Here is a 72,089-nt window from a genome sequence, read left to right as displayed (position 1 = left end):
CTTTATTTTGTTATCTTTATTGCTTTAATTCATTTAGTTAATTATACAACCCAAACATTTATCCAACCCTCTAAACAATTAGATCATTCTAGGTAGATTTGCTAATTATAACAAATAGTCTTTGTGGTTCGATCTCGTGCTTAGCACAATATTACTTGTTGCGATAGGATACACTTGTCCTATTAAATGCTATATACTTTACGAGCATCAGTTTCTTGTCATCAGGGTATTCTCAGCGGCATCAAGAATAGCACTCTCTGAGTGTCCTCTTGGTATCCTTATCTCCTTTGGTAGATTTATGTCTTGTGCTGTCTGTGTTTCAACAATCTCTGCAGGTGAAGACTGGTCAGTGAAAACAATATTTGGTTCACTTTTACCTTTGGTCAGCCCTTGAGGGAATGACTCAGCGGCTGTATCTTGATCAGCGGGTGCTGAGTGTGGATCATCCTCGGTCAGCGGCAGATATCTTCCTGCAGGGTTAGTTTCGTCGAACTCAATATGTACCGACTCTTCTAAAACTTGAGTTTGTTTATTGAAAACTCTGTATGCTTTGCTGTTTGTTGAGTAGCCTAAAAAGATAGCTTCATCAGCTATTGAGTCAAACTTAGCTAGGCTATCTTTGGTGTTTAAAATAAAACATTTATAGCCAAAGGCACGAAAGTATCCAATGTTGGGCTTTCGTCCTTTCCAAAGCTCGTAGGGGGGTTTCTTTAGTATAGGTCTAACAAGAGCCCTATTAAGAATATAGCACGTTGTGTTAACAGCTTCTCCCCAAAAGTACTTTGGAAGCCTATGCTCACTCAGCATTGTCCTGGCTATTTCAACCAAGGTTCTGTTCTTCCTTTCAACAACCCCATTTTGTTGAGGCGTCCTAGGAGCAGAAAAATTATGGTCAATGCCGCTGGCTTGACAGAATTCAACAAACTGTTGGTTTTTGAATTCTCCACCATTATCACTTCGGATGTGAGCCAATTTTAGGTCTTTATCATTTTCAAGTTTTCTAACCAAATTTGAAAATGTCTCAAAGGTCTCATCCTTGCTACTCAGCAAGATGACCCAAGTGTACCGAGAAAAGTCATCTACAATGACCAAGGAAAATCTTCTTCTACCCAGACTCAGCGGCTGGACTGGACCGAAGAGATCCAAGTGTAGTAACTTTAATGGACGCTTAGTTGAGACAACATTTTTACTATGAAAAGATTGTTTGGTTTGTTTTCCAGCTTGGCAAGCGTGGCATAGTTGATCTTTTTCAAATTTAAGTTCTGGCAGTCCCCCAACCAATTGCTTTCTTTCTAATTTGGCCAGGAAGTCCATGCTTACATGAACAAGTCTCCTGTGCTATAGCCAGGAATTTTCTTCCTTTGAAACTAAGCATACAGTTTTTGAAAACTTTTTCTCCAAGCTCAGCATGAAGACATTATCAATGCGAGGGGCAGTTAAAATTAACTCATTAGTTTTACCCTCGAATATTTTACATCCAGTGTCATCAAATATAACTTTTCTACCATTATCACATAGCTGAGCTACGCTGAGTAAGTTATATTTGAGTCCGCTGACTAGGGAGACTGACTCAATAGTAGGATTACCTCCAATGGTTCCTGATCCTACTATCTTACCCTTTTTGTTGTCTCCAAAACTTACACTTCCTCCTCGTTTACGCTCGAATGTGATGAACTGAGTTTCATCACCAATCATATGCCTTGAGCATGCGCTGTCAATATACCACATCTTTGACTTCTCGTCACATCTCGGGCTTACCTGCAATGTAACTAGTTACTTTTAGGTACCCAATTCTTTTTGGGTCCTTGCTTGTTAGGTTCAATAGGTAAAGCATCATATTTTATTTTATGGCGGCATACTTGGACGATATGGCCATTCTTTCCACAGAAGTCACATCTGACTTTCCGTTTAGGATTTTTCACTGATTGGTCAGCACCCCAGTGCTGAGCGTGCCAACACACCTTTATGGTGTGTCCTTTCTTCCCACAGAAGTCACACTGGACATTCCGCTGGGGATTCCATCTCTGCTGACCAGTACTTCGGTACTGAGCATTCAGAGGAATATTTCTTTTGTTTTGAACCTTTAGTTGGTTCTGGATATTTGTGACGTCCTTTCTCAGTTTCTTTGAATCTGATTGGACTTCAGAGACAGACTTATGTATGATCTCCATGTTATCATGCAAAGTTGAGTTGTCCTGAAGAAGGAATCTGAGGTCACTTAGCTTGACCTCTTCAACCTCATCACAGCGCCTGCTGAGTGCTCTAATTTTCTTATTACACTTTTTGACAAGTGTATAGAGGTCACTCAGGGCATTACCCATTTCATTTCTGAGCTGGGGAAGTGGTATTACCTCATTTGATTGCTCCTCGTCGTCAGATGCAATGGAGGGGTCAGCATGCTCATAAATGCAAGGCTCAGCAAGTTCGTCTGCCATAAAATAGATCTTTGCTGACTCAGTGGCATCAGCTTCTGATGATAAAGACTCATCACTGTCGCTCCATGTTGCCACCATTGCCTTTTTGCCATTCTTCTTTTCTTTCCTCAACGTGGGGCAGCTTGACTTAATATGGCCAGTTTGATGACATTCAAAGCATGTAATGGGCTTTGAGTTGTCCTTCTTGTATTTGCTGTCGTTGGACTCAGCCTTATACTTATCAAACTTTCTGTAAGGCTTCTTAGAATATTTGTCATTCTTTTTGAACAGCATTTTCATCTTCCTGGTGAACATAGCCATCTCCTCATCATCTGTTGAGCTCCCGTCAGTGGAGTCAGCTTTCATGACAAGAGACTTTTGCTTCTTGTCTTCAGACTTTTCCTTCACCTCGAAATTCTTCATCGAGATCTCATGGGTCAGCAGTGAGCCGATGAGTTCATCATATTTATAGGTGGTTAAGTCTTGAGCTTCCTCAATAGCTGTCTTCTTTGCTTGCCAGTTTTTAGGAAGACTCCTAAGAATCTTCTTGACTTGTTCTTCTTCGGTGAAGATCTTCCCAAGTCTCTTGAGCTCGTTGATGATGTTTGTAAACCTTGCATTCATGTTAGATGTACCTTCATCATCATTCATTTCGAACAGCTCGTATAATCTCATCTGTTGGTTCACCTTGGACTCCTTCACTTTGTTGGTTCCTTCGTAGATGACTTCCAGCTTCTTCTAGATCTCTTGCGCCGACTCACAACCTGATATCTTATTATATTCTGCAGCATCAAGCGCACAGTGAAGCATATTTATAGCCGAAGCGTGATTTTGTAGCTTCTTGAGATCATCATCTGTCCATTTGGCCTCAGCTTTAACAACTGTTTGGCCAGCCACAACTTCAACAGGAACAAACGGGCCTTGGACTATTGAGAGCCATGCACTCATGTTTGTTGCCTGAATAAAGTTTTTCATCCTATTTTTCCAGAAGGTATAGTTAGACCCGAAGAATAGGGGAGGCCGAGTAATGGACAGCCCCTCAGGTAAGATCTGAGTTGTCTGGTTTCCTGGGAGAAACCGAGTGCTGTTTTCAACCATAGTGGGGATCAGCTCAAGGTAGTTAAACCTTTAACAGTGAGCTTTTAAGCTCTGATACCACTTATTGGTCCCTTATAACGTAACAAGTTAGTTCCAAGGGGGGGGGATAGGAACTATTTAAAATTTTAGTACGTTAAGGCTGACTTCTTTTTCTTTGAAAAATGATTACACAGCGCGCTGAGTCAATAAGACACTAGCTTAGTCAACTGGTGACTAAGTCAGCTTCTTTCGTTGAGTCAGGAGATAGCACTTTGAGTCTATTCCTGAACTCAGATACTCAATATACACAACTCAGCGTGACCTCTTTACTTGGTCAGTTTTGTTTAAGCAAGCAATATATAAATAAAGGAGTTTAAGGTTAGAAAGATATTACTCAGCAGATTTATCCAGGTTCGGCCTCCAAGCCTACGTCTTGTCCCCGGAACACGTTCCGAGATTTTGAATTCTCTACTGAGCTCTTTAACGGTAGAGCATCAAACCTTTTACAATCTTAGAAACTGAGTATAACAAGAGTACCTTCCTCTATACCTCTACTCAATCCTAATCTCTCGCTGAGTACTATAACCGAGTACTCAGCCTCTCCTTTCTAATTCTAGAAATGATAAGTGTTTGTCCTAAACAACGATTGCTAAGACACCTTAGATGATTGAATAATCACTCTAGACTTTTACACAAAAGATATGAAATTTAGTGTAAGATTGCTTTGCTTTTTCTTGCAGAACTTTGCGTAGAATTTTGGTCAGCGTAATGGCTTGATCAAGTTCTGTGTGGAATGAAGCAACTGAAGGGCTCTATGTATAGAGACGTCTGAGGCATCAGTCATTTCGAATTTCGAAATAACCGTTGGAGGGAAACGGCTTCCTGTCGTTGTCACCCTGTTTTGCTCAAAGCTCTCGGCCAATCAGATTTGAGTATCTTCTGTCATCGATCAGCTTTTGGTCAGCTCGGCAGAATGTCTCTCCATTTATGGTAAGGTCAACTAGACAGCATACCGTGTCTTCTGAACTTTACCCAAAGTGGAAACACTTTGTCTGGAAGTTGTTCTTGCTCAGCTGCTGTCTTGTACTCTTTGTCGAATCAACTCAGCAGCTTCGTTCCGAAGTTGTTCCACGTAGGTCTTCTAGATCCTTCTTCCGCTGAGCTGCGTTTTGTACATAACGACAGCGTTTTGACATACGCGGGCCGAGTTGCCTTAAACTGTTTGACTTGGGCTTTGACTTCCGTATTGGGCTTTGGGCCTTTTAATCTTTGTGTCTTATAAACAATTTAACTCAACATTGAACAAACACATTAGTAGAATAAATCAAAGCATTTAAACTTAGTGTGTTTAGAATATTTTTAATTACACTTAAACAATTTTGTCAAATCAAAATTATGTGGAAAGGTGTTTCAACAGATACTACATTACTTTTGTTGATGACTTCTCTAGATATACCAAAGTGTACTTATTGAAATCAAAAGATGAGGCTGAGCATATGTTTATTAAGTTTAAATCAGAGGTAGAAAATCAATTAGATAAGAAAATAAAAAGGCTTAGGTCCGATAGGGGAGGAGAGTATGGAACTTTTTTCCTTAAGTCCTTTTGTGAGAATAATGGCATTGTACAGTGCACCGTATACACCTCAACAAAACGGTATAGCTGAAAGGAAAAATAGAACTCTCAAAGAGATGATGAATGCCATGTTAATTAGTTCTGGGTTATCTAATAACATGTGGGGGGAAGCTATCTTATCTGCATGTTATATTCTGAATAGGGTTCCTCATAAAAAGTTAGATAAAACTCCTTATGAACTGTGGAAGGGGTTTGCACCCAATTTGAATTTTTTGAGAGTTTGGGGTTGTCTTGCTAAAGTTGCATTTCCATCCTTTAGAAAGCCAAACATAGGACCCAAGACCTTTAATTGTGTTTTCATTGGTTATGCCTCAAATAGTGCCGCTTATAGGTTCATGAATCTGAACGACTATAGCATATGTGAATCTAGAGATGTAGTGTTTTTTGAAAACATCTTTCCCCTAAAGAAAGACAAACAGTGTGATGCAACTAGTGCTTCTACTTCATTACCTATTCCTACTCCAATTGTGTCTGCTTCATCTCTACCTCAGGATGAGAATGAAAATGATGTTGCTTTTGAACCTAGGAGAAACAAAAGAAGAAGAATAGAAAATAGCTTTGGACCAGATTTCATTTCAGCCTTTCTATTAGAAAATCCAGATAACATTACTGATGAGATTATGTCTGCCTATCTAATAGAAGAAGACCCAAAAACATATAAAGAAGCTGTCACTTCTATAGATGCTGATTTTTGGAAATAAGCTATTAAGAGTGAAATAGATTCCATTATGGCCAACCATACATGGGAATTAGTTGATCTGCCAAAAGGCTCTAGACCTATAAGGTGTAAATGGATATTTAAACGAAAATTGAGGCCTGACGGATCCATTGAAAAATTTAAGGCTAGATTAGTTGTAGTGGGTTATAGTCAAAATAAAGGAATTGACTATTTTGATACTTATTCTCCTATTACTAAAATCTCTACTATTAGAGTTCTGATTGCAATTGCAGCAATTCATAACCCGGTGATACATCAAATGGATGTAAAGACGACATTTCTAAATGGGGACTTAGAAGAGGAGATCTATGTACACCAACCAGAAGGACACGTCATACCTGGACACGAGGACAAAGTGTGCAAATTGAGAAAGTCACTCTATGGATTGAAACAAGCACCCAAGCAATGGTATGAAAAATTTAACAGTGTTTTACTTTCCAATGGGTATGTGGTTAATGGATCGGATACATGTGTCTATTCTAAGTCTTGTGATTCAAATTATGTGATTATATGCCTATATGTAGATGACATGCTTATCTTAGGGACAAGCTTAGATATGGTTAATGACACAAAATCCTTTCTATCTTCTCACTTTGACATGAAAGACATGGGAGAAGCAGATGTAATTCCTGGCATCAAAATTACTAAGACAGAAAATGGGTTCTCATTAGGACAGTCACATTATGTTGAAAAACTGTTAAAAAAGTTTAACAGTTTTGATGTAGTTCCAGCTAGAACTCCTTATGATCCTAGTGTAAATTTAACAAGTAATAAGGGAGGAAATAGTGTCTCCCAAGAGAAATATGCTAAGACCATAGGCAGTGTAATGTTTCTAATGAACCATACTAGACCTGACATAGCTTATGCTTTTAGTAGATTGAGTAGATATACTCATTGTCCAAATAATGAACATTGGAATGCACTTTATCGCTTATTAAAATACTTAAGAGGTACCATGAATTATTGTTTGCACTTTACTAAATTTCATGCTGTTTTAGAAGGATATACTGATGCAAATTGGGTAACTAACAATGATAAGGTGAGTTCCACTAGTGGCTATGTTTTTGTTCTAGGTGGTGGTGCAGTGTCTTGGAAATCATCCAAGCAAACCTGTATTGCTTGATCAACTATGGAATCTGAATTTATAGCTCTTGAACTGGCTAGTCAAGAAGCAGAATGGTTGAGGGCTCTAGTAGCAGATGTTCCGTTGTGGGGGAATTCTTCTGCACCCATTTCAATGCATTGTGATTCACAGGTAGCTATCGGTACTGCAAAGAATAGTGTCTACAATGGAAAGAGAAGACCTATTCGCATTAGACATGGAATTTTGAAACAACTCTTGAAGAATGGGGTAATTGCCTTAGACTATGTGAGGTCGGAAAAGAATCTAGCAGATCCTTTTACCAAAGGGTTACCTAGAAGAGTTGTACTTGAGTCATCAAGGGGAATGGGACTAAAGCCTGTTGAGTAAAGGAAATATGGTGGACACCATTCGTGGTCAAACGAAGCCATATTGTCATTGCTATGCACTATACTTCTCTCATTCCTATGGTAAATAATAGTGCGTTTGTAATCCATAGCCCGATTAAGTGGTGGTTCATGATCATGGACTTGATGGATGTGTTTTGAAGGTTAAGTTACGAGAAACTCTTATGATCTCATTTTGAGATCACCTACTTGAGTGTGGAGGTGGGCCGCCTTCTATGAAATACTTAGGCAGTCTTTCTAGAGCACTCTTGAGACCCAAGGTGTACACATGGCCTTCAAAAGCGTTGTAATGTTTTTATCGCGGAACAGCAAAAGTTTTTAAGGTTATTTACGTGTTGTGGGGGTCTCGGATGAAGTTTTAGAAGTTCAAGAGCAATTCACTTCTAAAACATCACTCTGTTGCCTCATCTCACTACGTATCAATTCAATCGGAAGACATTGATACTTAAGTTCTTCATAACCTTATCCTACTCCTTTTATTTGCCCAGAAAATTATTTTCATTGTACTATTTTAAAAATGTTTTTTATAAAGCCATTTGTGGGGGATTGTTAGAATAAATGGCTTTAGTGATTGAATAAAATGGCTTTCAAGTGGGGGGTATATTTGTCTTTAGGGACTTTGCTTTCAAGAGCACTTTCACTTACAAAGGTTTGAGTGGGTATATATAGAATTGGGCTTTAGAAGCATTTAAATTGTGTTAAGTGGTTTTTAGCAAACATACCACACGCGCGCGCTCGCTCGCTCGTTCGTTCGCGCGACACCAGCCCGTCCCGACTGGACTGGGCCTGAATTTTATTTTTATTTTTATATGTTTTAACTTCTTTGAATTTTTCTTCAACATTTTAATTAGTAAAAACGGAACCTTATTTATCTCTTGGTCTCACTCCACGTTCTAACGTGTATATGAACGTTCTGACGTTCTTATTTCTGTAGCCTATAAATACAACAAGTTTCCAGCTTTGAACATACAGTTTTTCCTTTTAACCTCTTCAATCATATTTTCTGGGCAATTAAACTACACTCTTGATGTTCCATCATCTTTGACTTTGAGTGCACAAGTTCGAAGGTTTCTGTGTTAATCTTGGGGAGCGAGCGGAATTACAGATTGCACCTCGGTCTATCGAAATCGCTTTCAAGGCAGTGGCCTCCGCCATGGCACAGTTCGATTTCTGTTCTCAATTTTCAATCGGTTTTTTCTGTAACCCCAATCTCTTTCCTACAAGCTGAAGTTGATAGTAAAGAGACTCTATCAGAACACTTGAAGGTAGCATCGATGAAAATAAGCCCATGATCAAAATTGAGTGAGACAGATTTTTGAAACCATCCATGGGAAACCCCCAGGTTTTTAATGTTGAGTTTCAACTTCAACTTCAAACTCACTTAGATTGAGAAGGCGGAAGCAACCTAATAATAGTAAGTCGATGCAAAATGTTCGAGTCATATCAAACTGTAGCTCGAGGGACAAATGGGTAAGAAGTGAAGGAAGGTTTGATTCTTTATTGGTCGAGACTAAACCGTCCTTGGATTTTCCTTGAAAACTTGGTGGTAGAAAGTTGAAGAGATTCAATAAAATAATACGAACAAAAACAAAGGATTGATAACAACAACAATATGATGTTGATCAAATAGCTGGTGTAAAGTGTTCTACCTAGCGGAATTGCATCAACCTCAGTATTTCGATAAATCAAATTTCTTTAAATATTTGAACATCCATGTAAGTGTTTGTATCTTTGTTTTATGAATAATGGCATTATTTCTTGATTATTATCTTTATTATGAATGTTGGTACGTTTACATTAAATGTATTTGGGGTACCAACATTCATATTTTTATATTGCAGATATTGTGGTGTTCCTTTATTTATTTTACGAGGTGCAAATTTGAAAAGAGACAACATGTTTGGGTGGCAAGCTCAAGGTTTGAACAATGGTATCAAAGCATTCAGAATGTGAGCAAGTGGAGACAGGAACAAATATCAAGCAGTAAGAGTTTGTGAATAATTTAGTGGCAAGACGACATAAGGGATTTTTTTAATCAATGTACCAAATCCTTTAATCCTGATCACTGAGAACAACGATTCCTTTAGTGGGGGAGGAGAGACTGGGGGTAATTGGACCTGTATGGACCCCCTTATAGTATCTCGTGTTAGATATATTAAAGGGTGAGATAAATTATGATGGATTATATAAGAAGAATGAGATGAAAGACTTGAGATTGAGGAAGATATCCTACATGAAGATCCTCAATAATAGAAAAAGAATTTTTCAAATTTCAAAAACTTCAAAAAATTGCTTTTACTATCGTTAAGGAATGAGCTTACCATTGCAACACGAGAAAAATTCTTCAGTCGAATGTTAGGAACTAATGCAATTACGATAAACGAAACACAAACAAACACATAAGAATTGTTTATTTAGTTCGCCACTCAATTTGAATGACTACGTCTGGGGCACTACCAAGCCAAGATATTTTACTATAATTTTAGAGATGCGGATTACAAAGAAAGAGGCTATATTTATACTCCTCAAGAAATCCTAATCGCTGAAGTAGATCTATAAGTCTCCAAAGCCCAACATCGGAGACATTCAAGTTGCGGGTTGTGAGATCAACAAAGTGATGGTTGAAGTTGAAACCATTTCTAGAGATAAGTGAATAGCGGGGAAACTCAAGAAGAGTTCAAGAGTGAACAATGATCAGTTTGGGAAATAAGAGTGCATACGACTTGTACAGAACCTCAATAGCGCTCTAGTAAAAAGTGAAACTTTTTTCGCAAGAGGCAAAGTCGATCAACAGGGACGTTCATCCTCAAAGTGTAAAAAGGGGAGTTTGTTCATAAGAAAACTTAATCATAAACATTGGCAATGCTGTGAGGAGACTTCGAAGTGGAGTGGAAAATGGAACATATCAACATACATTAACTGTGGATTCTCTAGTGTTGGATCTCCGCCACCCTCTCGGCTAGCCGTCGGTACTTGCTTAAATGATCCACCCTAGTCCACTAGGGCTAGTGTTGGTCCCGTGTAACGTGACAATATTAGTTCCAAGGGGGGGGGGGGTTAGGAACTATTATAAAAATTTTATATTAAGGCTGACTTATCTTTAATTTAAGACTCTTACTCAGTCTCTAGGTTAGCACCGCTGAGTAGGGTTTGAGACAGCTTTAGTCAACAGCTAACTAGAGCTGTTTCAATCGTGAGTTGGGAAGCAACACTGGGGTCTATTTCCAACTCAACACTCAGATTACTCAGCTCAGCGTATACACAAGTTATTGTTTTAATGAGTAATATTTAGCAAGCAATATATGTATAACAAGATAAAGGGTTAGAAGTTACTTACCAGACTTATCCTGGTTCGGCCTCTCCGCCTACGTCCAGTCCCTGGAAATCCTTCTGAGCTTTTTGAATCCTCTACTGAGCTCTTTAAAGGTAGAGCACAAATCATTTACAATAGCAACTGATTATGCAAGAGTACCTTCCTCTATTCCTCTACTCAATCCTATCTCTACCACTGAGTACTATAATCGAGCACTCAACCCTTCTCTACCACTGAGTACTATAACCGAGTACTCAGCCTCTCTTTTCTAACATTTTACAGATGATAAGAAATTGTTCTTGATACAACAAAGAACACTTTAGATGAATAAATCAATCTAGACTTTTACACAAACATAGGAGTTGGTGTAAGAGCTTGCTTTTTCTTTTCAGACAGAGCTTCTGTTTTGTATTTTTATCAAAGGTTGACTTGATGAAGATCTGTTTGTCTGTCTTAATGATTCAAGTATTGAAGTGACATTTTTATAGTGATGTATGAGGCATCAATTATTTGCATCCCGATATAGCTGTTGTGGGGAAACGATCATCTTTCGTCATCACTTGGTCAGCACTCAGTGTTACAGGCTAATCATGTCTTCTGTCTTCGTCAGATGTCAGGTTTGTCTTTTTGTTGTTGTCAGATGGTCCATGCTCTTTCTCGAAAAGTCTTCCAGACAGATTTCTGTGGCTTCTGAATATTTCAGAAAATGGACAGACTTTGTCTTCCAAGTTGATCGATCATTGATGCTGACCTGACAATCACTCAGCTTGACTCAGCGGCTTCGCCTTCAAGCTTTTAGAAGAAGACTTTTTCTTTTTCAAGGCTGAGTTGCATTTTACTCAGCTTCGGCTGTGTGGCTTTCATCAGCTGACTTGGTCTTGACTTTCTCTTATAGATTTCTTAGTTCCTATTCTTATGAATCAACTTACTCAACATTGAACAAACACATTAGTACAATTAAATCAAAGCACTTAAATTTAATTGTGTTGGAATATTTTTTATTATGGAGATTTACTTAAATAATTTTGTCAAATCAAAATCATGTGGAAAAGTGTTTCAACAGCTAGGAAAGTCGAGCATTCGACCTTTATAAAGAGAGGCAGATGTCTCCATAGTGGTGGAACCATATGGACATTATGGGCTCCGAGATGGCCCATAATGCATGTCCATTCTAGGGCGAGGTTGTCTATATATGGGGACCTTTCGGGATAAAATATTGACAAACATATTGGTAGGATGTTTAAAGGGGATAAACCTTTTCAATATGGATTGGTTGGCTGAGGACTTGGGCAACTATCCATGCTATATGGGGATTCAACCTAGGGTAAACCTGTCCTTGTGACATGTGGGCGATGTAGGCATTGATGCTAGGATACCTGAAGTTACTAACACTAGTTCACCACTCTATGTGGATATACTGATAAAACTAATGCCAGATGATTTAAATACCATTCGCTCAAAGAGTATAACAAATTGGGAGATCCCACCATTCATTTAAAGAACTTCTGACGGCCATTGGAGATTACGACGACTACCAATGTTGTCATATGTTGACTCTTCCCCACAAATTTAAGTGATGCAACTGCCTATTGGTACTTGAAGCTCCTTCATGTGGTCATTCATCGTGATACTAGGAACATATGAGAATTTGAATAGTATTTTCTTCATGTGGAACTTATTTTGACAACTCTTTCTTAAGAATTTTTCCTTTAGTGCTTTCCACAATACACGTGCAGAAGTTTCTTTACTGAATGCATACTTTTGCTCTTAAAAAAAGGCAAGATCGAGTTATACCACATGCCAAACATTTTATTGCTTTAAACTCATTCTCATCAACTTCTTCTCGTTTCTCTCATGAAATGACAATATCTAGACCTTGTTGAAACAAAATGTCTAGAACTTCGCCTTGCCAAATGTCGAAATGATACGTACCATCAAAGATCTCCACTGTAATTCTGCCATTTGACACACATATTCTTGATAGAAAAGATGTCTTTATCAATGTGGAACCCTGTGGCAGTGTTTCAACTTTTGTCATATCAGCTCAAATTGAAAAATTACCAATAATAATTTGCTTAAAACACTACACTAGAAAAGTTCCCCTGGCCACTGGTGGAGTCACAAACGGTCTCACTTAAGTACCAATTTTCTTAGGCTTTATTGTCCTTTTGACAAAAAATTTATATGCGCTTAAGACAATGTATTATTTATGATTTTTCTAAAAGGGTGTTTCAAACACTAACTTTCAATTTGTTGAATAGTCAACGAAACTGAAAGAAAACTTTTCTGATGTGCTCACTGTTCAGTCTAATTGCATCACACAAATCATACTCAATTTTTAACCAACGCTCTAATACAATTATTGTGGAAACAATCAGCAATTTAAAAGCTAAAACATAAATCATACAGAGAGAACACTAAAATTTAATGAGGTTCATCCAATATGCGTTCCTGAATACTATTAAAATAATATTTCACTAATGAGGAAATATTACAATAGAAAAAGAAGGAAGAAAAGAACAATCACACTTTAAAATTAGAAGCAACTAGTCGAAAGCCCGTGGAAAATTATGTTATTATTATTTTTTAAATAATAAATAATTAGATAAATTTTATAGTTTAATTAGGTCAACATGTTAAATAATATATATAATACTTTATATTTATTTTAGTTTTAATTAACTAAAATTTTAAATGTACAAATTAAGTATTTTTTATAATTTTATATTTGGTATAAACAGATAATATATTCAATCATGTATTATTGCATAACATTTTTGTTTATACAATATAATTATTAACATTATCAAATTTTAATATTTTAATTGCATATGCAAAATTTTCTTGGTAATTTATAATTGAATTAAAAAAACTTTTAAATTCATCATTAGTTGATGAACAAAATAATAATCTATATAAAATAGATATAATAAACATTCGAATTAACTAGATGAATGGAAAAAGAAGATTTTGAGGGCCGATGAGACCAGTCTCCTTAAGACAAATTTTGTTGTAATCAACAATCGTCTTTCAAGATACAATAAAAGTGTGAGGTAAACTTTAACCCCAATTATCGAATTATCACTAGAAAACCAAGAAATATGACGAACAAATCAAAACAAAAGTTTTGGGAGTTGAATAAAATTTGGCACAAAGAAAAAAATCAGATGAACTGTCTATCTGGTTCAAATGAACCAATGTTCACCTCTTAGAGTATCTCCAACAAAAAATGCTTGTTGAGATAGAGTGTGCTTGAAGGAGTACATTGCATTGAAGAGACAATAGTTGCTTTTTTTTTTATAAAAAAGCTGTCATTCTTTGGTTTCCCTTTGACACCATTGCTATCTCATTTTTCTAATAACAAAAATATAATTAAACATTAAAATATTCTAGAATTCAATATAATCATATTTATAATTAAAATAAATATTAAATAAAATAATGATTTATAGGATTAATAGTGGCAACTTTTGGAATTACTTAGCATTGGAGCATTTAATTTTTTTTTGCCAAGAGTGATGTAAATTAGAGAGAAAATAAAATATAATAGTTTGAGATGATATGTTAAGTTTGGAAACTTTTGAAGTTGTTTATATCGGAGGAGATGCTCTTATATGAGTAATGTTAGAATGTTTTTTTTTTCCTCCTACTGTTGAGCGATTTCCGCAAGTGCACGGTATACGCTTGTAGTAATAAAAGATATTGATCCCACAGGGAACGTTTTTTTAACAAAAACTTATTTTGAATTGGTTAAATATACTTTTAAAATTTATAAAATGGAAAATCGTTAAATCGGATTTGGTTTTGAAATTGCTAGAATGAGAATTAGATTAGAGTATGAAGATGTTTAGAAAATACTTCTGATTTAGGAATGAATTTACAAAACAGGATTGTTTAGTTCTTTAGAAAAGTAAACAAATGTATTCGTTTGCATTAAGCAAAGAAAACAACTTTAAACTTTGTATAAATTATAACGATGAAATAAATGACGGAACCTCTAATTTTTAGGCTTTGAACTGTAGTCAATCCTCCTACGGTCGGGTTAGATCGCTACCTTAACCAAATTAAAACTCTACCGAGATAATAACTTGTCTAAGTGTTAAAAAAAGTTTTCTTGTAAAGATTTTGAATTAAATTACGTTTTAATGAAAACACCGGCAATCCACTTCGGATCATTTACCAAAGTGCTACATAAAAATCTATCGAATAGAACAGACTTTATTAGATGAAATATAAATTGATACAAGTTTACAGAGAACAAGGAGCATGAAAACATTCGACGACATGCAAGTGAACGGGTTGTCAATCCTTTCCTTGGGTTTCGTTAGAGTTTGTCAGGCTCAAAGGCGGATTCTCTACTCAATCTTCTCGTTGAATCTTCGGAAGAGAGACTGATCTATCTACTACCAAAATGTAAACTAATATGAACAAATCTAAACGCTACTGTGTTTGTTATTATTGAATAAACAATGTGTGTACATCATATTGCTTTTTACAGAAGTGAAATCTAAATTCTGAATCACTTGACTCGGAATTTCTGCATAAATTCTATACTAATCTCTTTCTTCTATCTATTTTCAACTCTCCATCAACTCTTTATTTATAGATGTTGAAGAGTCGTGGTTGAAGTGTCGTGTCCGTTGTGAAGGATCGTATCCGTTGTGAAAGGACGTCTTTATCCACCCTAACGAACGCGTTTCTTTGAATTAAACATGTGTTCATTGTACTTGGAGAAATTTCTGCACTTACCGAGAATGGCAATTCTCGACCGAGAATGGAGGAGCATTTATTTGGTCTTCGGACGAAGGGAAGGAGCTGCTGGTTGACGCGTGTCGCGATCGAGAATTATGGATTCTCGGTCGCGGCTTTCATAAAATTCTCTTCCGAGAATTCTGTTTCCTCAACCGAGAATGTGACATTTCTTCTGTTTCTGACCTCGTCTTTGTCCTCGTTTTGGTGTAACTGATCTTCGTCGTTTTTAGCTCCTTTTGTAAGGTTTTTATTCTGTTTTTAAGCTATTTTCGTTCCTATTTGGATTTTACCAAATATTTAGGTACCTTGCATGAAAGAAACATATTCGAACGTAAAAGCATTCTAAACAGGTATAAATAGCATAAATTCGTAGCAATATTGATGTAATTATTGATGATATTTTAGGTATATTTTGGGTTTAACACCTACCAAAAAAAAGAATGTTTTTTTTCCATGATTAATTAAAGAATTAATTCAATTAATGAGCTTATTGAATTAATTCATGTTAATAATAGCTAAAACTTAAAACAACTGTAACAATTAAAACATTTTACAGGATTAATACTGAATATTAATTCCAGTCAACTCAACTAATGAGATTTAATTCTTTAGTGAAGATTAAATAAATGCAATAAATAGCCACATTGAACTTATTTAAAGGAGAGGGTAGTGGAAAAAATAATTAAAAATCTGTGGCTTACCACGTCATCAATTGCTGATCTGTCAACATATTTAAAGGTTAAAGTTCTACTTATATATATATATATATATATTATTGTTAGATTTCATCAACTTTAGTTTTTGAATATGTTAGATAAAAAACATCCAAAATTTCAAAACTCTAGAATTTCTAACGTTTTAGCTAGAGTTGTCTGTTCTATGCAAGATATATGAAATGGTTTATAAAACCTCCCAATTTTATTCTGATTTTTTTAAAATAAATTTTGGTATATATATTTATATATATATTGCTTGCTTTTAATTCATTATTAATTTTATAAAAAAAATCATTATTAAATGCTTTTTACATTTTTTATATATATATAATGACTGCAATCTAAATAACTGTAAATATTTTTTTAATCAACAGAAAGAATATCAGACAGCCCCACACACCATAAACAGATTTGAAGGTGACTGCTCTTGTTAATGAACGAGTTGCCACGTTCATCGAACATTTAATAAATGAGATAGAACAAAAGAACCAAAAATCACATCTTAGAGCATCTCTACCAGAAAGTGCTTGTTGAGATATAGTGTGCTTGAAAGAGTATATATTGCATTGAAGAGACAATAGTTGCTTTTTTTTTTTTTTACGAAAACATAGTCATTTTTCGGCTTCCCTTGAACACCATTGCTGTCTCATTTTTCTAATAAAAAACATAATTAAACATTAAAATATTCTAGTATCCAATATAACCATATTTATAATTAAAATAAATATTACATAAAATAATGATTTATAGGATTAATAGTGGCAATTTTTGGAATTATTTAGCATTGGAGCATTTAAAAAAAAGTTGCCAAGAGTGATATGAATTAAAGAGAAAATAAAATATTATAGTTTGAGACAGTGGCAGATCTAGGATTTCCGAATAGGGGGGCTAATTTTAGCCCAAGATTAAAAAAAAAAATTCTTGCATATATAAAAGAGTAAAATCAAAGTATACAAAATTTTAATTGTATTGATAAATAAATACTAAAAAGTACTTGTTACATATACTATATTACCGGAAAATGTACCTATTTTTTTGACAACGGACATGCTCTCGATATGTGGCAAATCTATTCTTCGAAACCCCGAATTTTGAAAATATTGTAAAATGGCTTCATCTTCAACGCTGTTAAAAGAAATATTCTCAATGTAGCACAACAAGCAATTTGTGAGAAGTTTATCTCCCATCCGGTTGCGTAAATCCGTCTTAACAATATTAAGTGCTGAAATATATGGCACAGATCAAAATCACTAAATTAAAGAATCTAAATTAATTCTACAAATTAAAAACACTAAATCAATAATCCAAAATCAAAACCCCTAAATTAAAGTAAAGTAACCTAAATTGTAAGCCTAAAATCAAAACCCCTAAAATTAATGAAGAACCTAAATTAATTCCATAAACTAAAAACCCTAAACTAAAATTCCTAAATCAAAACCCTTAAGTTAATGTAAAGTAGTCTTAAGTAACACGCTTACATCATTAAATTAATTCAACAAATTATAAATTAAAAGCCCTAAATTAAAAATCCTAAATTAAAATAAATCTAATTTTATGGAAGAAATTACATACCTATGATAAATGGCAGATGATGGAGAGGCTGGCCGGAGTAATTAGAAGAAGGAAGTGGAGGAAAATCAATAAAAATGGGTTAAATGTGATATTTACTGTTGAAAATCGCAAAGTGGCTTTATAGCCACTTTGCGATCAGGGATTGGGGATTTCCCAATCCCTGATTAATTTTTTTTTAAGTTGGCCCCTCCCAAAACGACGTCGTTTTGGGTTGGGGCCAATTTAAAAAAAAAAATTAAACAGCCCAGCCCGTTTGGGCTAGGCTGTATCTTCTCAAACATCTCCTTCTCAGAGAAGGAGATGTTTGTTCTTCTCCCTAGGAGAGGGCGGCGGCCGGCTGGACTGGGGGTGCTAATTTTTAGCACCCCTAAATTACTCCATGGTAGCGCTGACGCCGTGGGGGCTGGAGCCTCCCCGGGCGCCGGGCTGCCTCCGCCTCTGGTTTGAGATGATATGTTAAGTTTTGGAAACTTTTGAAGTTGTTTATATTGGAGATGCTCTTATATGAATAATGCTAGAATGTTTTTTACTATAATTAATTAAAGGATTAATTCAATTAATGAGCTTACTGAATTAAGTCAGGTTAATGACAGTTAAAACTTAAAACAAGTGTAACAATTAAAACATTTTATAAAATTAATACTGAATATTAATTTCAGTCAATTCAACTAATGAGATTTAATTCTTGACTGAATGTATGCTTTTGCTCTTAAAAAAGGCAAGATTGAATTATACCACATGCCAAACATTTTATTGCTTTAAACTCATTCTCATTGACTTCTTCTCGTTTCTCTCATGCAATGACAATAGCTAGACCTTGTTGAAACAAAATGTCTAGAACTTCGCCTTGCCAAATGCCGAAATGATACGTACCATCAAAGATCTCCACTGTAATTCTGCCATTTGATACACATATTCTTGATAGAAAATATGTCTTTATCAGTGTGGAGCTCCGTGACAGTGTTTCAACTTTCGTCGTATCAGCTCAAATTGAAAAATTACCAATAATAATTTTCTTAAAACACTACACTAGAAACGTTCTATCGCCATTGGTGGAGTCACAAACGATCTCACTTAAGTACCAATTTTCTTAGGCTTTATTGTCCTTTTGACAGAATTTTCATATGCACTTAAGACAATATATTATTTATGATTTTTCTAAAAGAGGGTTTCAAACACTAACTTTCAATTTGTTGAATAGTCAACGAAGCTCAAAGAAAACTTTTCTGATGTGCTCACAGTTCAGTCTAACTGCATCATACAAATCGTACTCAATTTTTAACCAACACTCTAATACAATTTGATGAGAATCAGATCCATGCCAAGAACGAGATTATATTTACGAATTTTAGTCCTTTATTTGATAATCCTATGAAGTGTGCGAAGTTCAAAATGAAATAATTTAATCCCTTTCGAGTTACACGAATATCAAATTGAAAACGGATCAATTAGAGTTAATTCATTTTGAATTTGGATTTTAAGGAGATCTAATTAAGTTGGATAATAAGTTTTGGGTGGTGGGAAATTAATTGCAATTTAAAGAATTGTACAATTTTTCTTTGGTATGGGACTACATGAAGAATTATGAGGATGACTTTTACTTTGATTTTCTAGATAATAATTTTGAATAATTTTGACTTTTACTTTTTGCCCTTGTATTTATTATGTTTATTTTAGTTATGTAAGGGCAAAGTATGTCCAACATGATTTAGTTTTAGTCTTTAAATATTTCCAATTTTCTAAGTTTGTAACAAGTTTGATTTCAATAAAAATATTACTCTTAAGAGTTTGTGAGTGGTTTCTCTTGTGTTCTTTGAGGCACTACTTTGAACAGTTCGGGATTAAATCCTTAATTGTTGGAGACTGAGATTGAGTCTTTACAACCTAGTTTTGTAAGGGTTTTTTCTGTCCGACCCTGATTCGTTACCTTTCCTAGGGATCAAATCTAGTTGTCGGGTTTTCGAGACACTGTTCCTCGTGGGTTCGCATCACAATTGTTGTGGAAACAACCAACAATTTGAAGCTAAAACATAAATCAAACAAAGAGAACACCAAAATTTAATGAGTTCATCCAATATACGTTCCTGAATACTATTAAAATAATATTACACTAATAAGGAAATATTACAATAGAAAAAAAAGAAGAAAACAACAATAATACTTTAAAATTAGAAGCAACTAGTTAAAAGGCCGTGGAAAATTATTTTATTAATTTTTAAAAATAATAAATAATTAAATAAATTTTATAGTTTAATTAGGTCAACACGTTAAATAGTATATATATTTTTTTTGGTAGAAACAGGAAAAGAAAACAAACAAACAAAGAAAAAAAAACTAACCCGGGATCAACCTAGGCAGGCTGACCCCAATCCTATCTTCTAACAGAAGAGACGAGAGAAAGATAGGAGGAACGGAAAGGGTAGAAACACCTAACATCCCCTCATGCCCAGCTGCCGCCAAACGATCCGCTACCCGGTTCTGTTCCCTGTAGATGTGGTTGAAACTTAAGAACTCAAAGGAAGGGTGAAGCCTTAAAATGGCTTTGATAAGATTTTGGTTGTTAAGACAAATAGCCTGGTTGTCTGAAATCCTGTTGATCGCCTCCAAGTTATCAGATGCCACAGATAACCTCCTAACACCCAGGCTAATAGCAAGCTTGATACCTGAGAGAATACCCCAAAGTTCTGCCGAAAAGGAAGAACCCATCCCCAGGTTATGGGTGAAACCAGCCAGCCAGGCGCCACCCGCATCACGAAGAACTCCTTCGGCAGCAATTTTGCCATCGCTAAGGCAGGAGCCATTCGTATTCAGCTTTACAACCCCTTCTATAGGTTTGCTCCAACCAACGAGATGGACCTCTCTTTTCTGGGTAGATTTGACCAGGGGATCCCCTTTGAAGCTCTCAGTAATAATAAAGATTTTTTTCGAGAAGAAATCAAGTAAATCAGGAATAAGGACAGTTTTATCAGCAAAGATCTCCTCGTTCCTCCACTTCCAAATCTGGTGACAGATAATAGCGAAAAAAATATCACCATGCTCCATGTTAGCCAATAACCTCCCACTAACTCCATCGGAGAACCAGTCAATCTCAGAATGAGCCATGAAGGAAGGGAGAGAGTGGTGAGGGAGAATCTTCTTCCACACCTCTTTACTCTTGGGTCAATCCCTCAGAGCATGGCACAAAGTTTCAATATGGCCTCTGCATCTACTGCAGGCCCCTGAATCCGCCAAGTGCCGTCTGTGTCTATCCGAGTTAGTGAGCAACCTGTTCTTGATTCCCAGCCAAAGGAAACTCCTAATACGGTAATGGATTTTAAGAGTCCAAATGGACTTTCAGATATCCGAGAGAGGATCTTCCCTGTTAGGGGTAAAGGCATCATAGGCTGACTTACAAGAATAAGCGTCGTTGCTGGTCAGGGCCCAACAATGCCTATCCTTGTCTTCCTCTTGATTACTAATCTTAACTCCTCTAATTTTAAGGAGGGTCTCCAGGTTAAAGAAGGTATCAAACTTTGACCAGATCCAGTCACCCTCTGAGTTCACCACATCGGCTACTTTCCAACTACGGATGTTGCTAGGCGGGGCTGAGCTACGCACTTCTATAAGCGGTTTGTCCCCAATCCAAGTGTCAAACCAGAAACTGATGGACTTACCATTACCCACCTCCAGGCCAACCCCCGTGCAGAACTCAGCAAACACAGCGCTAAGTCCTTTCCAGAGGAAGGAACAACTGACAACTCTCTCCTTCGGGCCACCAAAATTTTTGTCTTTCCGATACTTGCCACAGAGAAGACGAACCCAAAAAGAGGAAGGATTTTGCCACATTCTCCAGAGCAGCTTCATTAACAGGACTTTATTATTGTCCTTAGCTTGTCTGATGCCAAGACCCCCCCTGCTTTTCGGCTGGCAGACCTCCTTCCAAGGGACTAGGTGAATCTTTTTCCCTTCTCCAGACTCTCCCCAAAGGAAGCACCGGTTAATCTTATCAAGCTCGTTGAGAACCGGCTCAGGGAGTCTACAGGCTTGCATGATATGGTTCGGAGCCGCGCAGTTGACGGACTGGATTAAGGTAAGACGGCCAGCAAGGGAAAGAGAATTAGCTTTCCAACTTGCACACAAACCGTTAGTTTTATCCAAAGTATCTTTAAAAGAGGCTTTGGAGACCCTGTCACTATAAAGAGGAACCCCAAGATACTTCCCCAAAGACTGAGTAAGGGGGATGCTAGAGAGATCACTAAGCCTTCTGCATCTGCCATTGTCCATGTTCTTAGAGCACAGCATACGAGATTTTTGGATATTAATCTTCTGGCCAGACGCATTACAGAAGCAATTAAGGATTTCCATCACCACACTAATTTGCTCCTCATTACCTTCAACGAACAACATCACATCATCAGCGAAGAACAAGTGGGTAATAGGAGGGCACTATTTATTGATGGAAACAGGGTGGAGGATCCCCTTGCTCACCGCCTCTTGGATCAGGTGCGACAATCTTTCCATAGCAATAACAAAAAGGAAGGGGCTCATAGGATCTCCTTGGCGAATTCCCCTGGAGGGGGAGAACTCATCAGACATGTCTCCATTGATCATAACCTAGAAAACCGGAGAGGATATGCAATTCTCAATTAAATTCCTCCAGTTCTCCGGGATACCAGCTTTATCCAAACTATCCAGAAGAAAGCTCTAGTTCAAGCGATCATAAGCTTTCTCCAGATCCAGTTTGAGAGCCACGATCCCTTTCCTTCCTTTCTTCATCTTCATGGAATGGACCATTTCCTGGGCAATAACAACATTATCCATCATTTGCCTGCCAGGAACAAAACTCCCTTGATTCTGGCTAATAATATCCGGAAGGATCCGCCGGATTCTATTAGCCACAATCTTAGTGATAGCTTTATAAAGCACATTGCAAAGACTGATAGGCCTCATCTGAAGAAAGGAGGAAGGCTTATCAACTTTAGGGATCAGAACAAGGAGGGTTTTATTAACCAGCCTAATGTCATTGGAACCACCAAAAATACCTAACACAAAACTGTAAATGCCCTCTTTCACAGTATCCCAGTGTTTATGGTAGAAGCTAGCAGGGATACCATCGATCCCTGGAGCCTTAGTAGAACCGATGCTGGAGAAAGCCAAATCAATTTCTTTCAGGTCAATAGGCTGGAAAGCTTCCTTCATAGCTTCCTCCCCCAACCTAGGAAAGGAGATCCCAGAGTGGGCACTCATCAAGTCCACCGCTTCCTTTTTAAAGAGGTCTTTGTAGAAATCAAGGGCAAGGCGCCGAATATCTTCTTCCTCAAAAGTCCAAACACCATTGGAGTCTTTGATGGCATCGATCCTATTCCTCTGTCTCCTAATAATCGTTGAAAGGTGGAAAAACCTGGTATTCCGGTCTCCGTCCATGATCCAAACCTTCCTAGATTTCTGAAACCAAAGAAGCTCTTCCTGTCTAAGAACAGCTTCCAACTCGTTTTGGAGGGATCTAAGATGACAATTCAAACTGTGGTCAAAGCGGACCTCCAAACAACGTTGGATGCCTTGCATCCTTCTCAAAAGTTTGTTTTTCCTTCTGATAATATGGCCAAAGATGTTTTTATTCCAGCCTTCCACATTCCTCCTGAACCCCTCAGCAGCACGGAGAACATCGGAGTGAGGATGCCAATTGTTTTTAACAAAATCCTTAAACTCAGGATGAGAATTCCAAGCAACAAGATACCTAAAAGGTCCATTCCCTTTAAGCCGATTACATTTAACCAGCTTAACGAGGATAGGACAATGGTCATAATGACGGAAAGGGAGATTAAGCACATTGACCTCGGGAAAACGATAGATTGCAGCAACATTAGCGTAAACCTTGTCCAAACGAACAAACACGCTATTCCTTTTCCAGGTAAACTTGTGACCAGCGGCTCCCAGGTCCGACAGTCCGCATAAATCCATACTCTGCTTGTGATTAAGGCACCGGTTCACATAATGATTACCCCCTCCTCTCTGATCACTCATAAGGGCAATGTCATTAAAGTCCCCAGCCACTATCCAAGCATCCACCATGCTAGTACTGATAGAGTACAGGATCTCCCACGGCCTTTTCCGGTTAGTCAAAACAGGATCGACATACACAAAGGTGACAAAGAAAGGTTTATTACCAGGGCAACACACCTTACAATGAATGAATTGACTATCCATACTAATAATGTCAATATTAACTTGATCTGGCTTCCAAAAAAGCTAGATCCCCCCAGCCCGACTAGTAGCCTCCGATCTGACACAACTCCAATTCTTAAACTTTCTAACCACTTCATCAGCTTTGGAACCACTAACTTTGGTCTCCAGAAGAGCAGAACAAGAAGGATTAAATTGCTTAATAAGATCATTAACATGGATGCGGGTAGCCTTGCTTGCCGCACCTCTAACATTCCAAACAAAGAAGTCCATCAGAAAGGAAGACTACTGACACAAGCCCATACCTTAGATCAGGTATTTATTCGGGGCTCCGGAGAGCCTAGAAGAGGTACCTGAAGGTCCCCTTTTATAATACTTCATATTTATATAATACTTCATATTTATTTTAGTTTTAATTAATAAAAATTTTAAATTTTTAAATGTACAAATTAAGTATTTTTTTAAAATTTTATATTTGATATAGACGAATAATATATTCAATCATGTATTATTGCATAACAATTTTGTTTATACAATATAATTATTAACATTATCAAATTTTAATATTTTAATTACATATGCAAATTTTTCTTGATAATTTACAATTGAATTTAAAAAAACTTTTAAATTCACCATTAGTTGAAGAACAAAATAATAATCTATATAAAATAGATATAATAAACATTCGAATTAACTCGATGAATGGAAAAAGAAGATTTTGAGGGCTGATGAGATCAGTATCTTTAAGACAAATTTTTGTTGCAATCGACAATCATCTTCCAAGATACAACAAAAGTATGAGGTAAACTTTAACCCCGTATATCAAATTATCACTAGAAAATCAAGAAATGGGACGAACAAATCGAAACAAAAGTTTTGGAAGTTGAACAAAATTTGGCACAAAGAAAAAAATTCAGATGAACTGTCTATCTGGTTCAAATGAAGCAAAGATCACCTCTTAGAGCATCTCTAACAGAAAGTACTTCTTGAGATAGAATGTGTTTTGATAACTTGTCGGATTTAATTCGATGATCCTCGTCGTAGTTACCTGCAAAACAAAACCGGAGACAGGATCTCCGGGAAAACTCTCCGACGATCAAGTCAGTTTTATGTGGAAGGCTAGTAGATTGATAATAGTATTGAGGGGAAAAATGTCAACCTACCTCCCCATTTGCTTTCATGTCTCTTTTATAAGTATCTCTAGGTAACCGCCGAGGGCGGTTACTCTTTCTATGCCACGTCCCTTACGTGGTTTCGTTTGTTTGAGTGGGGGGTTTAATGCCCTGTTAGGATTTCGGGGCGGTTATCCACTTTACCCGCTTCCTTTATTAGGAGCCCATTTGATCTTGAACCATGGGCCTAAGTATAGGTTGGGCCCGTGTTTATGATTCGGCCCGGTTTGGCTTCGCGGATCATCACATGCCTCCCCCTTAGTTTGGCAAGAGCCCTTTAGGGTCTTTTCATATGTTATAGGCAACTCTTCATCTTTGTCTGGATATTCAAAATTCGAAAGTGGTTCCTTCGTTCTCCGTCATTTCCTCTCCGGCGTCAACATCTTTGCGTTCGTTCTTCTCTGTATTCTTTCTCACATGTAAGTTTTCCCCTTCTGTAACTTGCAGCTCGTTCAACTATTTCTTATTTCTGTTCGTTCCCCTCCCTGATATGTCGAACCCTGAACTTGATTTCGCACCTTTCGACGAACATTACGATCGCGAGGTGTCTCACGAGGTCGAGGAGATGGTTGATAAAGTTTCAACTAGCTCTCCTAGGTCGGACTCTCATCCCGCCGATTTTCTCCATTTGGCGAATACAACTGATGAGGGCCTAGGTTTCGACCCCAAGAAGTTGATTCCACCACTTGTCCCAACTCTCCGTTTATTACCGAAAAAGGATAGGTCCGGAAGCTTAGTTTTCCGCGAGACGATTGACGACTTGCGGGAGCAGTATCCTTGGCTTCAAGGCCTGGAGACAAGCATTCCCGGGGAAAATAGAGGGCCTGGCGACTACCCAAAGGGGTACTTTACCATTTTTGTCGCCCAGATTATCTGCGGTTTCACGTATCCGCTGGCGGATGAGATTGCTTCCATCCTTGGTGGTTATGGAATCGCACCTGGACAACTGCATCCCAATGGATGGGCCGACTTAACCCTAGATAAGTTTCTGGCGGATTGTCTGGAGGTTCCCCTCTCGCTCAAGATTTTCTCTAAGCTTCATCATTTCAAGAGTTCGGGGGAGTATTTTACTTTCATCCGGCAGAGCGGTTACTACGGCTTTGATGAGAAGTCGAACAAAATCTGTGAGTGGGATAAGTCCTATTTCTTCATTAAGTTCCATGAAGGGAATCCAAACTTTCTTCGCTGTTGGGGCCGACCCAATGTAAAGAGTTTGAACTTTGGTTACCCCAGCCAGGAAGAATCCGCTATTATAAAGTTCTTGAAGAGTACCCCTCCTTTTGTATGGACATATGATCAAGCATTCCATATGCTAAGAAGCCGAGTAGCGATTGCCTACCGCGAGGGAGATCGCGTTGTCTATATCCCTTATCGCGTTTTTGTACAAGGTACTATTAACTTATTTCCAAGTTGATGATTTCTTTTAACCCTTTGCAGGGGTGATCCTTTATCTCAACTCGCTGCAGATCGGGAAGCGAAAGCCCTGGCGAGAAGGAAGAAGCGGATGGCGGGAACAACTTCTGTTGCAGGGGCGAATTCTCCTGTGGGGGCGACTTCTGTTGAGGCGGCTTCCCCCATAATTGCTTCCGTTTCACAGGGCCCCGCTTCTGTTTCTGAGGAGCTTCCCTTAAATAGGAAGCGGAAGAGTAATGTGGATGTGGAGTCTTCTCGCCCTAGGAAGAAGAATACCTCCGTATCCTTGCCTGTCGGTGGTACATCTACATCCACTCCATCCAAAGCCAAGGGCGGTACCCCATTTCATGAGGTATCATAATTTATTCGCTCTTCTTGCGTTATTTATTTTCTCTTATCAGTTTTCGCTGTTCTTGTGACCCCTTGTGTATCCATAGCTGATTCCTGATATCAGCGGATGGTGGACCAGAACCTTTGGTAAAGCCGTGAGCTTTTCCTGTAGGGACATTGTTTCTTCCATATGCAATGTCCTTGGGCGACTTCCCTCCGCTTCTCGTGTGCGCGAACAGGTGCCGCTTCCGACTGCCATGGAGGGGATTGAGAAGCGTGCTATAGAGGTATATTGCTTTCTACTCGTGTTCCATCCCTCAAATGCATGTCTCCATTCGCTCTTTTTTATTCACATATCATCCTATATGCAGATTATCAATTTCGCGGAGGGTGCTCTCTGCAGGGATGCTGAACGAGCTAGAGAGCTGGAAAGCCTTGGTACTGAATTGGCGACTCAGAAGTCGCTTTTTGATGATGTCCAAGGCAAAGTAAAGGCCCTTGAAGGTGCTTGTCAGAAGGCCATCAGCGAGAAGGAGGAAGCTCTCAAATCCCTCCAGGCTAAGTCCGATGAGCTTCAGAAGGTTATTGATGATCTGAATTCGTCCAAGGAAGCTTTGGAGATGCAAAAGAGGAGGGCCGAGGAGATCACCGCTGAAGATGGTGCTCGCATCTATTGGTATGGAGAGCGGATTCATGCGGCTTATGAGCATGGACATCCAGATCATATACTTAATCGCCCCAAGGTTCCCATTCCTGAAAAGGATTTAGCTGAAAAATGGGACAAGTTGGAGGCCGAGGATGCCGATATGGATGAGGTACTTCTCCTAGATTGGCAGAGTTTTCATGACTCTCCAATTAGCTGTGAGATCCCAAATCAGAACGTAGAAGGAGGGGTACCACAAGATGTTTCTCACGTTGAACAAGAGGTACCTCGCTCTGATGCGGTTACTGATTTGACTGTTGGGGATTCGCTTGAAGCAAATCACCCTACAGGAGAAGATGAAGGAGCCGCTGAAAGCGAAGGGGGCAATAGAGGCGAAGGAGAAGAAACTGTAGTATAATTTTATTTATATCCGAACTGTTGTATGTAACAAACTGCCGGTATATATATCAACCGAGCGACTTTGCCGCCGCTTTACATATATGCGCAATTATTGTTTTATTCTTCTTCGCTTTAATGCCGGTTATTTTCGTATGCGACCCTTGCTTCTTGCCGACTTCATACTTGTAATTTTTCGTAGTTAGTTTTGTTTTCATTAGGGTGGCCAGACCCTTTTTGCAATTTTTTTGAGTACTCATTTATTCGCTTAATTTTATGCCTTATAATTTTTCAAATAATCATAAGGTTAACCATAAGGTTTTGCGAATGATGCGTAATCATGCATCCGCCTTTCTTTTGTAGGGAACACATTTATGTGTTTAAGGTTAACCATAAGGTTTTGCGAATGATGCGTAATCATGCATCTGCCTTTCTTTTGTAGGCAACACATTTATGTGTTTGTATTAGCAGTTTGAAAAGGACCTGCATTCAGCCGTAGCATACTGAATAATTGTAACCAATGAACCTCTTTATTGATAAAGAAAAAAGACTTCTTGTTACATGGGTACCTAAACTGTGTGGGATCAAAGCCTCATTAAAACCTTTTATCAAAAAACCCAGTGGGAAAAAACTCATAAAAGGAAAAAGAGTACTCGTCATTTCCCTGAACTACTCGGCCTGTTTATATAGGCGTAGATTCTCTAGATTCCAGGTGCGCGGGAGCTTTTTGCCGCCCATTTCTTCTATTTCAAAAGTTGATGGTCCCAACTTCTTGGGTACCCTGTAAGGCCCGATCCAGTTGACGCCTAATTTTCCTTTACCTTCTCTGGACTGTATTTTATCTGCTTTTTTCAAGACCAAGTCGCTCTCATTGATTATCACCTTTCGCACCCTTCTGTCATGATACTTCTTGATTCTATTGCGATATACTGCCATTCGCATGTAAGCCTTTTCCCTTCGTTCTTCAACAGAATCCAATGCATCTCTAATGTTGATAGGATTTTGGGTGTCGCAGTAATAAATTACCCGATTTGTAGGCGACTTGATTTCAACAGGTAGGACTGCTTCGGCTCCATAAACCAGCGAGAAAGGTGTTTCGCCTGTTGCTGCTTTTACAGAGGTTCTGTATGCCCATAACATATGAGGTATCTCATCCGCCCAACCTGTTTTCTTATCACCTAGTCGCTTCTTGATTCCCTGAATCATGGCCCTGTTGGTAACCTCTGTCATACCATTCGACTGGGGATGATTTACGGAAGAAAAATGATTCTTGATCCCCATGCTTTCGCAATATGCTTTGAACTTGACACAGTTGAACTGGGTGCCATTGTCGGTTATAAGCGTTTGTGGGATTCCAAACCGCATGATAATGTTCTCTCGTAAGAACTCGATCATTCGCTCGGGTGTTTGAGCGGTTACTGCCTCCGATTCTACCCATTTGCTGAAGTGGTCAACTGCGACTATCAAGTACTTCCTTTTCTTTGTTGTTTCTGGGAACGGACCCACTATATCGATTCCCCATGTCGCGAATGGCCACGCCGTCATTATAGTGACTTGTTCGGCTCCGGAAACATGCTTTTCATTTGCATGGATTTGACAGCTGTGACATTCCGCTACCATCTTCTGGGAATCCTCCACCACCTTTGGCCAATAATAACCCATCAACTTGACTTTTCTTGCCAACGCCGCGGATGCTTCATGTGCGCCACAAATTCCTTCATGGAGTTCTCGCAGCACGTAGTCTCCTTCATTGCGGCTAATACATTTCAACCATGGACATGCATATGATTTTCGGTATAAAGTTCCATCCCGAATTGAGTATCTTGCTGACTGCCCGAGTAGCTTTCTAGCTAAACTTTTATTAACCGGCAAATCTCCATGTTCTAGATAGTGGCGGATGGGCATCCGCCAATCTTCATCGTCTTCTAGCTCTTCGATGACCATAATCTGATCGGCTTCGAATGCTGGTGACGACCTTATTTCCAAATTACATGCCTTCTGACTCCATGGGTCTCTACTCGCTGCTGCCTTTGCCAACTCATCAGCCTTTGTGTTCTGGCCTCTTGGAACATGCACCATCTCCCAGACGACTCCTTTATGTGTTAACTCCTGCGTCAATCTGCCGACAACCTGATGGTACTTGACCAGATCCTCCTGTTTCACCAGATAATTTTTTATGATCTGATTTATCATAAGTTTAGAGTCGCTGTAGATTACCACTCTTTCCGGCATAAGTTCATTAAGCAACTTCAATCCGCATATCATTGCTTCATACTCCGCGACATTGTTGGTAGTTTTGAATGTTAACCGTGCCGCATAGTACAGGCGAATAACATCCGGACCCTTGATGACGACTCCTAGTCCAGCTCCATCTGTGAATAATGCCCCATCTGTGAACATACTCCACTCTTCTTTTTGTGCCTTTGGACATTCGTTTTCATCCCATGTGAACTCATTCACGAAATCGGCAAGTACTTGACTTTTTAGAGCTGGTCTTCATTCGTAGCGAATATCGAACTCTCCCAAGCGAATTGACCACTCCATTAATCGGCCGGATGCGTCAGGTTTCTGTAGTACCTTTCGCATGGGAATTCCAGTTCTCACAATGATAGTATGCGCCTGAAAGTATGGCTTTAACCTAGCCGCCGTGGTTATCACCGCGAGGCCATTTTGTCTAACCTCGAATATCGAAGTTCTGCGTCCTTCAAGACCTTACTCACGTAGTACACCGGATATTGTTTCCCTTCCTCTTCCTGTACCATTACGGTGCATATCGCCGTGCTGGTGATGGATACATAAAGAAATAAATCTTCTCCATCCTCTGGCCTGCTCATTAAGGGCGGATAACATAGTAGTCGTTTTATCCCCTCGAATGCTTCTTGACAATCTGGTGTCCATTCAAAGGACTTGGATTTTTTGATGGCATTGTAGAAAGGTAGACATCTTCTAGCCGAGCATGATATGAACCGCCCTAATGCCACCAACCGCCCATTGAGTCGCTGTACTTCTCTTATATTCCTCGGTGTCTTCATCTCCATCACTGCTTTAACCTTCTCAGGATTCGCCTCAACTCCCTTGCCACTAACAATGAAACCCAGGAACTTCCCTGCTCTTGCTCCAAACGTGCATTTCTCTGGGTTCAATTTGAGGCCATATTTGATCAGCACTTCCAGGATTTCTTTAATATCCTGCGGGTGGTCTTGCATCTTCTTGCTTTTAATGATCATGTCATCTACATAGATCGAGAAGTTCTCGCCTGATTTGTCTGAAAATATTTTGTTCATCATCCGTTGATAGGTTGCTCCAGCATTTTTCAGTCCAAAGGGCATCACCTTGAAGCAATAAGTTGCCTGATGAGTTATGAATGACGTCTTGATCTCATCCGCCTTCTCCATTGGTATCTGGTGGTAACTGGATTTCACATCGGTGAACGATAAAGCTTCAAATCCCACAGTCCCATCTACCAATATATCAATGTTAGGTAGCGGATACATATCCTTCGGACAAGCTTTATTAAGATCTTTAAAGTCTACGCACATTCTGTACGTTCCATTTGGCTTTTTGACTAGCACCACATTGGCTAGCCACTCCGGATAGGTGACTTCTCGAATTGCATCTGATTTTAGCAAATCCGCCACTGCTTTTTCAATCGCCTTCTGCCTCTCTGGAGCATGTCCTCTCTTTTTCTGTCGCACTGGGGTTGCACTTTTGTCCACATTCAAACGATGTGTCACTATTTCTGGGCTTATCCCCTTCAGCACTTCATTTGGAGCGGCGAATGCCGACTCACACTGGATCAACACATCGGTAATGGCTTTCTTCGTTTCCTCTGGAAGTCCTGCCGCTATCCGTACATTCTTGTCATTTGAGATGGCGAATAGTTCTGTTTCTCCTAACGCTTCAGCCGACAACTTCTCATCAACTTTATCCTCCTCATCTGGCTTTGGTTCAAGTGACAATGTATAAGCTTGTTGAGATACAAGTTGATCTCCCTCAACAACGACTCGCCCTTGGTGTGTTGGCAAATGCAATGTCAAATGCTTCATTGAAATGAGCGACTCCATTTCCGATAGGAACGGACGCCCCAGGATTATATTATAAGCCAATGGGAGATCAACAATTGCGAACTCCAGATCACCTCGCCATTTTAGATTTTTATCGCCCATTTCTGTCTCCAACACCACCTGTCCACTTGTTTGAGATGATTGACCTCCAAAACCAGTTACATCCATGAACGTATGTTCTACTCGCTCGTCGTTAATTCCCAATTTGTTGAATGCAGTTCGAGTAATAACATTGCAAGAACTGCCTGTATCGATAAGGACCCGCTTAACGTCCCATCCTTCAATGGCCACCGTAATCACCAACGCATCTGCATGAGGCTCCGTGATTCGCACAAATGAGTAATTGAGGGCATCCTCCCTACTCGTGTTGCTTTTTCGCTGTTCACGGCGAGCCCTTTTTGTTGGAGGCTCATAGATCCCGCCTGCTATCACGTTAATCACTCCTTTTTTCTGCTTCTTTTCTGGTCTTACTTCTACCTCACGCGGAAGTGTTACCTTTTCATCCATCGTTTCTTTTCTAACGAATTGACTCAGTTTGCCTCTCTCAATCAGCTTTTCAATCTCCCTCTTCAGTTCGTAGCAATCATTCGTGTCATGGCCGTTCAATCTGTGGAACCTGCAATATTTGTTAGGATATCGCCCCAAACTAGTTCGACCTTTCGTCTCAGGAAACTGCACATCTTTCTTCAGGGGGTTCTTTTCAATCCAAAGTAACACCTCATGGCGAGTCGTATTCAATGGCGTTTGATATCCTCCTCCCTGGAAGGAGCGATCGCCCTTCCGAATAAAATTACCTTTGGACTGGGTTTGATTTTGATGGCACCGATTGTCCGAAGCGGATCTAGTGGCATCTCTTTCTCACCGGGTTTGAGCTCTATGTTCCCTGTTGACATCATCCACTTCCATGAACTCCTTTGCTATCTTCATGAGTTCGGCCACTGTGCGTGGCTTGTTGCGGATGATTTCCTCCCGCATGCTCCAATCTGTGGTTCCATCCGCCATTATGTTGCGGATGCTCACGATATCCGGGTTCTGTAGCCGCACCAGAATATCATTGAAGGCTACAACAAATTCCCTTAGGGAATTGTAATTTCTCTGTTTGATCTCTTTCAGCTGTCTATCCGTCACATCTGTTGCTTTACAGCCCACGAACTTTGCACAGAAATCACGACTATATTGAGTCCAGTTGTGAATAGATTCAGTAGGTAGAGACCGAAACCAATCGGATGCTGCACCGCCCAAAGTGGTCGAGAACAATCGGCAAATTATGCTTTCGCTTGCTCCTGCAACATCCATCAACTCCCTATAGTTTCTGACATGTGCCTCAGGGTCAGAATTTGGATCCCCATAGTATTTAGGTATCGCCGGCGCTTTTATTCTGTGATCTGGAATAAACTCCCGCAACGATGGGGCAAAAGGCGAATCACTCTGCACCACTGCTCTCGCCCTAGGTGTGTACCCCATTCGCTCCATCATGCTTCGCAGTTGATCTTCCAATTCAGTATTGGGTTCCCGCCGAACTTCTTCCATCCGCTGCTGGTGAATTCTGGGTGACATCCACCCGCCATACTGTGTCGACATTTGTTCTCGCTGTGGGTCTAACCGCTGTCCAGTTATAGGATCAAAGTTCCAAGTGTGCTCCCGCCCAGACATATTCATTCCAGACGTCATCAACTCTGAATGTCTGTGGACAAAGGGCTCCGTTTGTTGTAGCGGAAGGATTCCTTGCATTCCTGACATCGGCTGGGATGTCTACCAGGTCGGATGGATCGTCATAACAGGATCTTGGTGCGAGTAGTTGCCTGGATGGCTGTGTGGGTTCATGCGACTACTCTGACCCATCCGATTTGTCTCTCGAGATGGCTGCGGAAGCGCAGATATGGCAGGAATAGTCGGTGATTGTGTCGAGATGACAACGGGTTCTTGAGGAGCAGCCGCTACGGCGGTATTGTGATCAGCGATTGCAGTTAACAAACTAATCATTCGATCTCCAGCCGCTTGGCTCATATTCGAAGCCAAGACTTGTCCTGCCATCTGTACGAAAGCGCTATTGGACATCTCCCTCTCGGTTTGCACTTGGACCTCCAATAATGGACTCAACTGTCCCGAAGGATTCGACGAGCTGGGTACCACAGGCTGTGTACTCGCAGGCTGCGAATTCACAGTCCGTGGACCTCTTGAGTTCATACTAGTTGATCTGGTTGTAACTCCGGTCGTTCGCGATGGTTCTGACATGTTCTTCGTGTACCTTTACCCAGATGTTGGTAAAAAAGGTCCACGTTCACCGCACCAATGATAACTTGTCGGATTTAATTCGATGATCCTCGTCGTAGTTACCTGCAAAACAAAACCGGAGACAGGATCTCCGGGAAAACTCTCCGACGATCAAGTCAGTTTTATGTGGAAGGCTAGTAGATTGATAATAGTATTGAGGGGAAAAATGTCAACCTACCTCCCCATTTGCTTTCATGTCTCTTTTATAAGTATCTCTAGGTAACCGCCGAGGGCAGTTACTCTTTCTATGCCACGTCCCTTACGTGGCCACCAACGTGGTTTCGTTTGTTTGAGTGGGGGGTTTAATGCCCTGTTAGGATTTCGGGACGGTTATCCACTTTACCCGCTTCCTTTATTAGGAGCCCATTTGATCTTGAACCATGGGCCTAAGTATAGGTTGGGCCCGTGTTTATGATTCGGCCCGGTTTGGCTTCGCGGATCATCATGTTTGAAATAGTACATTGCATTGAAGAGACAAGAGTTGCTTTTTTTTTTTTAAAACGTTGTCATTTTTTTTTGCTTCCCTTTGACACCATTGCTATCTCATTTTTCTAATAAGAAATATAATTAAATATTAAAATATTCTAGTATTCAATATAACCATATTTATAATTAAAATAATAATTTATAAGATTAATACTGGTAACTTTTGGAATTATTTAGCATTGGAGCATTTAAAAAAAAGTTGCCAAGAGTGATGTGAATTAGAGAGAAAATAAAATATTATAGTTTGAAATGTTGGGTTAAGTTTTGTAAACTTTTGAAGTTATTTAAATTGGAGATGCTCTTATATGAATACTGTTAGAATATTTTTTTTCATAATTAATTAAAGAATTAATGCAATTAATGAGCTTACTGAATTAACTCATGTTAATGATAGTTAAAACTTAAAACAAGTGTAACAATTAAAACATTTTACAGGATTAATACTGAATATTAATTACAGTCAATTCAATTAATGAGATTTAATTCTTTAGTAACCACTATAGAGTTCGTGAAGATTAAATAAATGTAATAAATAGACAAATTGAACTTATTTAAGGGGGAGGGTGGTGGAAAAAATAGTGAAAATTTTGTTACTTACCACGCCATCTATTACTAATCTGTCAACATATTGAAAGGTTTAGAGAGTTCTACTTTTATATAAATATATAGATTGTTTTGAATTCCATCTTCTTAACTTTAGGTTTTGAATATGTTAGATAAAAAACATCTAAGACTTCAACACTCTAGAAATAGAGTTTCTCACGTTTTAGCTAGAGTTGTCTGTTCTATGCAGAGCATATGAAATGGTCTTTAATACCTTCCAATTTTATTCTGATTTTTTTTAATAAATTTTGGTACTTTATATATATATATATATATTGCTTTTTACATTTTTATATATATAATGACTGCAATTTAAATAACTGTAAATATTTTTTTGTTATCAACAGAAAGAATATCGGGTAGCCCCACACACCACACATAGCTCTGGAGGTGACCGCTCTTGTTAAGGAACGAGTTGTCACGTTCGTGAAACATTTAACAAATGAGATAAAACAATTACCTATATTTTCTGAGCAAAAAGAATACAATCATGAATAATCTTGAAAAGGTAAGAGTAAACCGAGACAAAATTTTATTGCTTGTATCACTTATAAGCAATCCGGTTCATTCTTATTTTATTTTATTTTTTTATAAACATTCATTCTTAATTATTATACATATATTACTTCAAAAAGAAATATTATACATATATTTTTTTTGTTAATATATTATACATATATTTTGAAATTACCATAAATAATGTAGAGTTGAATTAAAAGAAAGAAATTTCAAGAAAAAACCGCCCAACTCTTTTCTCCTAGTTTCTTCTCATTTCCGTCCCCTCTTTTCTCAAAACTTCATCATCTATCAAATACACAACTTTTCTTATTTTGTGAATCTACTTTGAAGAGGAAGAGGGAAGTTTGTCTTCATTCTTCTTCCTTCCACAGGTTAGATTTGCTGTGTTTTTTATTGTTTTTTTTCTGTCTGTGCTTATATACTTCATCTAATCTCTTTATTCGTCTGAATTGTATCGGTTCTCCATTATTCTTTCGCTTATACCTTTTTCGAATTTAACACGAGCGGAAATGGTTTATCTTGTTCGTAGATCAATGTATCTACGTGGTTGCAACAAAAGAAATGATTCACATCCGAATATTCAGATCGGCTTAAATGATGATGACTGGTCTGCAGATGCTTTTCTATGGATTTGGAATTACGAGAAGTATATATTTTCTTGTTCTTTTATGTTTTTAATACCTTTTATGGTTATTTTTGCTTTTTGTAATCGTTTTAATGCCTTTATAATTCTTGTAAGGTTTCATTCCTTGTGTTTTTCTTATTGTACTTGCTTGTTCATATATTAAAAATATAAGCGTTTCTATCAAAAAAAAATAAAAAAAAAAAATAAAAAAAAAAAATAAAAAAAAAGCAAAGGTGTCGATACGTGAGGAAATCAATCCCCCCTTGTTTGCATCCAATCCAATCCACTCATCTCTATCTCTCTCCCATTTTTTCAAGAGAAACTCAAACGCAGTTTCCCTCCTCCTCTCTCTCTCTCTAACCTCTCAAGATCTGCTCGTTCTCTCTCTACTCTCTTCTATTTGCTCCGGTGATTTTCTACTCTCCACTCTTCTTCTTCATCTTCTTCTTACTCTTTCATTTCCTTCTTCCATCTTCTTTTATTCTGTATAAATTTTAGCAGCTTCTTTCTCTCTAGGTTTTTATTTATGTTTCTTCAACTTCTGGAATTTCCCATTTCTAATTAGATTAACAGTTGTTGTTCTTGAAATTGGTACATTTTCTTCTCATTTCACTTCTAATCTTCATGTTCAATCTCTTCTTTCAACTCCTCTAGTGGGCATACCGCAGAACTTCTGGAATGGCTATGTTATTTCGATGCTGACTTCATGCCAAATTTGGACGTGGTTTGGGTAATTTACTTTACAATTCATATTATTCGTTGTTGTGCTGCTTGTGGCCATGCCTTCAAAGAAAAAGGTTATTTCAAATTACTGATAAAACTTCTCTTCTCTATGTCTTCGTTTCTCTGTAAAGTTAGTTTAGTTCTATTTTTTATTTTAAAAGAAGAAGAAAGAAAGAAGAAATAAGTGATTTTAATTTAGTTGACAATTTACTATCTCGTCTATAAATTGTCAGTTTATGAGTATGTAGTTTTCAGTAGCTCGATCTAAGTAGTAATACTCTATACATTTTGGTTTCCATCCAAGAAAATTAGTTGCAAAGGGTGAAATTGTTGTTAATTGACTTCTTTATAGAGACGTGGTCTGTGCGAAGTATGTCAATGGCATTCCCGTTGGTTGGTTTCTTCTCCTGTTTTCTTTTTCCTTGTTTCTAATTGCTTCTGGCAATGTTTGATTTTGCTTTTACCAGTTACCTTTTACCCTCCTTTTCATTTCCTTGGTTCATACTAGGATCTGTAGCAAATTATCCTTTCTTATACTTCTTGTTAGTGTCTTTTTCTTGATTTGTGAGATTTTTGTTGGTAAATTCAAGTTGGTTCTTCTAGGGTTTTTGCCTCTTTAATTTCTCATATTTATTGCTGATGTAGGAAAGGAAGTTCTCCCTGCATATTCTATTATATGCTTAAAATATCTAAAGAAAGATTTGGATTTTTTTCCACTCCCAATTGTGCCTTTTACCTAAAATGGTGACGGTGTTAATTGGTAGTAACCTTCTAAGTCAAATTATAATAATTTTAAATCTGTCATTGTGTTATGTTCAATCCTTATCAAGCTATCATGTTTTTATAAAACAAATAGAAGCTTGTGATTGAGATGTTCTTGGCATTTCTTTCTTCATCAGAATTCTGACGTGGACCAAATAAAAAATGCTTTCAACAAGTTGCTCAATCAGATAGGGGACCCGGTTGAGTTTGAACTTCCAGAGTGGGCTAATAAATGGAAGCCTGCACAATACACCTTCATAAAGCGCAGTATCCTTTTCGTATGAGTTTATTTTTGCAATTTCATTGTGAAATATATTGATCTCATTTATCAGCTTCACATGTGTTTCTGTGAATACTTTATTGGAGTATACCTTTGACTTTCAGTACTTTATTGGAGCATTTTATTTTCAGTTCAGAATATTTTTTTCTGGTCTTATTTTCCTATGACCTTTACAATATATTCTTCACTATCTGTTTGTTGATATTAACAAGTTCAGATATATATATGACCAAGAAAATTAAACGGCGACTTGAGGATGATGGCATATTTTGTTCCTGCAGTGAATCACCAGGTTCTTCTGGTGTATGTGGTGGTAGAGATTGCCATTGTGGGTAAGATTGCTCTTGTTCTATTATTGTTCTTCTAAGCTATAGAGTTCTCACTTATGTTTTTGTGTATCATATCTTTGATCTGATGATATTGGATATGCATGTTTTTTCAACTCTTCTATGATCAATCCAGGGCCGATCCTGAGATTTTAGAGGCCCTGGACGAATTACAAAATGGGGCCCTAATAAATAAGTTGAAATAAAAAAAAATAAGTAGAAAAGTAAATCGTATAAAAGAAGATTATTAAAAATGACACTTTTTCTTGTTACATTTAACAAATATCTAATAAAAGCATTTTATATTGCTTTAAGTACCCAATGTCTTATACAAAATGATGTCTATGAGCATTTCTATATGCAAATTTCTTAAATTTAATAAATTATGAAATAGTTCTAATAGATTTTATGCTCTTTACAACACAAAGCATGATAACAGAAAAATGAAAAACCACATTTGAAAATCACATCATTTAACGAGCTTTAGCGCATAAGTTCTTGAAATTGGAAGATTTTGATACGTTTTTCCAAATTGCTTTGAAGACCGAGTAAATTAGAATCCGATAGAGTTTCTCAGAGACAACAAAAAAGGCTATTAGTAATTGGAAGTTTCACAATGAGGTGATTAGAAAACAAAATTGACTAGTTTCAAAAAAAAAAAGAAAATAAAATTGATTGTACAGCTGATGAATTGAAGATGAACTGAGGATGTAAGATAATATTACTGTTTAATATTCTTTGGTATTGGAATGTGATTAAAAAAGGGAGAGATAAATTATAAATTTTTGTTGGGATTGATAGGTGGGAAAGATAATTATAGAAATACTTTGAGATAAATTAGGGAATTGATGCCCAAAGTTTTTATTAGGAAATTTGGAAAGAATCCGAGATAAATAAGGGAATTTAGAAAAGCTATTTAATAACTGATGCCAACGTTTTTAAATGTATACTTTTTTTAATTTAATTTTTGATGCCAACATTTTTTTATTTGGAAAGACTAATTTGGAAAGAATCTAATGCCAACATTTTTAATCAACTATAATTATTTTTTTTGAATTTAATCAAGTATAATTTAATAGGTACTAATACATTACTATAATTGGGGCCTCTCTCATCCTTCCTTAGGCCCTGGGCAGGCGCCCCTCCTGCCCAGGCTCAGGGACGGGCCTGGATCAATCAATACTTTGGCTTGTCTTGTGTACATTCTATTAGTCTTTTTCATTTCCACTGTTGCAAAGAATTATGATCCTTGAGCCCTTTTACCTGTCATTTCCTTATCTAACATCTATTTTATATATATATATATATATATATATATATATATATATATATATATATTATGGACAGCAAGAGAGAGATAAACACATAGGTCTTTATTTTCATGATTTTCCACATTCATTAACTAGCAAGTCTATCTGGTGGACGACTAATTAGTCTGCTAGTTTATCATTTTCTTTCCATTTCTACTGTTCGGAGGTCCAAACTAATTATTCTATCCTTGCATAATCAATTCTTTTGAGACAGAGTTAACACATTGGTGCTTTCTTTTGTTTCAATAATCTTCTAATTTGGAAATGCCATTTTGTGTTTGTACTTCATGCATATTGCATCTTTGTTCCAATGGATTGCCCTTTTATATTACTTTATAGATGTCTTATTGTGTGTGGTGTGTTCATGCTTGTCAGTCAGATATGTGGATCGTTATGTTTACAAATGTATGTACATCTATGTCTGGCCAGATACTCAAACTCAGGATGAAGTGTTTTTTGTACGATCATAGGCTTTAAAACTGAAATATTTCTAGTTTGAAAATTTATGTGATCAAATATATCAGCTTCTGCCCATATCTAAAGCTTATAGTAGTTTTGGGCAGAGGGTATGTCTTATGATGATGACAGTTCTTGTTGATAAGCCCAAAATTCTTACATATTATATTAGCTATCTATTGCAAGCAACTTAAACTTAACTGTAAACAAGAAGCATCAACGAAATCATTTCCGATGTCATTTGTGACTTCTTTTGTAGAACTTAAATTTTTGTGTTCTAATTGTTAAAATACTGCCAGGATGCTACTGTCTAGTTGCTCTTCTGGTTGCAAATGCGGGCCTTCATGCCGTAACAAACCGTTCCAACACCGTCCTATGAAGAAAATGAAATTAGTGCAGGTATATGACATATCTTTCGCACATAAAAAGCATAAGCAACATTTTTTTTATAGTAGTTATTGGGCAAGATGTGGAGAAATAAATCATGTTAGTCATGAAAAATGTGAAGAGGATTGAAGTGATGCTCTGCATCAGGAGTAATAAACTATAGTGGCAATAATATGCTTATTACCAAACAATGAGAATTAAAACATTGTAAAATTGTTTTTATGTCTTTCTCTGACAAGTATCAATAAAATGCTTCTCTCTCACTCACAAAAGTGTGCGCTTACACAAACATAGACATGCAAAATCACATTCTTTTTGCCTTGTGGGCAGAGTATGTATTTTATTTCTTTCAAGTGATTTTTCCAAAAATATTTGCTTTCAATTCTAATATGTACGGTCTAATGCTTTCATTTTGTGATATACTGTTTGATTTGCACAAATTTTTATTTTGCATTGTATACTCAAAGTAAAAGTTAAATAAGGTGTTGCTTGTAGACTGAGAAATGTGGAGCTGGGATTGTAGCAGATGAAGATATTGCGCGTGGTGAGTTTGTGATAGAGTATGTTGGAGAAGGTAAGTTTTTTAAACATTTTATTGTTACCTATTTTGGAATTATAATTTAAACATTTTGTTCCTTATCATTTAATTATTAAATATTTGTTGATGCAGTTATAGATGATAAGACCTGTGAGGAAAGGCTTTGGAATATGAAGCACCGTGGAGAAAAGAATTTTTACTTGTGTGAAATAAATAGAGATATGGTAATTGATGCAACATACAAGGGAAACAAGTCTAGATACATAAACCACAGCTGTTGTCCTAATACCGAGATGCAGAAATGGTTTCATGCTGACCTTATTCTTAATCTCAATTTTAGTCGTAAAAGGGATAGTCTTACCTGTTTACTTACTGCAATTTTTCCCCTTTTTATTCCTTAAAGGATAATTGATGGTGAGACAAGAATTGGTATTTTTGCAAGTCGTGACATAACAAAGGGCGAGCATCTGACCTATGATTATCAGTATGAGTACTTGCATCAGCTTTATTACTTTATTGAGTTTATGGTTCTATGCTTGCTTTTGTAGTGTGCACATTCAAATTTGTCTACTGCATATCTTTCTTGTTTCAGATATGGTTTTCCTAGTCCAAACTAATAAATTTAGCAGGTTTGTTCAATTTGGTGCAGATCAAGACTGCCATTGCGGTGCCAGTGGTTGCAGGAGAAAATTAGGGGTTAAACCCGGCAAGCCTAAGGTGTCTTCAGATGCTGCACTAAAACTAGTGGCATGCCAGATGGCAGGGCCCTCTCCCAAACTGAAAGCAATTTTATCTGGAAAAGATGTATGTAAAGGAGAATATATATGCATGATTATTTATTACAACTTGTGCTTTTTCATGTGTAAACATTTAAATTAAGCTAAGACTGATTTTGAAATTTACTTTTGTAAAGGTTCATCAAAATGGAGGGTTCCACGTAGGTAAGCAGAAGTGCCCTATGTTATTTACATGTATTGCCTATTTGATTGTTGAGGACAACAGTTTCTTATTTGTTTCACTTTTTTCCATATGTTTCAGGTTCTTCACAACATGTTAGTATGAATGGACATACATACTCTAACTGCATAGGAGAAGTGATTAGACTAAGTCGTTCACAAAACGAGAGGTATAGTTTTGAATGCAAATTTATTCCGAAATCCAATCATATTCCATGTCGTGATTATTTATTTATTTATTCTGAATACTTAATTATTCCAGATCATTTGGGATAATTAAACGATTTGACGACCATACAAGAAAGCACGCGGTAAGAGCAGTCTCGTCTCTGTTATTGTGAATTTGTGATGAGAATGATCATCTGATCCCATCTATACTGGCATTTGATTTCAGATAATGTTTGAAGATGGTGTTACTGAATTTCTAGACCTGTCAAAAGAAGACTGGGAGTTGTTAACTAACTAATTTAGGTCCAGGTAAATGATTCATGAACTCTGTTCCATCTTTTAGTTGGTAGGATCAGAGCTCTCTCTTTGAATCTAAAGTTTTGTGTTGTGATGTTTAGCAGGTGACACTATGATTGACAAATTTTAGGGGAGAGAAAGTAATGTTGTATCAAGTGTACAATTGTTTGTAGGTCACATAAAACAATGTTTATTGTGCAAGACATGTATGTTATATACATTTTTTTTGTGTTGATAAAATAAGGAATTATGTAGTTGTAGTGATGATAAAAGTAAGTTTTATATTTGTGCCAAACCAATCAGGGAAGGAAAAGACTTAAGAAGTGGGTGTACGAGGAATCGGCGAGGAGATGTAATGGGGTTGGTAAACTACCCACCCACCCACCCCCATTTTATGTTACTTGAATTTTTCAATTAATTTAATGTCGTAGAATTATTTTAATCTTTTAATAACCTTTTTTTTTTAACTAAAATAAGTCTTATTTTGTAAAAAATAAAGGATAGAAGACGTCTTATCATATTATATGTGGATTAATAAGGTGTTCTACTCCTCAACAATAAGATTTTATTCCTCAACTATGTACATTTATATTTGCTTTAAATGCCATGATTTTCGAAATCATATATACAGTTGTTATAACTATAGTACATTGTCCATAAAAAGATACTTATAACTGAAATTCAATTAACTGAACTAAATGCTACTTAACTTAACTATATCAAATAATTATAATTATAATAAATTATATATATAATGATATATTTTATATATAAATAATTATAATTATAATAAAAAATGATAAATTATATATAAAAAATGATAAATTATATATAAGTAATTATAATTATAATAATAATGATGAATTATATATAAATTATAATAAATAATAATACATTGTATATAAATAATGGTGTTCGCTATAGTTACTTTGTTTTTTATAAAGTACCGTTACTTGGTGTGGTTTTCACCATTGGATTAATTTTATGCTCTATCATCCAATGGTGAAAACCACACCAAGTAACCGTACTTTGTAAAAAACAAAGTAACCATAGCGGGCACCTATAAATAATTACAATTATAATAAATAATGATGAATTATATATAAATAATACTAAATTATAATAAATAATAATACAATATATATAAATAATTATAATTATAATAAATAATGATGAATTATATATAAATGACACTAAATTATAAAGTATATATAAATCATTATAATTATAATAAATAATAATAATGATTGAAATTAATTTAACTGAACTGAATGCTGCTGAACTGAACTGAACTGAACTTACTTATACTGAATTAAGTAAAAAAGAACAGGACCTTAATATCCTTCCTTTATTGACTATTGGAGTGCGGTCATTAGTCCTTGGTCCCTCCCCGATCCTTTTTCTATCTTATTTCAGACACTTAAAGGGTCCTAGTAAGCTAAACTCATATTGTATCACATCAAATTGGTGCGGTGGGGATGTACCGAACGATCGACGATATGACTCAGTTGAATAACTTTGCGATCCTTGCATCATCCAACATCCTTTAAACGCCAACTCAACTACTCAAGCCCTCGTGGACGCAAATGATAACCTGCTAGAACCTGAGTTTGACCAACGAATGAAGGCACGTCTAGGCTCTTTGGATCCAGAATAGAAGAAGCTCATTGGCGAAGTCATTAAGGGCTTGATTGGATGAAGGGTATGGAAGGGTTAATAAAGGAAGGGTAGAGAAGGATAGGGAAAGGTAGAGAAAGGTAAGGAAATGGAAGGAAGGGGAAGGAAGGGTAATTTCTAACCCTTCCAAACCCACCAAATTGGAGGGTTCAAAATTGGATGCAATTTGTTAAAAAGAAACCCTTCAAAACCCCTCCAAACCCTTACCCTCCTAATTTTTTTGTGTTCCAAACATGGGTTTGTAGAAACCCTTACTAACCCCTCCTCCTCCCAAACAAGGGTTTCTATCAACCCTTACTAACCCTTCCCTTACCAACCCCTCTAAACCCTCCATCCAATCAAGCCCGTAAGCAACTTATTCAAAACACGAGTTTTGTCCAAGAGTTCATGAACATTCTCCGAATCGAACATGCAACAAAGATGACAATTGTTAGAGCGAACTAAAGGAGGCAAGGAAAGCTAACAAACGCCCCGACAAACAGGACTCAGATGCTTGCTCTATCGGACACCACATCGTTTGAACTAGCCCATGAAAGAGAGATTTGTCCTTAGATTCCCAAAGAGGATGGAATAAAGGGTAGATCCATAAGGTGAGAATCTAGCCCCTATCATCAAAGATATCATCATTCCAAAATACCACCTCATAAGCATCGTCGTTACTCCAACGAATCCAGATCTCCTAAACATAAAAAGATTGTCTGAACTCCACTTAATCTTACTACGAAGGTCAAAGGACCGGAAATGGTGAAGCTCCTTTTAAGGAGGAAATGTACAACTTTATTTGTAAGGAGCTCTAGAACGCCACCATTGAATCCATGATTCTCGAAGTAATAATGGATACCATCTCACCAATTGTGCAGATATTTTGAATAGACCCATGGCTAAGGGATTCAAATATACCTTGATTAAAGAGTATAATGGGTTGACAAATCCCACTATATCCACATGAAAAAAATCTGCAAAACTTTAAGGACTACGACAACCACATATGCTCTCATGTCTAGGATCTTTCCTACCACACTTAAGAATGCCGTATCTTATTGGTATTAATAACTCTTGCCCGAATCCAACCGGAATTTCAATCAAATAGCAAACGGGTTTGATGAATACTTCATTACAATGCAAACACATATATAGGGTTTAAATATGGGTTGACGAGCGGCCACTCGAATGTTCCAGATCCAGATGTTTGACATTCGATTGAAAGCTAATACATGTTTGTTGCAAATCCACAACAATCAAGATTTGGACAAAAGTCGATATTAGCTGTTAAAGGATATGAGCTCATAAAAGATGCATGTAAAGAATACTAGTGTAAATACACGTAGAAAGTTCTTATTGAGGAATACGATTCCCTAATAGAAAGACGACACTTTAAATCTCTAATAGGGACCACAACAACTAATAAATATAGAGTTTAAGAAAATCGTTTAAATATGCTTAAAATGCTAGCCTAAGAGTGTTTAGGCCAAGAAGAGGACAAAGTTCATTTGAGATTTGAGAAAAATTATGTTATTATCACTTAAAAATTGTTGAGAGTAAATTTCATCTTTAATTTTTTTTTTTTTTCAAATTTGGAACTTTTCGTTTTTTATCTTTATAATAATAAAAAAGAGTTGAAATTGATGAAAAAGCCGAGTAGATACAAATAAATAAAAGCGTAAGGAGTTGAATTCCTCGGGCAAGGAATCGTGGTTGTTGGTGAGGCTCACCAACTTGTTGGTTCCCAAATCTCTGTATATATATACTTTTAAAGAACACTAGAGATTCGCATTTGCGGTTCATACTGAAATCAGTATACCAAGGCTCCGCTTATCTTGTCGGTGCCATTTTCCCTTTCCAAAATGAAGGTCATAGACAAGATCAATGCAGCTTCAGGACTAGCTGCCTCTCATGCCAATGGAGGAGGAGCCTCCGATAAGGTCTCTTTCTCCTTCGAATTCTTCCCTCCTAAGACTGACGATGGAGTCGAAAATCTCTTCGAGAGAATGGATCGAATGGTTGTTCACAATCCCACATTCTGTGATATCACTTGGGGTGCCGGTGGCTCCACCGCAGATCTCACTCTTGACATCGCTAAAAGGATGCAAAATATCATCTGTGTCGAGACTATGATGCATCTTACCTGCACTAACATGCCTGTTGAGAAGATCGACCATGCTCTTCAAACTATCAAATCTAATGGAATTCAGAATGTTCTTGCCCTTCGTGGTGATCCTCCCCATGGACAGGATAAGTTTGTTCAGGTTCAAGGCGGATTTTCTTGTGCTCTTGATCTGGTAATTCAATTCTTCATTTCGATTTGGCTTTTCTGATTTCGATTTCAATTTTGGTTATTAATTGAATAGAATATATATCCCTATAGGTCAAACATATCAGATCTCAATATGGTGACTATTTTGGCATTACTGTTGCTGGCTATCCAGGTGATTTAGCTACTGCCTTTTGGTTCTTACCGAGCTTAAACTAACGTACAAATAATTATTCTCTTACTGAATTGTTATCTTTTTTCTCAGAGGCACATCCGGATGCAATCGAAAGCGATGGGTTGGCCACACCGGAGAATTACCAGAAAGATCTCGAGTATTTGAAGCAAAAGGTACAGTGTTACTTTATATTTTGGAAATTTAACACTTTTTAGAGGTGTTTGAGTTTGCACTTGTGTTGATGGTTGTGTTCATTTCACAGGTTGATGCTGGAGCTGATCTAATTGTCACACAACTATTCTATGATACTGATATTTTTCTTAAATTCGTGAATGACTGTCGTCAAATTGGAATTACTTGTCCCATCGTACCTGGAATCATGCCCATTAATAACTACAAGGGTTTCATAAGAATGACTGGCTTTTGCAAAACAAAGGTATGCTTCCCTCCAAGCTGGTTATTTGTTTCACTAATCTCAGGTGTATTAATCAGTTGTCTATTTTCTTTTGTTATTGTTTTTGGCAGCTGAAGAAACATTATTAGATTCATAGTTATAATTTGTGTCACATCTGTTTATATATTGTCAATTAGAACTTTTTTTCCTCCAAACCATGGACTTTACATGGTAACTTATGCATGAAATGAGGTCATATATATATTCCTTTTTCTGGGTTAGAATCTTCGTAGTAGAATTCACAATTAAAATCTTTTTCTTTTTTTTAATTGTGAATTCTACTACGAAGATTCTAACCCAGAAAAAGGGCCAGAACATAGTTTTTCATATTTGCAAATATTGTTTCTTACTGCATGGCAAAGTTTTTGCTGCATATCTGCTGTTAAAATTCTGGTTTTAAGTTATTCATGTTTGAATTTTGTGAAATTTTTATTCCATTTCTGCTACTAGGTTAAGCTCATTACTTCTTTTCTTTCTTTGTATTTATTGTAAATTTCTTTTAGACATGATATTTCTTTGCGTTATGGAAAAACATGTTCTACTTCATTTTAACTGCTTGTGATTCCTTTGCCTCTAGGATCAAATATTGGTTGATTTATGGAGAAATTGTTGCTTTTGAAATTAATTTCCAAAGTTTTGAGTATAAACATTTATGTGATGTAACCATTAACATATACATATACTTTCATGTTTTAGATACCAGATGAGGTTACTGCTGCATTGGAGCCAATCAAGGACAATGAAGAAGCTGTCAGAGCCTATGGAATTCACCTTGGAACAGAAATGTGCAAGAAGGTTATAGCTCATGGAATTAAGGCAGTGCATCTTTACACCCTAAACATGGAGAAGTCAGCTTTGGCTATATTAATGGTTAATCTCTCACATCCACTTACTTTCTTCTAGTTGATAATGTTCATAGAATACCTTATTAGACCTGTAATCATATTTAACCAAGGACTTCCATTGGCAGAATCTTGGTTTGATTGAGGAGTCAAAGGTCAGAAGGTCGTTACCATGGCGACCCCCAGCAAATATCTTCCGAGTTAAGGAAGATGTTCGCCCAATTTTTTGGTATGTAATTCTCATGAAATACCATTTCTCAGATGGATTTGATACATAATAAAGCTATTATTCTATGAGAGCATAGATTTCAATAGATCTAACATTCCTATCAAATGATCATAGGGCTAATCGCCCCAAGAGCTACATCACCAGAACCTTGGGCTGGGAGCAGTACCCACATGGCCGATGGGGTGATTCCTGTAATCCATCCTATGGTGCTTTAACTGACCATCAGGTACACATGATCGTTAAATTTAACTCTGCTGTTTGGAATATTTCTAAATTTATAGTTTCAGCATCTTGTTTTCTGGCTGTTGCAACTCTCTATTTGGGCTTTTTCTCATAACGACTTATAATCACATCTCTATCTCGCAAATCATTACAGATGGAAAAATGGGAGAGCAAAATATAGCAATGTGCTCGAGTCATCTTGACATTTTAGTTCATCCTCGTCTTCATCATCTTTTTAGTGAAACCCTTTGAAGTTTAACAGGGTCAATGATGCTGTATAGAATTTTAAATGCTTAATAGCCCTAATTATCTATCCCACCTCCCCTTTTTCCTCAATAAAAAATTGGAGAGTTCCCGTCCTAGCATCTAAAATCAGAGATGTAAACTCTCCCTCTGAGCTCATCAGACTTACATTTCTTCTAAAGTGGCCCAAAAGGCAGAGGATGGGATTTTTTAATGACTCCAAACAAGCTTGTATACTTCTATTACTGATTTTTGTCAATTATTCCATATTCCCATGTCAGAACCGTAGCTTAAAATCAACCTTGGAAGGTGACCCTGGCTATGCATATGACTTTCTGAGGGAATTAATTGTATCAACCTGACAGTTCATGATTAACTCCTAATAGGATTAAGTAGTTAAATTCCATGCCTCTTTTGTGAAATTTTTTCTCTTAGTTTCTTAATTAAAAGAATCCCAAATTAAAGTGTCTTGTTTTTTTTTTTTTTAAATTAAATACTTTTTAAGATTTTGAATATAATTGGGACTTTTTAGTTCTTGAATTGTAACCTGAACCGTCCTTCAACGGTTCATTTTATGTTCCATTTTTTCTAAGCTTAAATCGGTGGTTCATGAACCATTGCCTGGCCTACAGTATATTAATGGGAGTCATCATTTTCTGTACAGTTCATGCGACCACGTGCACGTGATAAGAAACTTCACGATGAATGGGCTGTCCCCTTGAAAGGCGTCGAAGATATTTATGAGGTAGAATTCCCACCCAGTATCATTTGTCATCTTTCTGTTTTTATCCAACCAGATGTCACCATACATTCTTATGTCATTTGCCACATTCAAATATCAGAAATTTAGAACATACTGCACTGGGAAGTTGAAAAGCAGTCCATGGTCAGAATTAGATGGCCTTCAACTAGAGACAAAGATCATTAATAAACAGCTTGAGAAGATCAACTTGAAGGGATTCTTGACTATCAATAGTCAACCAGCAGTCAATGGGGAAAAATCTGACTCTCCATCTGTCGGTAAGTGATGAGCGTTTTTGGTGCTTGATTTTCCCCGTAATATATCCTAGCATCCTGGTTTGATTGGCATGATGACTACATCTCTCACTTATCAATATTGCTTAATATTGTGCAGGTTGGGGAGGGCCAGGGGGCTATGTTTATCAGAAAGCTTATCTAGAGTTTTTCTGCTCTGCTGAGAAGCTACATACTCTTGTTGAAAAGATCAATGCTTTCCCTCAATTTACATACATAGCTGTGAAGAGTGCAGGCAGTTTGCAGTCTAATGTTGGCCCGAATGACGTGAACGCAGTGACCTGGGGAGTCTTCCCTGCAAAGCAGATTATCCAGCCAACTGTTGTCGATCCCGTTAGCTTCAACGTGTGGAAGGACGAGGCATTTGAGATATGGTCTCGAGGATGGGCTTCTTTGTACCCAGAGGGTGATCCATCCAGAAAATTGATTGAAGAGGTATCCTCTCTCATTCTTAGTAGTTTCTTGAGCATATGTTGTCGAGTCATCTTCAAAGCGACGCATTAATCTCTTGTTACAATGTGAACTTATGCAGGTGCAGAACAGCTACTACTTGGTTAGCTTGGTAGATAATGATTATGTGAATGGTGATATTTTTGCTGTGTTTGCCAATTTGTGAGAGAAGCTGCTGCTGCCATAAGAGGCTGCACACATTCAAATGATGCTTTTAACCTATTTATAGCTTATTGTTGGAAGTGGTGTTTTTCAATTTTCAAATTTTATATGTAATAACACAATTCATTGGGATTTTGAAAACTTCCTACTGAACTGGAGCACATGTACTATTTATTTGGCATTCTTTATTAGTTGCAACGATTGTTATTGTAGCTATTAAGTTGAAATATTACACGTTTTATCTTATATTTATTTATTTTTAAGAAAAATAAGTTTCATTAAATGGAATCAACATACGAGTAATCTGGAGGGACAATGGTCATTCTACAAGTTCTGACAAAGAATAAAAAGATCTAGTTAAAGCATGAGAGACCACATTCGCAGAGCAATCTACAAATCTGATAGAAATGTCATCAATAATAAAAATAAATTTTTTATAATCGTCTATAATTGAACCATAAGAAGAACGAAAGTATGAATGATGAATATGCTCTACCACTTACAGTGTATCTGACCCCACTTCCGCACCACCAAAATCCTTGAGTTTGGTCCACCTAAAAGCCTCTCAAATACCAATAACTTTACGTTCCTTAACCGAAAATTTCCAGTAATACGAGAACGAAAAATAATAAATACTTTGTAATTTTGGACAAGCATTAAAATGGCAACTGCTCGTGGGTTGCTCCGTCTACGACAGTTCCAGGTTAATAAACTCATGATGATGGATGAGTCTGTCCAGCAGAACCCGCCTGAAACCTATTTTTTGGATCAACAATTAGACTATTATTTGAAATTGTCTTCTCCCTCTCATTTAAAACATCTTCTTTCCTTCTACGTTTTACTTCCATAACCACAATATCTTCTCTAGACTCATTTTCTGATCCATGATTTATGCCTCCTTCATAAGCAACTGTCATATATTTTTTTTTTACAGCGTTTGGCTATTTTCAATAATAGCTAAAATAATAGATTTTATCTGTTAGCTGATTATCTTTCAAATAAGCTATTGGTGTAAAATGATAAGGACATCGATATTTTATAGGTATTATTTTTTTTTTGATAATTTATGTTCTTAATCATCTTTTTTTAAAAATGTAAAAAAAAATGTCATATAGACGTCCTATAAATTAGCTCTTTATGATACTTAAAAATATACTTAAACAACAAAATTGTTTTTAGACTTTTACTAGTAGATTTAAAAAAAATTAAGTAGTCGTCGTCGGTGGAAAAAATATGAGTAATAATAGGTGGAGCATACTTAGCTACCCTACAACCATGAACCAATCCTCTTCCCTCAAGCTTAGCAAAGAAGCAGATAATTCCTCGACACAGATAAGGAACAAGTGTATAGAGATGGGACTCTCTTTGAGGTTTAATATGTCCAATAGAATGCATGCTAAGTGATAAAGTAATTTACTTTTGAAACATATTACACCACCAAGTTGATCCAACCATTCGAAAAGCCAAGCTTTTCCACCATACACGATAAAAATTTCCACTCAACACGATCTTACGCTTTGGACATGTCCATCTTCAAAGCAGTTATCCCTCGCTTTCTTTGCGTCTTTTTTTTTTTTGTAAATAATGATTCAATTCGAAAAACAACATCACATTATCCATAATTAAGCACCCCAAAAAGAAAGCACTTTGAGACTGAGAAATAATAGTGGGGAGCACACGCTTCAACCTATTTGCAAGCACTTTCGAAACAATTTTGGAAATAATATTACATAAAGCAATTTGTCTTAGATTAGAAGCTTTTACCGAAGGATTTTCTTTAGAATCAACACAATATTTGTGTCATTAATGTCATCAAGAAGGTGACCTGAATTCAACCAGTATAAGTACGATGTAGTAACATGGTCACCGATAATGTTCTAAAATTTCTGATAGAAAAACGGATTGAGACCATCTAGTATTGGGCTCTTATCAGGATGCATACTAAAGACATATTTTATTTCACGACTGTATAATGGTAAATCAATTCATTGTTCTGATCGGGCTATAACTTTGGCTCCACATTAGCAATAACTCTACTGATATCACAAACATTAGAAGAGAAAATAGCCTAAAAATAATCAGAGATAACACCATCCAAACATGTATTCTAGTCTTGCTAAATCCTTAAACCATTCTGCAATTGAGTAAGGGCGTTTTTCTCTCTTCTGTTCGATGTCGCCTGATGAAAAAACTTAAAGTTTCAATCCCCTTATTCCAATCATTGTTGTTTAGAGCGATGTTTCCAGCAGATTTCCCTCTGCTCCAGAAGTCTGTTTAATTTATCTCGCATCACTGCCGCCTAAGGCATTATTCGGATGGAGTGTAATTAAAGTAAGGTAATGTAAGGTGAAATAAGTGAAGTGTATGAAATAACTTGTTGTGTTTGAATGGAAAGGTAAGGGATGGTTTAATAATGTAACTATATATATATATATATATATATAATTACTCTTATTTCGTTTCATGTGTATAAATAAAATAAAAACAAAGGGTAATTTTGGAAGAAAAAGATATGTACCATGATTCCTCTCCAATTTGAGGTGTAAGAAAAATTACCCAAAATTCACCCTTACCTACTCTCACTTACTGTGCTCTTCAATTACACCTCAAAACAAACAAGATTATCTAATTACACTTACCCTCACTTACTTTGAAATACCATCATCCAAACAATTTCTAAGCTACTGAATAAGTATCATGTCTATTCTTCAATCGATAAATAGAATCCATGCACTATTGAATTTTCTCTTTAAACTGATTCCGCAATTGGTCACCCAAAATTAGAAGGATTCTCCACAAGTGTGAATACAGCCTCTAACACTCGCTTACTGATTAGAATTCCAACCCAATAACGTTTGATCTCTACAATCTGTCTCATTAATCCAAAATTTTCAAAATGGAAATGCTTAACTCACATAGTTGGGTTTCGACCAAAAGTCGAGAAGAGGGCAGTATAGCGAGAACAAGGAGCTTCCAAGTTTAAAACTTTCGCCATTGCGAAAATCGCTAGCCAATCTGACAAAGCCATATCACCATCGAGCTTTTCCTCAAGCAAACATCTCGAGCCTCTCCCTTTCTCCCAAGTGTACGTGTAGCCAATTGATTGAACTTCAGATAGTCTGCAAGCCTCAATTGCATCACCGAAACTTCTTAGCAAAGAATTGGAGTATTGATTACCTCCTTTTTCCTTAGATTATTGAAATCTTTGATTATGAGCCATGAAAGAGTAGAACAACGATGAAGATGTTTCAAGAGGTTCCAAGAATCCTTTCTATGATGCCTCTCAAGAAAACTTTAATAGCCTGTGAGACACCAAATTTGAGTCCCTTGGGTACACCTTAACATTAATAAAGTTTTTAGAATAGTCCAACAATTGAGTTGCACAATTGGACTTCCATAAAAGAGAAAGTCCACCTCCATAATTAATTGGTTCCACAAAGAAAAGTCCAAAATAAACAAGTTTATTTTTTTATTGCCCCACTTTTATTTCTACTACATTTCACTTCCATAAAAAAAAATCAGGTTTATAATGAGACATAAGGTCTACTAGCATACAAACTGTTTAGAAATCACCGATTCCCCGACAGTTCCAACTTAGATTACCCATTGATTACGGTGACTAGGGATGGCAACGGGTAGGGTACCCACAGGTAATGCCATTCCCAAACCCTTACCCTTTTATTTTTTAATTACCCGTACCCGTCCCATTACCCTAACGGGTATACTTTTTACATCCCATACCCTTCCCATTTAATTCGCGGGTACCCGCGGGTACCCTTACCCGTTAAGAATCAATAAATAAATAAAAATATTACAAATTTAACAAACTATAAATTTAATAAATCATCAATCTAAAAATTGAATAAATTGAACCTTAATTAATAAGAATAAAGTAGCTTAGTGGTATCACTCAATTGTTGAAAAATAAATGGCTGGGGTTTAAATTTCATGTCTTACATCTAAAAAACAATGATATTTATTGATATAATTTTTTTTTATGACGGGTACCGGGTACCCTAGGGGATATTCCCATACCCGTCCCATTACCCTAACGGGTAATGATTTTGATCCCATACCCGTCTCATACCCTTTTATACAGGGTACGGGTAGTCCCATTAGGGTCGGGTAGTGCCGGGTACCCGCGGGTACACTACCCGTTGCCATCCCTAACGGTGACTACCAACTCGTTAAAAGCGAGATATTCTTACTAGATTTCAAATACCAACAAGAACTTTAGACTTAGATTACTAATAGTATCTTGTATACAGGGCCGTCTTAAACTTTTTGAGGCCCCTGTGCTAAATTTTTCTTAAACCCTTACTAATTAATAGAATTTTGTATTAAGGTTGTAAATTTTGAATGGTTGAATATCTAAATCACATACGCACTCAATGTAATGAAAAAATGTAAATAAATCTTATTACATTATATTATTATTTTATTATTTTAAGCTAATATCTATATTCGACTAAGCACATCTTTAAATTTTGGGGCCCTTATAATTTTGAGGTTCTGTGCGTTAGCACTCCTTGCACGCCCTCATCTACTCCCCTGCTTGTATATTATATAACATGTTATATAATACATTTCTAATATATACTAATTAATATATTATATAATACATTTGGTAATCTATAATGTAACTGGTGTTCTGTTCTGATTAATTATATATATATATATATATCAATTAATTTATAATTTAACATTTTACTAAAACAAATATCTAACATTTTTATATTCTTCTCAAAATTTTCAATAATATTCATTAGTTTAATTGTTAATTTTAATCTATATAATTTTAAATAGATATATAGTTCCCAAAACATAATAGTAAATTTGGATTTATTAATTGGCATTTACTATTAAAATATAAATATATTTATCATGTTATTAGTTTATTTTGTTTTTCTAAAGTAACAAAAGAATTGGTTAAAGGGTAATAATTAGGAATCAAAATATCACTTAAAAGCACAGTTATAAAAAAAACGTTAGCGCTAGTTAGGTGGCTAGGATTCTCGATGATTAATTGGATTTGTATTTTGTATTTTTTAGTTGTTAATCAAACACATTTTTATATAAATTCAATTAAAATATGCATTATAATATCTAAAAATAATAATATAAAATTATTTAATATAGAAAAACACATTTTTATAATATATATCTTTAAAAATGTACAAACATCAACATTTCAAAAACAATATCATTGAACCAATCCAAAAGTGAATATAATAAAGAAAAAAATGCCTATACAATAAAAAAATATATTTTTGTTCATCGTCCCTAGGCATCGACTAGACGGTCTAGGATACGGTTAAAAATCGTCTAGTGATAAAAAACGTCTAGAAGGACTAATCGAAGAAAATCGAGCAATTCTCGATTTCGAGAGCCTAGACGATCTTGGTTTTAAACAATATTTAAAAGAGATGTAGCAATAAGTTAAAAAGTTCCTAAAATTAGTTTATTTAAAATTATATATTTGAATCCAATAAGTGTTTTAAAACATTTTTTCACCAAACATTACTATTAGTCAATTTTTTTTTCTAAACTTCTAATTTTATCCCTCAAACAACATTTTACCAAACAGAACCAAAACCTAGTTCCATAAGAGGGAACGTCAACAGATAAAATACTTACTCATAGTATTATTTTTGTACTTTTTTTTTTTTTTTTGAAGATAAACCGCATGATTTTATTAAAGTCTAACTGAGACATTCCGAAGTAGGCTATCTCGAATAATTACAGGAAAAGAATAATGAATGTAAAAATTAGGGGTAAATTACACACGTGGTGTATAACCTTTACCCCAAATCACACTTTGGTGTACAACCAAAATTTTGTCACACTAAACCATACGAACTTCAGGTGACCTCCCACTAAAGTGTACAGCCGGTTTTTGTGACCGGTCAACACTGGTCAACTATGCCACATCAGCAATTTTTATTATAGAATTAAAAAAGTGGGACCCACTCTTTATAAAATGACTAATATAACCTTATTTTTTATAAATTTACTAAAATACCCTCGTCTTCTTCCTTCAACCCCTCTCTCCCATTTCTCTCTCTACATCTTCTCTCTCATACTTGTTATTACCATTTATGAAGACAAATAATTGTCAATGCCCCCCAAGAAATTCATCAAATGGTGCAACTCAATCTCTATACTCCAAGTTTGCAGCTGCTGAGGATACAAAAAGGCAGGCAAAAACTACAAGATACTGGAAAGCTGAAGCTACCAGAGTTTCTAAACTTAACCCTACAGAACATATCTAAAATTAAGATTTAAACTCCAAATATATCAAATAAGGCTAAAAAAATTGCCACTTTTCCAGGTAGAAGATTGGATTTCTACAAGCAAACTAAAACCGAAACATCATTAAATCATAAATCATGGGAAATAAAGCCTACTGTTGATAATTACTCAAATATCACTGGTTTTTGGATATACATATCGACCTCCAATTCAAAAGGCAACTCAAAGTTTCTAGGTCAACATCTGCAATATAGTTATAAAGGTAAAACAAGCAACTGAAAATTGGGAATCGGAATTTTTTTTTTCAATCCCATTATTTCAATCCTTTTTCTCCTTAATTAGGTTTTTTTTGGCTCTCCTGATTTTTTGATCAGAATCGGAGACGGGAAAGATGTCGGCGGCGATATAGGTTTATGTAGGCGTCGAATGAGCATCGAGTATAAATCGATTCGCACGAGAAATTTGGCTATGTAATTGGAGTTGACGGAATTTCAGATGAGTTTTTTCTATTTTGGATGCCGATTCCGATTCCGATCGGCTTTTGTGAAGCTTTCTCTGAACAGCAGCTGAATAAACGAATTCCTATATTCATCTTCTTCTATTTTTTTCTTCCTTCTCTTCTTACATTCTTATTTTTAGCAGTGCGAATTTTTGTCTGGCTCTACCGTCTCGTTATTTTGGAGGTTTTATATAAAAAAGAAAGAACGATGGAACAAGAGTCGGAGGGTGGGTCTAACTGCTTTTTAGTTGGGCCTGTTTACTGGTTAGATTCAGGTGTGTAACCCAACTTCCTATTCTTCGGAGAGAGGAATGAAAGAGAAATGGTAGAGAGAGAAATGGAGGAGAGGGGTTGAAGAAAGAAGATGAAGGTATTTTAGTATATTTTAAAGAATAAGGCTATATTAGTCATTCCATAGAGAGCGGGTCCCATTTTTTTTTAATTCTACAATAAAAAATACTGATGTGGCATAGTTGACCAACGTTGACAGGTCATAAAAACCGGCTGTACACTTTAATGGGAAGTCACATGAAGTTCGTACGGTTTAGTGTGACAAAATTTTGGTTGTACACCAAAGTGTGATTTGGGGTAAAGGTTGTACACCACGTATGTAATTTACCCTAAAAATTAGCATAGGAACGAGCATTTCTTGCCAGGACATGGGATGCTTCGTTTACTAATCTTGAGATAAAAGTAACTGAAAACCCAGTGTTGTTGCTTAGGATTGATCTTGCATCAGCAATCACATTCTCATATTTCGTTAGATCTTTCTTGGTTGAATGAATTGAGTCGACTACACCCTCAGCATCGGATTCGAAGATAATGGTAGAATAATCAAGAGCTTGAGCCCATGCTAAACTTTCCTTCAGTGTGATGGCTTTTGCCAGTTTTACCGATAAAAGACCTTCCTTGTGCATGCTAAAACCAATTTGGAAGATTCCTTCAGCGTTACGGATGACGGCCCCTGCTCCAAAATTTCTTGTATCTCCCCACAGCGTTGCATCAACGTTACATTTAACGTATCCACCAGGCGGTTTCCTCCATCCCGAGCCTTCGTTTCTGCGTAGAGAGCCCAACTCCCTGATATACCCTGAGGAAAAATTAATTGTTGGAATTCCCCGCGGATCCTCAGTAGCAGCTGGGTTCTGTCCGACGCCATGCTATGTTCATTAGCAGACGTTTCAGCGATGAATTCAAGACTCGATGGGAGGGAGACGCAGACGATAGGCCTTGTTATTCGGTTAGTTGTACTGTCCATAGGCGTTAAGTGCGGCCCCTGATATCGTCCGCTAATTCCCATATGCGCTATACGTGGATGCATGCGCTCTTGGTCACCAACGCGAGGTTCTGCATGGGTACCAGCATGTCACTGTCCAGCTGCGTTTTCAGGGAAATTGCAGTGATTATTTGTTGCAGACCGTGTTCTTTCAAACCCAGCAGCGACCCCATCTCCCGCAACAGTACTTCCAAAAATAAGAGGGAAATTAAACGAAGTTAGTAGTCCATGTCTCACTTCTTCCTTTGCTTTCAACTGGGTTGCCTGCCATTCTGTAATTAGATTCATAGCCGAGTTTACAACCTCCCTCGAGTCATTTCTTCGCTGATTCCACAACAAACTGTTCCTTGCTTGCCAAACTACCCAAAGAACAACCGCACCTCTTTTGAATACTTCAGCATCCGAGATAGCACAGAAGTGCTGAAACCAGTCCTCAATATGATCCCATTCTTGCCCAGGTGGTTCCAGACCTACAGTCTGCCAGCACTGCTGTGCATACACACAACCAGAGAAGAGGTACCACCTATATTCCACGCCATTGGGGCATAATAGACACGCTATCGGTATTGATAAACGACGGTGGTAAGTCCAGTCCTTAACGGTAATATACCAACTGTCAATTTCCATAATAACAATTTGAATTTTGGTGGCAAATCATGTTTCCACAGTTTCTTCGAGCCAGTCTCCCCCACTTCATTCGCTCTTCTCGCAACCAACAGTCTATAGCCAGATTTTGACGAATAAAACCCCATCAGTTGTGAAATGCCAGATCTGTCTATCTTTTCTACTTGCGAATGGGATAACCATCCCTACAATAACCTCCGCCACCTCGTCATTAAAATTGAGGTTCAGCTTACCTCGATCCCATATTCTAGTACACGGAAGGAAGAGGTACTCACCCTGATCTCATCGGTAGTCTCTGGATTACCAGTTCCAACATATAGCCTACTTGTATCCCAAATCCAAGTATTCTAAGACACCTTATCTCCCACTCCAATACACCACCTTAGCCCAGACCTAAGAATGTCAATTGAACTCCATACACTCCTCCAAACAAAACTATGATTATTTTTGTACTTTTACTCGTTTATTACTAGAACAACCCGTTTCGTCATATTACCAAGTTATACATTTTAAATTCCATTCTTGTTTCTATAATATGTGAGTAGCAAAGCAAACTTAGAAATGTTACAGTTTAAAAAGAAAAAAGAAAAAAAAAACTCCACCGTCTGAAACAAAGGAAAGATTATGGAAAGTAATTTACCATGTTTTTATATAAAAGCAAATCGTGAATTAACATAATTGACTATATTTTTATATAAAAGCAAATGGTAAATTAACATATTAAGGCTGAAGGTAGACTTCACTCCATTTTAAGATTCTAATGAGTCTAACTCTGACTGATGAACATTTGCTTGATTTAAGGCTAATTTATTATCAGAACGTGAATTAAAATGGAAAAATAAAAGAAAATAGATGGTGGTCCTCACGAAATACAGATTTCAAGAGGGAAAAGATAAAGAAAAGAAAAGAAAAAGATAGGATGCAGTGAATGCTCATTCTCGACTCGTACCTTTCAAATTTTTATTTTGCTAATATGTAGAACACATAACTTTCTCTTTCAAAAAAAAAAGAACACGTACAAAGAACACATAACTTTCACCTCATTGCAAATTGGTAAACCACAAAGAGTTTTATTTACTTTTCCTTCAAAAGCTGTATCAAATGCTATCTACGTCCATTATATAAGTCATTCTAGAGTTTTTCACACAAATTAAGAAATACAATAATATAGAGTTTAATTAATGAATTTTATATTAGTTAACTTACAAAAATTCTCATGTAATGGTTGGGAATAAGCATTGGAATGTTAAAAATACACATGGATACAGACAAAAATTCAACACTCGGACCGAAAAACCAAAGTAGAAATTTTGGAAAACTAAAACGACTTATATTTTGAAAAAAAAATCACTTTCTAAAATGACTTATATAATGGGAGGGACGGAATAATAAACTATCAGCTGATGGAGTTTTCTCAATCAACAAACTTTAAAAGGTTGTTAATTTATTATCTAACCACATAGCCTGGAGGAGTAACACCTACATACCTGAATACTTTTTATTTTCTAATTCCCAACTGATACGCTTACACTGACATCTGCTATTTTCGCAGATTTATATCAGATTGCTAAAATGGAATGGAAAGCTTATCTTTGGAACATTAAATCTCAAACTAAGAGATGAAAATAAAATATACTACCAAAATGAAATATAACCTCACTGCCAATACCAACTATTAGTTAAAAAAATGTATAAACAATAATGATAAACTAACAAAGCCATGTATAAAACCTTAACCCTCAAAAAAATGGATTGAAGCGAGGAAAACGAAACCAAGTGACATGAACTTTTATTAACTTGGGTCAAGAGATATTAGCATTCTTAAGAGAAGTGCATACCACCACACCCGCAGAAGTCCGCATTAAATGTCCCCCAAGCATAGCTACACAGGAATCATTTGTCTTCAGATGAGGCTGCACTGATTCCCATACCTTTTTCTTTTGGATCTACATATAGTCAATGACAGAAGATTATATATATATATATATATATATATATACATGTCTATTTTGCACTTATTCATCTTGTTGCAGTTGGAGTATATGTGAATAAGAGAAGATTATGTATATATCTGTCTACTTTGCTACGCATTTAATGCATTTTGAACGGGTAATAACAGGAAAACAATGTGTCTCTATTCCCAGTGTCAAGATATTTGCTTTGGAAACTTAGTAAAAGTGTTGATAATTTGTCAATTCTTAAAGCTATGATTTGTGAAGTAGTTCGCAACATGTAGAAATTGTTTGTCAAAACTAGACTACTCTTATTATCTTTTATGCACATTGAAACTCTCCATATAGGCAAATGCCAGAAAGAAAGGGTCAAACTAAGCAACACTAATTTTAAATAGAAAGGAAAAGAGGAGGATGGAAGTAAGAAATCCTTTGGTATAGACTCTACAGATATGGACAATGTGAAGGATGTACTTTTCACCAAACCCTACATGTTTTCATCCTCCAAATTAGAGAAAAAAGAACTAATAGTCATTGGTTTGGATCTATAAGTATAAAATTCATCATAACACTAAAAATTTCACATAATTCATGCTTCCACCGTCACATGGATGTAGACATTATTGTTATTATTTTCCAGCTTTCACTCTGTTATTCCTCTTATGCCTTTACTCAAACAAAGCATATAGTTCACCCACAAGATCATGGTGATCCGAATTTTGTTATATCCTGAAAGAAGATTTCGTTATATGGTTTTTTTAATGAGAATGGCGAATTTAAATGCTTCAACTATACTTCTTCTTTTCACCATACAGAACTACAGGGACTGCCATTGCTCAATTTTAGTTGATTCAATGAGGTTATCATCTGTAAATTTTGGTAGTATTAAACATAAGTATCTAGTAGAAGTATTGCCTAACATAATAACGATTTCTCTATTCCATGAAAAGGGATTAGACACAGAAATTGAAATTATAATTGAACCTGATTAGGAGAAGCAGGATCTGGTTGATTGTCTTTGTCATCTTCAGAGCCAAACCAAATCCTTTCCCCTGGAACTGAATCCTGAGGAGGATGAAGAAGCTCAACATTCTCATGAGAAGCATCTGAAGCAGCCATAAGCATTCCACTTGACTTCACCCCGCGCATATTCCTCGGCTTCAGATTACCAAGCACCACCACTTTCCTATCCTGCAAAAACATCCATTCAAATGACATTATAATTTCTGCGGGAAATTAGAAAACCATATTTTAAAATTAAAAATTGCAGACCTACCTGAAGATGATCGAGAGGGATGTACTTGACAAGGCCACTGCAAATTGTACGAGGCTCAGCCTCTCCTACGTCCACCTCCTCCACATAGAGAGAATCAGCCTCCTCGTGTCTCCAAGCTTTGGTAATTCGGCCAACCCTTATGTCGAGCATCTTGGCTACATCTTTTATACTGACGCCATCTCCATCTGATCCCGATTCAGATGAGTTCGCAGTGCCGGTGGAAACTGTGGTTGGCTCCTCCGCATTCACATTTACATTAGCGGTGCTGCAAAAGCAAGAGAAACGATGGTACCTCGGCAAAAGTGGCGTCTCCGATTTGATACTAAATTGACGATGGTTAAAAGTACCAGTACCAATTCGACGGCTGATACCAAACCGAACCCCGCTGCATTTTATAATCTTAGACGCCACTACAGCAACTGAGACCGTCGCCGTTGCCATCGAGTGAATGAAGTGAACTATTAACTTCTGGTCAATTGAAAGCAAAACGTGACTTCGAGGATAAGCCCAGGGTTTATTTCATTTTTTAGTATACACCCATTTCCAATTTCAGTTGTTTAAAAGAGGGACAACATACAAATTTGACTATAGGTTTGTTTTTTTGGAAGTGCAGATTTACCATTAATTTACTTCTAATATTCACGACAAAAAAAAAAAAAAATAACAGATTTGACAATTTTGACGGGTTATTGTATTAAGGGTAATTAATTTATTAGTCCTTATATTTTGACAAAACACACTGTTTAATCCTTGTATTTTCAAAAACATATGATAAAGTCCCTAACCTTTTTCTCGATGAACTGTTTAGTCCCTAATGTTTTTCTCAGTGAACTGTTTCGTCCCTGCCGTTAGACTCTCATGAAAATTTTGTTAGTCAATTTGGATTTGTGTTATTCTTTCCTTTATTTTCCTTTCCTTTAAACTCTAATGCATCTGAAATCAACTTTGAGTGTTCTTCTTCTTGATTTTCTTCTTAATCGTTCAAAATCGTAAGCATTGGGTCTGTTCTTTTTCTTGTTCTCCATACAAACGACTTCTTTTTCTAAATTGGATTTCCTCTTCTAAAGTTTGAGGGTAAATAGTAAAGGATAATTTAGTCATTTCCGAAGTCATAAACGTTAAAAAATCTAACAAACAGACAGAAGGACTAAACAGTTCACTGAGAAAAAAGTTAGGGACCTTACCATGTGTTTTTGAAAATACAGGGACTAAACAGTGTGTTTTGTCAAAATATAGGGACTAATAAATTAATTACCCTTGTATTAATAACGCAGTAAGCATTTTCTGCTGTTTTTTTTGTTTCGTATATGATTAGCCTGCATGTGGCAGACTTAAATTTCGGAAAGTTATTCGTAATTGTGTTAGTAACACAATAAATATTTTAGAAATAGTTGATGTTTGTAATGTGACGAATTAAATAGCAGTAAAAAGTCTATTTAAATTTTTTTATTAGATAAGGGTAAAATTGATCTTGTTTGACAACGTTAGGAATAAAATTACCCGATTTCATACATTAGGGATAAATTTAAACTTTCCTAAAACCGTTAGAGACAAATTTACACCTTATCATTTTAAATTTTTTTTTTTTTTTTTTTTTTTTTTTTTTTTTGTAGAGAAGGAAAAGAAAAACGAATAACAACAAACTACCCAGGAATTAGCCTAGGGAAGCTAACCCCAATCCTATCTTCTAAGAGAAGATGAGAGATGAAACTAGGGGAAACAGGAAGGGTAGTAACGCCTAACGTCCCTTCATGGCCCGCCGCCGCCAAGCGATCAGCAACACGATTCTGCTCTCTAAAAATGTGTCTGAACTCTACGAACTCAAAGGAGGAGCAAAGCCTTATAATAGCTTTGATGAGGTTGCGACTGTTAAGACCCATAGAATGATTCTCAGAAATCATTTTGATTGCTTCCAAATTATCAGACTCCACAGAGAGCCTCTTAACACCCAGCCTTTTAGCAAGATTGATTCCAGTAAGAATAGCCCAGAGCTCCGCAGAAAAGGAAGAACCCAACCCTAAATTCTGGGAGAACCCAGAAAGCCAGACGCCCCCTACATCTCTAAGCACACCTCCAGCCGCAATCTTACCGTTACTGAGGCAGGAACCATCAGTATTCAGCTTCACAACCCCCTCTCTTGGCCTGCTCCATCCCACGAGATGGACATCACAACACTGAGAGGCTCTGGCAAGGGACTCTCCTTTGAAACTATCGATAATAGAGAAAAGTTTTTTCGAGAAGAAATCAGCTAAGTTTGTCATAAAAACAGTTTTATCTCCAAAAATCTCCTCGTTTCTCCATTTCCAAACTTGGTGACAGATAATAGCAAAGAAAATGTCACCATGCTCCATGTATGGAAGCAACTTTCCTCTAACACCATCAGAGAACCAGTCGACCTCAGAATGTGCCATGAAGGAAGAGAAAATATGGTGTGGGAGAATTTTCCTCCAAACCTCTTTACTATTAGAGCAATCTCTAAGAGCATGGCACAAAGTCTCAACATGGCCTCTGCATCTACTGCAAGCTCCAGAATCAGCCAAGTGCCTTTTGTGCCTATCCGAATTAGTAAGAAGCCTGTCCTTAACGCCCAGCCACAGGAAACTCCTAATACGGAAAGGAACTTTAAGGGTCCAAATCGACTTCCACACATCCGAGGGAGGATCAGATCTAAAGAGAGAGAAAGCTTCAAAGGCCGATTTGCAAGAATAAACTCCATTGTTAGTCAGCGCCCAACAGTGCCTATCCAAGTCTTCCTCTTGATTACTCACCTTCACTCCCCGCATTCTAAGGAGAGTCTCAAGGCTAAAGAAAGTATCAAACTTTGACCAGATCCAGTCCCCTTCCGAGTCAACCATATCGGCAATCCTCCAGTTGCGTATATCACTAGGCGGGGGGGAAGAACACACCTCAATTAACGGTTTATCCCCAATCCAGTTATCAAACCAGAAACTAATGGACTTACCATTCCCCACCTCCAGGCCAACTCCCAAGCAGAACTCATCAAACACAGCACTAAGTCCTTTCCAGAGGAAGGAACAATTAGCAACTCTCTCTTTCGGGCCCCCGAAGATTTTGTCTTTCCGATACTTACCACAAAGGAGGCGAACCCAAAGAGAGGAGGGGTTTTGCCACATACGCCAAAGGAGTTTCATTAATAAAACTTTATTATTGTCCTTTGCTTTCCTAATACCCAGACCCCCAGAATCTTTAGGCTGGCAAACCTCACTCCAAGGCACAAGATGGATCTTCCTGCCCTCCGCAGCTTCCCCCCACAGGAACCTACGGTTAATCTTGTCAAGATCATTAAGCACAGGATCCGGAAGCTTACAAGCCTGCATGATGTGATTGGGAGCAGCACAATTAACAGATTGAATTAACGTGAGGCGGCCAGCGAGAGACAGAGTCTTGGCTTTCCAAGTGGCACACTTCGAATTAGCTTTATCCAAAGTCTCTTTGAAGGAGCCTTTAGACACACGCTCACTATGGAGGGGAACGCCCAGATACTTCCCAAGAGAATCAGTAAGAGGAATACCTGAGAGATCACTTAATCTCTTACAGACTCTCTGATTCATATTCTTAGAGCACATCATCCTAGATTTCTGGATATTAAGCTTCTGCCCAGAGGCCGAACAAAAACAATCCAGAATATCCATAATGACTCTCAACTGCTCCTCATTACCCTCAAGAAAGATAAGGACATCATCTGCAAAGAATAAGTGAGTCACCTGGGGACAGAAGCTGTTGATCGCCACAGGGTGGAAACTCCCATTATCAATCGCATCCTGAATCAGGTGAGAGAGCCTCTCCATAGCAATAACAAAAAGGAAAGGGCTCATAGGATCCCCCTGACGGATTCTTCTGCCCGGGGAAAATTCCTCCGACATATCCCCATTGACCATAACTTGAAACACAGGAGAAGAAATACATACCTTAATTAAACTTCTCCAGCTGTCCGGGATTCTAGCTCTCTCAAGGCTCTCCATCAAGAAATCCCAATTAATTCGATCATAGGCCTTCTCTAAATCCAGCTTCAGAGCCACAATGCCTTTCCTCCCCTTCCTAATCTTCATCGTGTGGACCATCTCTTGGGCGATCACCACATTATCCATCATTTGTCTACCAGGCACAAAGCTACCCTGATTCTGACAAATGATCGCAGGAAGAATGCCACGGATTCTATTAGCCACAATCTTTGTAACAGTTTTGTAAAGAACATTACAAAGACTGATAGGTCTCATATGCAAAAAGGAAGAAGGCTTATCAATCTTAGGAATCAGAACCAGGAGGGTTCTATTAACCAGCTCAATATCCTTCGAACCACTGAACACCCCCAAGACAAAATTATAGATGCCTTCCTTCACTACATCCCAATGCTTATGGTAAAAGCCCGCCGGAAGACCATCAATCCCAGGAGCTTTAGAAGCCCCAATGCTGAAGATAGCTTGGTCAATCTCTTTTCGGGAAATAGGTTGAAAGGCCTCCTGACTACAATCCTCACTGATTAAAGGAAATGTAGCAATAGAGTGAGCCCTCTCCAAAAGAACAGGTTCCTCTTTGAACAACTCTCTGTAGAAATCCAGGGCTAAGTTCCGAATAACCTCATCTTCATAAACCCAATCACCATTAGAATCCTTAATGGCCTCAATTCTATTTCTCTGCCTTCTGATCAGGGTAGAGAGATGGAAGTATTTGGTATTACGATCCCCATCTCTAATCCAGGACTTCCGAGACTTCTGGAACCAAAGGAACTCCTCCTGCCTAAGCACAGCCTCCAGCTCCTTCTGAAGGGTTCTGAGGAGGCCCTCAAGGCTATGATCAAACCTCCCATCCAACCTGCGTTGAATGCCCTCCATCCTCTTTAATAACTTGTTCTTCCTTCTGATAATATGCCCAAACACATTCCTATTCCACTCCTGCACCTTATTCCTGAACCCTTCAGCAGCTTGCAGTACATACTCATCTTAGGGCAAAAATAATTAGAGTTGTAAATAAGATAAAAAAAAATCTAAACTCGAAAAATATCATTTTTATTCCAATATTAAATACGTGAATTATTTGGAGATAGTCAAAAAAATAAAATAAAAACATTTTTAAATATTTTTTTTATAATATTCCTAAAATATTGAACATTATAAACGAGCACAAAACCAAACGATCTAAAATTATTTTAAAATCAGAATTCAAACTACGCATAAACTCAACTAAAACGCAAAGCAAAAACATTTTCACATTCAATATCTCTATAAAAATTCAAAACTCGTTGCTCCGAAAATGATATGAAATAACTAATTTTCGATTTCAAATGCAGACATTAAGTAAAAATGATAAAATAAAAAAAAAATTGCACAATTGCGTTTATATTAAATAACAAAGAGAAATCTTCATCTCACGCATGTGATCCGAACACATGACATTTACAATCATAAATAAGCTCTCAATCACTAGGCTATAAAAAAAGATGATATAAAAAGTATAAACATATATACAAATGATTAAAATGAAAAAAAAAACTACAATAATCAAATCAATAAGAAAAACAAGACATTCAATTTCATTTGCTGTCATTCAATTTCAGCATGAAGTAAATTCAATGAAAGTGTGGAAGTCAATGAAAATGAATGAAATTGGTTATAATTCAATTTTAACCATCGGAAAATTAACAAGACAGAAAACAATGCCTCAATACAGGCCCTGTTTGGGAATTAGCTGTTAGCTGATTACATTAGTTGTTAGCTGATTATATTAGCTGATTTGATTAACTGTTTGTGTAGACATGTTTGGTAAAAATTAGCTGATTGATAATAGCGGTTTGTACAAAAAGACGAATTTACAATCATAAGTAAGCTCTCAATCACTAGGCTATAAATAAAGATGATATAAAAAAGTATAAACATATATACAAATGATTAAAATGAAAAAAAAAACTACAATAATCAAATCAATAAGAAAAACAAGACATTCAATTTCATTTGCTGTCATTCAATTTCGGCATTAAGTAAATTCAATGAAAGTGTGGAAGTCAATAAAAATGAATGAAATTGGTTATAATTCAATTTTAACCATCGAAAAATTAACAAGACAGAAAACAATGCCTCAATACAGGCCCTGTTTGGGAATTAGCTGTTAGCTGATTACATTAGCTGTTAGCTGATTATATTAGCTGATTTGATTAACTGTTTGTGTAGACATGTTTGGTAAAAATTAGCTGATTGGTAATAGCGGTTTGTGCAAAAAGACGAATTTACAATCATAAGTAAGCTCTCAATCACTAGGCTATAAAAAAAGATGATATAAAAAGTATAAACATATATACAAATGATTAAAATGAAAAAAAAACTACAATAATCAAATCAATAAGAAAAACAAGACATTCAATTTCATTTGCTGTCATTCAATTTCAGCATTAAGTAAATTCAATGAAAGTGTGGAAGTTAATGAAATTGGTTATAATTCAATTTTAACCATCGAAAAATTAACAAGACAGAAAACAATGCCTCAATACAGGCCCTGTTTGGGAATTAGCCGTTAGCTGATTACATTAGCTGTTAGCTGATTATATTAGCTGATTTGATTAACTGTTTGTGTAGACATGTTTGGTAAAAATTAGCTGATTGATAATAGCGGTTTGTGCAAAAAGACGAATTTACAATCATAAGTAAGCTCTCAATCACTACGCTATAAATAAAGATGATATAAAAAAGTATAAACATATATACAAATGATTAAAATGAAAAAAAAAACTACAATAATCAAATCAATAAGAAAAACAAGACATTCAATTTCATTTGCTGTCATTCAATTTCAGCATTAATTAAATTCAATGAAAGTGTGGAAGTCAATGAAAATGAATGAAATTGGTTATAATTCAATTTTAACCATCGAAAAATTAACAAGACAGAAAACAATGCCTCAATACAGGCCCTGTTTGGGAATTAGCTGTTAGCTGATTACATTAGCTGTTAGCTGATTATAGTAGCTGATTTGATTAACTGTTTGTGTAGACATGTTTGGTAAAAATTAGCTGATTGATAATAGCAGTTTGTGCAAAAAAACGAATAAGGGCATTAATTTTGACGCAGGAGAAGAGAGAGTCTATCTATTAGGGTTAAAAGAAGTCCATTAATTTTAATATTGCAAAACGCTAATTGAAAAAGCTCCTAAAAAGAGCTTTTTCTAAATTAGCGTTTTCATCCCAAAACTCTCTCCCAAACCTCTCTCCATCAAACACTCCAATCAACGGTTTCAGTGGTCAAACCTCTAAAGTTGGTCAAAACCGCTATTTTTATCCCAAAACGCTCTTTACCAAACAGGGCCACAATATTTTTAAATAAACTTCCAAACGGTAACACCAAAAACTCACAACACCAACTACAACAAAAAAAAGAATATGAACAATACATACAAAATAAACTCAATAGAAAGCAACAGAAATAAAATGTTTCATAAATAATAATTCCATAACAGCAGCTTTATGTACAAATATACACAAACTACACTCACTTTCAGTTGATTTCAATGTGAAAGAAAGTCGCTAAAAGTATTGAAAGCAAATACAAGTGAATGAAAGTTTTTTTTAGATTCAAAGCATCCTAAGATTTAATTTTAATACTTGGATCTAACAATTAATGACCAAATTCATTTGGTCATTAAGATCCATGTGATTAAAACTGGTTTCCTCAAATATTATACATACTAAAAAGTAATAAATGATACAACTATTTAATAAAAACTAAATTTAAATACTATTTTGACAATTCAAACTTAAAAAGTTTGGAAATGCTTATTAAGCAAACCCTTGTTAAAATAACTTTTTGGCTCAAGTAAAAAAGTTTAAGTTAAAAATCAATAAACACTTTAATAGCAACGAAAGTGAAGTTTAAATTATTTAAAGTTGTTCCTTAGAACTGATATCTCCTCCCTTGAACTTAACTCGGGACAGAAATCTCCCAGTTCCATATTGTTCTTGCAATTTCGAATTTTAAGAAGAAATTTAATTTAAAAAGTAAATAATCTAAATAAAATTATGAATAATCTGAACCCTGAATGTCCATGAAGGGTAATAACATTGATTTTGATATATATTAAAAATACCATTTCGTTTGCTCATAACTTAGCAGAAGCAACAATAGAAAAACAGAAGATAGATTTTAAAGTACTAGTAGTCATCTCCTCTGGATATAACTTCCTTGCAGCTTGGCCGTAGTAATATAGTATGCTCGAACTGGGATACGTAGCTGCCCTTATTATCACACAAAGGAGGATATGGCTGCCACAAATTAAACAAGGATCAATACATAAATTTACAAATGATCACGAGCTTTAAGTGTAAAATTGTAAAAATAAAAGATCAAAGACTCAATATCCAAGTATATAAATGATTAAGGGCTTGACATGTTAAAAATAAATAAAAAATCAGGGGGGCAGGGAATTGGAATGTAAATTCTAGGGAGATACCTGAACGATTCCAGCATCGCATAAGTTCTTTAATGCCATCAAATATTTGGTTTCTCCAAGGCGGTCTAAATACCGTCGACAGAAGGCCAATGTAGAGAAGTTTTTGTTAATTGTAGTCAGCAGTTGCTTCGCTCTTGGCAATCTCAATGGGATATGGCCAGCATCGAAGTTTTTCATGTAATGGCTGCACTCTAGATCTTCTCTCACATATCCTTTGCCTACATATATTAACAAAAAACAAGTTACTCTGTAGATCATCACAGTGCTGTTCATTCTCCTGACAAATCCAAATGAAACTACTAATACCTGTTGATGCAAATGTTTCGATTGCGAAAAATTCACCCTCTTCCATTTTAGTTTGCTCCCCTCCTTTGACAATTGGAACTGATTTTCCAGCATGGATTTGGTAGCGGCCTATGCTGTGTCCATTCAAATTCCGGATGCTTTTAACTGCCAATTACATTTTCCGTCCGAGAAGTAAGATACGTCACAAAATAAACTCTGAGATGCATGTTTTATTACAAGCAAATCCACAGTTGAACGAGAAAATTAAAGAGTACAACTGTTGTAAAAGTGACTGCAGGATTCATTGACCAATTTGGCCATGACTGTGACGTGCCAAAACAAAATACTTAAATGCTTCAAACTTTTAAGTATTGATACAGAACATTAGTTTCAGTTCGCTTGTCAGAAATAGCACATAATAGTCTAGGGTGAAATCAGTACAGCAAAGTGTAGATATGGGCTGGAACCTTTAAGAAACCACTAAAAATGAGAAAAATAAAATGGATAATTCGAAAGAATCAGCCAACTTGGGTGGAACAAACAACCCAGCCTCTAATCTTATCGTTTGCCACATCCATTTTCCAAATATGAAAGAAGTGATTCGGCAACTCATCTTCTAGCAAACCTATTGTTTGAATTACCCCCGAACATCTATTGAAACTTTTGGCAGAATAAGCCACCAGATGACTAAAATCAGTACCTCGCAAATAAACCAGGAATTCTACAAATTTGCTTGCAAGAGAGTCGTAGCCAAATACTACATTTTAGATAAAATAAGCATAAATACAAATAAGTGTGTGAAAAATATGAACAGGTCTCTTTTGCATCACCAGACAGCCCCCCAGGCTCCCATTACTTTTTTTTTATAACTGCAGAGCCTGGTATCACATATCTATTGCTCTAAACTTTCACTTCTACAAAGTACAAACATCTCTTAAAAGAACATTATAAAGGTTGTCCATGGGATATCTCACAAAGCGTACATGCTTATGTCGTGTACCTACAGGTGACAAGCTTTAACAACTTCCATATAAGTTTAACTTAATTTCCATGTATAGTGTTTAAAACATATTGATAGAAACCGGATACAGAAATGAAGTAATAATACTGATATTTGAAACATAAAGAGAATACAAGATGAGCAAATGATAAAGATGG

General features: G+C 36.7%; 4 protein-coding genes across 7 annotated transcripts in view; 2 read left to right on the top strand and 2 right to left on the bottom strand.

The window, feature by feature from the left end:
- The first annotated feature begins 36,647 nt into the window (after positions 1 to 36,647).
- On the top strand, positions 36,648 to 42,827 carry LOC136219546 (histone-lysine N-methyltransferase ASHH3-like). Of its 4 annotated transcripts, none has more exons than XM_066006981.1 (14): positions 36,648 to 36,778; positions 37,025 to 37,100; positions 37,993 to 38,122; positions 38,353 to 38,467; positions 40,527 to 40,626; positions 41,110 to 41,188; positions 41,285 to 41,456; positions 41,556 to 41,636; positions 41,782 to 41,956; positions 42,066 to 42,093; positions 42,191 to 42,278; positions 42,371 to 42,419; positions 42,503 to 42,585; positions 42,675 to 42,827. In XM_066006981.1, exons 2-13 carry the CDS (start codon positions 37,077 to 37,079, stop codon positions 42,572 to 42,574), a joined length of 1,113 nt encoding a protein of 370 aa, XP_065863053.1. In that variant the 5' UTR covers positions 36,648 to 36,778; positions 37,025 to 37,076; the 3' UTR covers positions 42,575 to 42,585; positions 42,675 to 42,827. The 4 variants fall into 4 exon arrangements, with proteins under 4 accessions (XP_065863053.1, XP_065863056.1, XP_065863054.1 ...); XM_066006984.1 differs by having other exon boundaries at positions 36,663 to 36,778; positions 42,678 to 42,827; XM_066006982.1 differs by having other exon boundaries at positions 36,692 to 36,778; positions 37,025 to 37,167; positions 42,678 to 42,827.
- A 3,176-nt stretch (positions 42,828 to 46,003) lies between these two features.
- Positions 46,004 to 50,559, top strand: LOC136219545 (methylenetetrahydrofolate reductase (NADH) 2-like). Its single transcript, XM_066006979.1, has 11 exons — positions 46,004 to 46,529; positions 46,616 to 46,676; positions 46,767 to 46,849; positions 46,939 to 47,112; positions 47,827 to 48,000; positions 48,101 to 48,201; positions 48,316 to 48,427; positions 49,331 to 49,411; positions 49,509 to 49,686; positions 49,802 to 50,136; positions 50,234 to 50,559. Exons 1-11 carry the CDS (start codon positions 46,095 to 46,097, stop codon positions 50,315 to 50,317), a joined length of 1,818 nt encoding a protein of 605 aa, XP_065863051.1. The 5' UTR covers positions 46,004 to 46,094; the 3' UTR covers positions 50,318 to 50,559.
- A 10,027-nt stretch (positions 50,560 to 60,586) lies between these two features.
- On the bottom strand, positions 60,587 to 62,741 carry LOC136219544 (uncharacterized). The gene is made up of 3 exons (XM_066006978.1): positions 62,193 to 62,741; positions 61,901 to 62,107; positions 60,587 to 60,910 (listed from the first exon to the last, which is right to left on the bottom strand). The coding sequence occupies exons 1-3, from the start codon at positions 62,631 to 62,633 to the stop codon at positions 60,767 to 60,769; spliced, it is 792 nt and encodes a 263-aa protein (XP_065863050.1). The 5' UTR covers positions 62,634 to 62,741; the 3' UTR covers positions 60,587 to 60,766.
- A 7,501-nt stretch (positions 62,742 to 70,242) lies between these two features.
- LOC136219543 (methionine aminopeptidase 2B) overlaps positions 70,243 to 72,089 on the bottom strand; it is a 6,747-nt gene continuing 4,900 nt past the window's right edge. Inside the window, exons 10-12 of the mRNA XM_066006977.1 lie at positions 70,953 to 71,096; positions 70,647 to 70,864; positions 70,243 to 70,458 (exon numbers count right to left, since the gene is read on the bottom strand). Coding sequence (XP_065863049.1) covers positions 70,348 to 70,458; positions 70,647 to 70,864; positions 70,953 to 71,096 — 473 coding nt within the window. The 3' untranslated portion in view covers positions 70,243 to 70,347. The remainder of the gene's footprint in view (positions 70,459 to 70,646; positions 70,865 to 70,952; positions 71,097 to 72,089) is intronic.

Source organism: Euphorbia lathyris, chromosome 2 (genome assembly GCF_963576675.1).
Source record: "Euphorbia lathyris chromosome 2, ddEupLath1.1, whole genome shotgun sequence".
Lineage (NCBI taxonomy): Eukaryota > Viridiplantae > Streptophyta > Magnoliopsida > Malpighiales > Euphorbiaceae > Euphorbia > Euphorbia lathyris.
The sequence above is the reverse complement of the archived record's forward strand: the minus strand, read 5'-3'. Positions and strand labels throughout refer to the sequence as shown.

What these genes read in the sequence shown, in the direction of transcription:
- LOC136219546 (XM_066006981.1), top strand. Translation starts at nt 37,077, where the DNA reads ATGCCAAATTTGGACGTGGTTTGG. An exon ending in AGTCGTTCACAAAACGAGAG is followed by an intron (nt 42,279 to 42,370) that starts GTATAGTTTTGA and finishes TAATTATTCCAG; the next exon opens with ATCATTTGGGATAATTAAAC. An exon ending in ACCATACAAGAAAGCACGCG is followed by an intron (nt 42,420 to 42,502) that starts GTAAGAGCAGTC and finishes ATTTGATTTCAG; the next exon opens with ATAATGTTTGAAGATGGTGT.
- LOC136219545 (XM_066006979.1), top strand. Translation starts at nt 46,095, where the DNA reads ATGAAGGTCATAGACAAGATCAATGCAGCTTCAGGACTAGCTGCCTCT. An exon ending in CTGGCTTTTGCAAAACAAAG is followed by an intron (nt 47,113 to 47,826) that starts GTATGCTTCCCT and finishes TTCATGTTTTAG; the next exon opens with ATACCAGATGAGGTTACTGC. An exon ending in GCGTCGAAGATATTTATGAG is followed by an intron (nt 49,412 to 49,508) that starts GTAGAATTCCCA and finishes TTCAAATATCAG; the next exon opens with AAATTTAGAACATACTGCAC.
- LOC136219544 (XM_066006978.1), bottom strand. Translation starts at nt 62,633, where the DNA reads ATGGCAACGGCGACGGTCTCAGTTGCTGTAGTGGCGTCTAAGATTATA. An exon ending in TCCCTCTCGATCATCTTCAG is followed by an intron (nt 62,108 to 62,192) that starts GTAGGTCTGCAA and finishes ATGTTTTTGCAG; the next exon opens with GATAGGAAAGTGGTGGTGCT. An exon ending in ATCCTGCTTCTCCTAATCAG is followed by an intron (nt 60,911 to 61,900) that starts GTTCAATTATAA and finishes GACTATATGTAG; the next exon opens with ATCCAAAAGAAAAAGGTATG.